This window comes from Mizuhopecten yessoensis, unplaced genomic scaffold (genome assembly GCF_002113885.1).
Source record: "Mizuhopecten yessoensis strain PY_sf001 unplaced genomic scaffold, ASM211388v2 scaffold8195, whole genome shotgun sequence".
In the NCBI taxonomy this organism is placed as follows: Eukaryota; Metazoa; Mollusca; class Bivalvia; order Pectinida; family Pectinidae; genus Mizuhopecten; species Mizuhopecten yessoensis.
In genome coordinates, this window is record NW_018407426.1 from 2056538 (window position 1) to 2123802 (window position 67265).

Sequence of the window (67265 nt, forward strand, 5' to 3'; positions counted from 1 at the left end):
ATCCCTCCATAACCAAACACCAAACATAGCTCCAAAACCACACAAATCCCTCCATAACCAAACACCAAACATAGCTCCAAAACCACACATATCCCTCCATAACCAAACACCAAACATAGCTTCAAAACCACAGATATCCCTCCATAACGTAACTTCCCTGCATAGCCAAAACATCCTTCCAAAACCACACATGTTCCTGTATAAGCACACATACATATATCTTCGACAAGCACACACCTATCATCTAGGAACATTGCTTACAGTATAGGACGTTGTGTTAACAATATTCATAAAAGAACATTACAAACGTAAAATTGTAACCTGCTTATGTGTTGTAAAACAAAAAAGTCTGAAGAACTATTTATATGAAACAACTCTGAAAACTTTAAGATGTTTCATTATACTACATGTGCACTGAAATAAAATGGGAGTAAAACCGAAAAATACATACATTGTATATGCACATGAAAACAAACGAAGTTCAAAGTCTATTAAAAATTAACACAGAGGAGTGAATAATACGGAAAGATATACAATGTAATTAATTATTATGTTCTCACTTACATGATGACAGAGGAAAATAAGCAATTTTGAAGGAGCTAGAGAGAATACCTCAATCCCTCAAACAAGTCTTTTAATGGTCCAGTTACATTTATCAGCACTGACTGGAGAGTTTAGAATCTAACGTCTGCTTTTCTGTCTTATCCCTAATATCAAAAACGTGTGTCCCCTACCGTAAAAAGAGAAAACAGATTGGTGCACACTAATACAATATGACGTCATCTGAATTTGAAAAGTGACGTCATTAAGACTGTTTCCCTATGACGTCACAATCACCAGTGTTTACATATGACAAAGAACTAACTAGGTACACTGATTGCGTTTGATTAGAGATTTACCAAGGTCAAAACGAGAAACTCTTACGAAGGGTTCGAGAAATCGTGACCACTGCTACGAAAATTCTCGGATTAAAAACCATTCATTACAAAAAAGCATTTTCGTCATACAAATTGCACCCTTTCCTTTATAGGATAAAATACCGCAGCAGATATTGTAGCAGCATCTTTATTATAATATTATATTATATGTTTTAAAATAAGAACATACTAGTTATTTGCTATTTACTGTGCCAAAATGCAACATTAAATGAATAATCCGATTTCATGAAAACTACTGTCCTTTTATATAGCTAGGAAACAGCTTCAGAAAACACATATTAATTTCGTAATCATCGATTTTTCTTACTTGTAAATATGTAGCATAACATTTTCCGAGTCATGTTTGTTTAAACATTCACAAACATTCTCTGGAATCCACGCTGATACATCACACAAAGCAGTCACTGTACGTCGAGGTATCAGGAAGTTTTCTACAGCAGGCCAAGGGTGTTTACATTGCGTGCGTGCTGTTTCCACTGGAAATGATATAAATAAATAAAGCATAAGCTCTTGGGGGCATATTGATCGGACAATGCAAACTTGAAACCGTCTAAAATGACGTTAAGTAGGAAAGAACAGTCCTGTACTTATCATATTTTTTAATTTTTTTTAGGTTATCGTAAAGGTTAAATGTGGGAGGGACAGATAGAGTATTGCAACTTCCTATGATTCATCCATTCCCCCTAATAGTCGATTACAAAGCGGTGGCATTTACTTTTTAAGTATTTTATAGATGTGTCTGTCACCAGGTGCAACTGCACGTAGTACTCGCCCCATTTTTCAGCAATGTCCATAACTATATTCCTAATATTAAATTTCTCCATCTCCAGTCTGCTATGCCGAATGCTACGTGGTTCGGAAACATACTATTGGAGTAAGACTGATTTTAATATCGTGGCTTAGCTAAATAGTAAAGATTTGATTTCACAGCGTATTTATTATAAAGAAGTTAATGCACATAGTTAACAATACTGCTTTATTGAAAAAAATCAACTTTAAAAAATCATTATACTAATATATGTCTTCGGAAACATAAATATACAAGTAAAAATGACAGAATATTCGACAATTCATCAATCATAAATATATTTCACCAATAATCAAACAGATTTTTCCATGTTATTATTTAGAGAATATATCGATACCATTGACGAAATGAATACCAAATGCAAATTGAGTATCATTTAAAGACATTGGTTTAATAGACAAATATACATGTACATACGAATATGGTAACGTGTAAAGGGCGATTCAGCCAATTAGCAAGTATATTCGCAAGGCTTTATCCGTTAGTTTGGAAGAGTTATTAGGAGATCGGTACTTAACACATATTTTAATAAAGATGAGAGTAAAAAATGTCAATTTTAGTTTCGAAATATTTTTCGATAAAACATGAAAATACACGTATCCATGCATGACATGATACTAGATGTTAGATTAGCGTTACTGAGTACGTTTACAGAATGGTCATATACCGCACATGTAAGGCTTAAACATTAAGGCAATGCAGGTGTTGTAATCACTTGATAAAAGTAGCGAATTAATTTTCCTTCAGAAATACTTATTTAGGGATACATGAACTAACGTTTTAAATACAAAATAGAAATTTAATTGTATTACTTTATTTGGTTTTCACCTACACATTACAGTAAGTTATGGTAAATAAATATCATTTACCAGACTCGATCGTATAAATTGATTACCATGCTTGTATTCGTACGTTATCGACACAAACACGAAAACCAATGTTAACACTCGGATCTGATAAAGACACGTGTAAATACAATAAACTATTGTATTTTTTAATGTAACGATTTATGTTTGAGATCACGTGCATATTTAGGTGCCTAATGAATATACATTACGTGCGAGTAATACCGTGTCACGTACTACAAATATCAGTGACTAGGCCTATAAACCTTGCGAATATTTAAACCATAAGTATTCATTTGATCGGGATTTTTGAAAATCCTCGCAATATAGCTAAGGTCATATGAAGACGGGCGGATAAGCAGAAACGCCCTTAATAAAATATTAGATGAGACAAATAAAAAGGAAAAAAACAAAAAAAAACAGGTCCAGGTTTTGTTGTGGAGAAGGTAGTTATGGTACCAGATCAATTTGGGTTTCTTCAATATACTTGAACCGAAGGACACAGAAGGATAAATCAATTTTCGGAGTTTGATGGAACAGAATAAGCTGAAAATTGTTTCCCTCAGTGTCATACCTTCTGATTGATAGAGGGCGTTGAAGTTGGGTATCGCACGTGCTGGGTGTGCGGTATGTGACTATCGAGTATCACACGTGCTGGGTGTGTAGTATGTGACTGTCGGGTATCACACGTGCTGGGTGTGCGGTACGTGACTGTCGGGTCATTCAGCGATAGTCGCATAGACAGTACACATGGTTTTTGTTTTTTATTAAGAATTGTACACCTTCTTTATAAGTATTTTCGAATTTCGTAATGAATCGATGGAATGGTTTTAAGTAAATTAATGATGTAGGTACGGAAATGTGAGAAATTTGAGCAAGTTTGAAGTGTATATACTGTCGGCGATTATGCGTTCCATACAATAAATAATTGAATTATTATTTTGGTGTTGTTTTGGTTTATGTCAGAGGGTGTGGTATTGGAGGGAACAACTATTTCGGCCTCACATTTGTTTCCTACACCTTACTATACACATACATTGGAATACATTTAGTCTGTTTTGCGGTTATCCAATATCACTATACTACCTTACGATAAACAAATGTTCCGATATGAACAAGTTGGGAAATTCACTCTTGAAAATTTAGATCTATAACCTGATTTGTTTACATTATAATTTACACAACATAAGACACGCGAGGAGGAAGCATAATGTCTATATATTTGTTTAGTACTGTGATTAATGGGAAACAACCCTCATTGTACCATTATCAAAATTCATGTATATTATCAAAACTCAGCTAGAGATGGACAGGCATCTGTGAAAATATAAACTAGTCACCCCTAGCCGAATTTATTGACAAAGAGATAAGATTTCGGAAACAGGAAACAGGAAACGGGGGTAAGCTTAGATTCAGCTAATGAATTAAGAGCGGCTGCTACTAACTAGTATATCCGGCGGTTATGACACGATCCGATCGCTACCTTGGTTCGAACAATGTGTTTATTCTTGTTGTATATTTGTAATGTCAAAGGCAAAGCATAGTAAATGAAATCACAATAAAGGAATGAGAAATTCATAGTTGCAACACCAGTTGACAACTTGAAATAAATTAACAAGTCAACACATTTTTCTAAAAAAGAAACTAGATATTACTTGAGATCAAGTCAACTTTACAAGTTGAAATAAAATGGATGGCTAAGGTGGGCTGGTGATAAAAACGAGCTGTTGGACGTTGAAAGATTGTCAGAGTTATCTCGCTTCTTTCGATATGATAAACACTCTCGATCAATTTGAAATGCTAAACTGGTAATGCAAACTTGTGTAGTACGTTGAACAAACTCGTTGTACAAAAGCAAAGGAGAAGACAGCTTTATCACCCATTAATAAAAGAAAGTACTACACTAATTATGATTAGGGCATACATTTTTTTTTTAGCTTAGTCAATATCGATGACCATATACAGTAACATGAGTAAGTTCAATTTCGCCGCGGGCTTTTATTTCGCGGTTGTTACGATCAACTCGCGGGGATGAAATTTCACACATCTTGACCAGATACAAATATGGGACAAACAAGTGAGTAGCGGATCAACTCCTTTTCTAATTTACGACTGTAAATATATATACTAACGGAATTCATAATTTAATATTAATATTTGCTGGGTTTTTAATTTCTGGCTTTCATTGATTACCACAACAACATTAAATTAAAATCCGCGCCAATAATACCAACAAAACAGCCGTTAACGTTTTCGCCCGTCATAGGAAAATTCCCAAATAATAATAATAAAAATAAAAATAATAATACGACATATGCAGAGAATAGGGTAATCATAATATTTTCATATTTACACATTAGATCCACATTAGGAATCCCAGTACCACTCCACTGTGGTTTTTCCAATATGCAGTAGCCTCCCCTTAACTTCCGTTTAGATATAGTTGTAGAAGAATTGGGCCAGGACGCTTTTCTAGACCGTTTCCTCGACGCTTTCCTCGCTCAATCGCTTAGAGCGATAGTTTTGTAGTCTGAAGTTCAGGGTTCGAATTCGTGTCTAGCCCCGAGGTGTTTTTTTTCTAAACTCGGAACACTGTTGGTGATTATATTTTGTTTATTTCATCTTTATTATTTCTCATAAAAGTCCCGCTGGATATGATTTTCCTTTTAGAAATGATTTGTCAATTACCATTACTATGTTACATTTTTTTTGCATTTTATTTATAAATACTTTTTTTTTAAATCCTTGGGTAAAACACTCTACCCTTGTTGCTCAAATCCATCTTGATAGGAGTGTGATATGTTCTGGGTCGAGTATTACGTCAGTTCTGTAGTATTCAATTCATAATACTCTATATATATGAGGCGATGGAAACACAGAATCAAACCAAGAGGAACACGTATACGACCGCCAGCACGCGCTAAAACGTACACACTCACACATACTGTGTAAAAAAGGGAGAGACATGGTAGCCTGTTACAGTAGCTGTGTGCAATATCAATGGGTTTTTTTTTTTATTAATTTCAATTTCTCAATTTATTACTTTTTGAAAGTCTGAAATGTAAATATGCTTGCACAGGTTATCAATTACATTGTACTCAAAAATAATTTATTCTTATAAATGAACTTATTGACGCACCATCTATGGTGTCATGGTAACAATAATAAATACATTTGTAATTGTATCCGGTGCTTTCTATTATAACGATAAACAATGGATGACAGTTCATATAAATATCAGTCATTAATCATATAAACACGACAAATAGGTCTCCTTTCCTTTAAAATATATTGACATTACACCATTAGTTCATTTGATAATCGCATGAATGTATCTTCATTTTGCTATGACAATTGATGATATAACGAAGAAATGATGACATCCACATATACATGTTACCATAGTTATATTAGCATGCGACGTGAATACGCGAGGGCTTAGTTTATACAAAATATGCAGGAGTCTTAAAATATTTATCATAAAATAATCACAAAACACACGATGGCCGATAACGGACTGTCAAAACGTTGCATGACTAACAACTTTTGTACCTAAATATGTTACGACATCAAGTACGAACAGCTGTAAGTTACAGCATTTTATTGTTCACATTACAACTATAAAACTTTGCAAAAAAAAAAAAAGTCGTCACTCGCAGCTTTTTGTACATAATTGTTTAAACACAATAAAGAACAGTAAGCTGCGAGTGACGACTGAATTTACCTAATTCTCTACTTTCATGCTGAGCATTAATACTCTAGCTGTGGTCCTTTGTCCTTATTGTCATTAACTCATTCACCCCTGAAGACACATTTGAACTCTTCCAATTCAAAAGTTGGAATAGTTCATTATGAAACGTCAGGGGTGAATGAGTTAAGGAAGCCAAAATAAATGCTCTGGTACTACATTGTAACTAAGCATTTAGTGACTCAAAACAACCCCCCCCCCCCCCCCCCCCATAATTAATGACAAAAACCTTTTGAGTCTTTAGGAGTCTCCTTTACTGTATGGTTTAACGATTGTGATTTGAATGGCTATAATTCGGCTCAGGTACGAACACTTGACAGGAGAGGTATGAGAATAATTCGTAATACATTCCTTTATATACATAACGAGGCATATATACTATGTGTCACTGTCCAATATAAACACGTTATCGCGAGCAAACTTTATTGAAGACATGACCTTTAGACGACTTTCTACGCTCTTTCATCTATACATAAGTGACAACGTCTTAGACAGTGTAATATACGTTATCAACAATGGAACCATCATTTGCTTATATGATAATGCTTTTATCTTCAGTGACGATGAATTTCCCATTTAACCCATGAATGAAATTATTTCTGAGCATGTCCGCGATAAAGTGCTTTTCACAAGGAAATAAATCAAAATCTGCTTAGTGCATAAACAATGGTCGTAGCCGAATCCCGCATTATTTATCTCCTTATCAGAATAATTAATCACCCACCCGATGTTACGGGAGGAGAAGGTAGTGGCGACAAGGATAGGGGGACACACAGCTTTTTTGAACCTAATTGTTGTGAATGATTATGAACAAAAATGCCGTCACTCGCAGCTTTTTGTTTTTAATTGTGTTTAAACAATTTTGCACAAAAAGCTACGAGTGACGGCATTATTGTACCTTTTTATGTTATATGTATATGTACAAAAGATGTTGTCAATAACAGCTGTTCAAATTTAATGTTGTAACAAATTAAGGTACAAACAGTCGTTAGTCAAGCAACATTTTGACATTTTTGTTGTTCATAGTTTTTATTCAATGAAAGTTTTTGACACTGTCATTATTTTATAATTAAGTACATGTGCAATCAGTGTGATATCCAATAGGACGTTGCTGTTTACTGACCAGCACTAGAAGTTCGCTGTCGGCCATCGTACGGAACAGATAAAGAAAAATGAACCTACTACTTTTTATGATAAAAATGATATACATCCATTTATATGTCTAGATGATTTGGTATCTAAATACCACACACATGGTGATATAATTGTCACGCGTGATTTGAATAGTAGAACTAGTGAGGCTGATGATTTTATTAGATTTGATCGATTAGGAGAATGTTCTGCCGATATGTCATCAAATATTTTTAATCATATGCCAGATGTTAACTACACATGTAAATCAGTTTTGTAGACAATTATTGGATGTTTGTTAATCAATCGGTGTTAAAATCGTTAATGGTAGACATCCTGGTGATCCTAAGAGAGACATTACATTCTATAATAAAAACGGAACTAGTCTTATTGGTTATGTTTAAGGTCAAGACAATAGGTAGATATTATGAAAACATTGACGACAGGTGAGTTTAGTCCCTTTTCTGATCTCGCAACGGTTAGGTTTTCATTGTGAAATAATTTTAAAGTAGTTGAAAATGAAAAAACAAAGTAATAATTTAAATGACAAGAGACAAACAAGTATAAAATTCAACGAAGAAAATAATAGTAGAATTTGTCATTTATTGCAAGAAAATATTGATAAGCTAATACAACCATGTGATCTACTGAATGTGACCAAGAAGAAATTGATAATTGGGTTAATAATTTTACAAGTATTTTTGAATTAGTTTCTTGTTCCTGAGTTTACCCGCACAAGTAGAAAAAAAAGCACAGGTAAGCTGACAAATGTTACAGTCAAATCCCACCTTTGCAAGAGAGTCTAACATTGTTTGCAAACCCTCTGGTGTTTCAGATATAATCACCATATCGTCTGCATCAAAAATAAAAACATATTGATAGCTCGTATTTCAATAGATGGACAATTATCTAATAAAAACTGCATTTCACAACTATTAACATAATATTTATTAATAATTGTTGAAACTTATTAATCAAGTCATAAGTACATGTCTATTCAAGTTTGTCAAAGACCGTGCGACAACAATTCCTATGAAAACTGTAAAACCGTTGTTGTATTTGTGTATATATGTGACTATCGCATATATACCTGGGCAAAAAATGTATATGCCTACAGGGGAGAGGGGAAGTCTGTCTTATATAAGTAATGTATATGGCTACCAAACAACAACATCAGGTTTTATTATGATAGTAAGGTAAACACGGGACAATAAACGTCATACTGACGTCTCTGGTTATTTTTAGACATGTTTATAGGACTGTCTAGTCGGGATGTACACTTGACATTTAGCTTATGAACATACCTAAACCGAAATTGTAAGTACTGTTTTCATAATTTATTTATCAAATCTGACGTTTGTTTTCCTACTTATGGACATGCTTTTTCTCCTTTTATTTCATAAATATTTATAATAATATAAAGTATAAAATACTGACATCTCGTATGTCTTGCCATTAACAAAATGCATCGGTGCGTGAATGTAAATTTTCCAGGCTTTAGCGGAACAAATCTAAGATTAGATTATGAATTTTTAGATATTATAATTTCGCTAAATGGAACATTCCATAAATGAAGCGGATAACATTCAGACGTTTTTTGAAATTTGATCAAACTCGAACTTATCGATGTGTACAGTAATGGATGCCCACAGAAATCTGAATCCTTCTTTACACTGATAATTCTGTATGTATCGTTTACATTGCAACAACTACTACTACTACTACTACTACTACTACTGCTACAACTGTTCCGGAAATGGATATATTTAAGAACATATATTATTTTTTCTCTGATATATGAAGCTTCCTTTTCAGAAAATTTCACTCTTTAAGTGATGTAAGTGGAATTACTAATGTATAGTAACATAAACATAAATAAGAACACTTTTGAGACGTACGAAAATTATATCATACTGTTTAAAGGGAGATAATTATAATAAAAGTAAAAAACCACATACATACTAAAACATTACATTTAAAGGGAGATAACTGTAATAAAATTCGAGTGAACACATATATATAGTGCATGATACATTTTCTTTTATTCATCCAGCTCACAGATTGAAGGGTTCCTATCTACGGAAAAATGGTTCGTTTCTCATTCGTGTTACTGACAAGTGTTGTTTCAATCTACATGGTATTGACCTATTTTTATCACCATAGTAACATCTCAATCGGAAGTGACGTTCCCAGTGGACAGGAAGTGGCTTATAATAACATTTTTGCTATCGTACACAAACAAAATTCAGAATCAACTGTACAAGATGGTCAGATTCTGAGGTGTAGTCAAATAACATACGGCGGGAATATACTGGCTGGGCTCAATGACGTCACAACCCTGCAATTTACTCCGAAAGGACAGTTTATACCGACACAAGAATCCAGACCATGTGATAAGGGGATCGTTTCTACTGATTTGGAATTGAACATTCGCGAATACAGACACGGTCTCAAGTGCGTAAAAAACTTCCAAGAAGAATATTTAATATCCAAAAATGCCATTTGGGCTGGAGACACGCATTTAATTCGTCAAAACCATCACTCATACCTAACTAGAAATAGCATTGTGGTGGAAATTGGCGGAAATCTTGGTGAAGACGCCTCTGCTATTTTAAGAAAATACAAACCCAATGCGTATGTATTGCTGGAACCGATTCGTCCATTGTATAACCAACTAATGGGGACATTTAAGAAAACAAGAAATATGCACATATATAACTTTGGACTAGGGAAGAAGCTATCCTATTTCCATGTCAATATGGAAGGTCACAAAGGCGAAACTACGTCAACGTTCACAGGGTCAAATTCAGGCGATTGCCTTATTAAGGTCATCAACGCTACTAAGTTCATGCTGAAATTGGGCGTCGGTTGTTTCGACGTAGACCTCTTGACAATCAATTGTGAGGGATGTGAGTTCGACGTCCTGGAATCCCTTATATCCTCAAGTCTAATTGAGCATTTTAAACACGTGCAATTTGCTACTCACCCGACTCTGGAACACTTAACAAGCCCTGTAACTAGGTACTGCGAAATTATCCAAATACTTTCAAGAACTCATGTACCTTCATATAGATACGGATTTGTCTGGGAGTCTTGGACCAGGCGTGATATAATACAAAAAAATATAAACCCTTCAAATAGTTCCTAGTGTGTTTTAATTCCAGCATTAAATGTAACAAGACGAAATTTGTGAGAGATGAAACTCCCTGGTTTGTTTCAGGCATGGAGTCTACAAAGTCTATCTCCAAACTGTGGTTTATTACATTCTTGTTTCAGGCATAGATTTAACAGGCGACCACGCAAAACTCATGATATTACTGTGTACTATCGACCAGAAACATTTTTGCCCTTCGGCAGAATAATTCATATTTGCCCAGTGTTAATTTGATTAGTGCGCATATTATGTTGTTTACTCATGTTTTCTGTTCAAGCATTACACTATTTTAGTATGGCATTTGTGATCTATTTGAATGACACAGTTTTGCAAGCAAACACTATAATGCGCGTGTTAAGGTATGTTTTTCAATGATATAGAAATGCCATACAAAAAAAAGTTCAATGCTTATATCTACGTTTTCTCCGACTTACCCGTTTTTTTTAACTAACAAATTGTTAGACAACTATAATTAGGTATTCTCAAGGAAAATTATTTAGCAAACCTCCGATTCAAGTTCAATTTCAGTCAACCAGTGTTGTAATGTTTCCAGAAATAAATCACAACGTAAATTGTATAGAAATAATCGGTTCCCCTTCATTCCATCTTCTTGAACAAAAGCACAAAATCTGAAAAAAATTGCTATGCGAAATAACAACACCGTGAACCAAACACACCTATAACAAAGGAGGCCATGAAAAAAACAAAAAATACCACAGACGATAAAAAAAGTTCGTTCAAGTCTAGAAAACAAGTACAGCACCACGAATTTATCTAAAATAATATTGATCTCCTAGATATTATTCTTTGAACTGAATGTATCGCATACCTGGGCATTGGAGGACATTCCAGACTTACACAATGAACAAATAAGCATGTTTATAACTCGATTTCCCCTTGCAAACTGATATAATGCCACCATGGAATGATAAGAGTGTCAATACATAATGTTTTATTTCATGACAAAATACTATTACTCTCAGCACAAATAAAACTACAAAGTAACGTATTGTTGGAGTGTTATCAATCCTAACACACGTATAAAGTATAACAGGAGATATAACCAACCCCAACACGTGTAAACAAAAAAGTAAAATACGGTTTTAAGTGATATCCATCCTAGACATGTTATGAAAAGATTTACGATTCCATTGACTAAGTGTATATCAAGTTTAAGTTTATATCAAGTTTAAGTTTATATAAAGTTTAAGTTTATATAAAGTTTAAGTTTATATACAGTTTAAGTTGATATAAAGTTTATGTTTATATAAAGTTTATGTTTATATAAAGTTTAAGTTTATATACAGTTTTAGTTTATATACAGTTTAAGTTTATATAAAGTTTAAATTTATATACAGTTTAAGTTTATATAAAGTTTAAGTTTATATAAAATGAGGCAAAGAAGTCAGTTTAAGTTTATATAAAGTTTAAGTTTATATAAAGTTTAGGTTTATATAAAGTTTAAGTTTATATAAAGTTTAAGTTTATATACAGTTTAAGTTTATATAAAGTTTATGTTTATATCAAGTTTAAGTTTATATCAAGTTTAAGCGTGACAAGCATTTTCTCGACTACTATGTTTACCACCAGGCGTAAGGTTGAAACCATGTTCACGTTATTGTCATGCATGATCGAATTCACTAGATTTTACGAGAGCAGAATCGAACGAATGGCAACTATGCGGTCGATTCGTTCAGAGGTAATGCTTACACAATAATATGTGTTCGTTATGATCAGAGGTAACGTTTATCAAGTAAACTGCACTGTTGCGAGAACGTTTCATTCTAAACGTATATGTATTTACTTACACCGTTTCATGATGTCGTTTTATGAATGTTGCTGTTCAGTTTCTATGCCAACTTTACAGTTACTGCAAAAAAAGATTATTAAACACACACACAAAACCTGGTATTTTTGTATGGTCTTACCGGGATTTTTTATTAACAATTTATAAATAGGTATTTATAACTTCACACGATATAACAAGATATTTTGTTACACTTCAATATCTACAACTTGAAGAAAGTTATAGCATTGTTTATGTTTTTACTCAATTAGCATTATCACTTATCTTGCTTTATGCTTGTTTATAAAAAAACTTCTATACATTTAATTCGTCATTTGTTAACTGTCTAAATTCAAAACGTAATCAAAAACCATGAAGTTTGTTTTCAGTATAGAGATGTGAGTGTGGGTGATGAAATTGTCATGTTTAACGCTGTGCAAGGGGTATATTTCCTATTGTCACAATAAGAGTTCTAGGTGCGGACGAAAAACATCAAGAGTATTATATAGGAAGGGAAGTAACTCTGTTTTGTCTGTACACTTTACATACGCATGTGTTATCATTGAAAAGCTTGGATCGGGCACCTGCGGATCTCTGCACGGATACTGGAATGAATAAAATGATAACACAAATAATGTAGATATGTGACTAAAAATGTGAGACAAAATAATATTTGGCAACTATTTTACCTAAAACCTAATCCCTTGTAGAGCCAAAGAAGGCAATACTTAGCGATGAAATGAACAGACAAAAAAGACAACAGAACAAGTATTTCATGTTAAAATATATTAACTAAAAGTACTCAATGATGGCAGCAGTGTGGGTAACGGCGGGAAAAGTCCAATGGATTATTATGGATCGTTTTGAGCTACCTGCACACAACACACGTTCATCCAAGAGGGTAGGTGCTAGAGGTTTATGCATTGGCTTTGTTTAATCCGTCTCTGATGTTTGTCCCACGTGGCACAGTGGTCGATCACCATCACCCGCATATCCTACCATATCGTCCCGTATATGACATGGAAGTTCAGCAAACCGCGTTGCATCTTTTACAGCTGAAATAACTACCATGGTCGTTGTCCAGTAGGTGTGGGTATCCGGTGTTTCCCAAACGTACGAATCTGACATTTACAACAAGTAATATGGTATATCTTGTATGATACCGGTTTGATAATGCATAATCGTTTTTTGTGTGTTTTTTCCGTTTGAAAGAATTTTACTTTCCGTGTGATGACATCTCGTTGCATCTCGTTTTAACAAATTGGATCGAATCACCAGGCGTGCTGGATTTGGTGAAGGTGAATTTGTTTTGGACAAGTAATTTGGTTTCCAGTAGGACAACAAGAATGCCATAGGGAAATACTTGTCGGCTTGTTTAATGACTTGGAGATACTCCAGTGCTTTTGGATGATGCGTTCAACACTACATGTATACACAGGACCCTGTTTTACAATGAGAGTGTTAGGTTCGTAATGATAGACAGTGCAATAGAATATGTGTCAAGGTCAACAATGTAAGGTTATATAGGCATGGTAATATATGACTATATCACGGTAAATCAATAACATTGTTAATTTATGTCTCCATAAAGTGGTAATATATGGTGTGTTATTTAAAATAGCCTATATATCAATAATATACAACAACATTTGATATAGCGCCCTATCCAGCTAACATAACCACTCTAAAGCGCTTTACAATACATAGATATACAATTAATACAATTAGCATACACAGTAATCAATACAAATTTTGAGGAATTCGTAGGAGCTGCCTCATCAGGCGCTATCTACTAGTTCTATGTCACCTGGCTAATAGCTCCCTATGTGTGTATGCCTGCGTGAGTGCTGCTGATATAATATGTTCTGGTTGTACACATATTGTATACTTAAAGCTGAAGCCCTAATATTTGTACAAATAAATAATACACTTAAGGGAATATGTTACCTACTTCAATGAATTTCCTAAAGCGTTTCTCACTATCAAACCAATATTGTTGCTAGAAAGACTTCATTTAATTGATGGTCATGCGAGAAGTTAAAGATAATACATGCAATGATAATGCTTCAATATTCTGAAAACATGATAATGAGATTGATTAATAGGGGAGATAACTCCATAAAAATCCACCAATGTACTATATCGAGTAACATGTATTCTTAAGGATACTTATAACACTACTCTGTGTTTTTTCCTATATACAGTAATCTCCCCTTAACATCCGTTTGGATCTACATGTAACCGTAGCACAGGTAGGCAAGGGCATTTCCATTGACAAGGAAGCTCGAATGGTTAGGGCGACAGCATAACAATCTAAAAGCAAGGGTTCGAATCCAGGTCTCAACGATGCTGAAATTTTACCCTCGGAACACTGTTATTGATAATGTTTTATTTGTCATAGAAGTCTTTTCAGAAATTATTTATCAAATATTAATCCTGTCGGAGAAACTTAATCCAGTACTTGGTTACATACTTTGTCAGTGGCACGGGGATCCATTACCTCAAAGTTACATCGTCCGTCATCATATAACAATAAAGTCGATCTTTAGAGGACAAATAACCACAAATAACTGAGAATAACTCACGCAAAACTAAATGTATAAAACAAATATTCACATTTTATATTTGTAACCGTGAAAGTGGAAATTTAGATTGTGGTAATACACCATCTCGTTATACATGGTAGAAATACAAACTCTTACGGTATCTTTGAACTGTGTTTATTGTTAGCAAATGCCTGTGTCCCATACAAAATAGGCCTGTCTGTTTAATCGGTCAGAGAAAAATAAATAACAGGCATAAAAAAATTTTAAATGCCTGTCGCCAATGTTTTGCAAGTAGGCGAAATATTTGAGTGTTACGAAATTATCTCTTCTTCATAAAGTGTCTCGCCTCACTTTGTGGGGGACACAGTCCGTTGTCGCACTGTATTCTGACCTCTGATATAACGCCGTGCCCCTGAGTAATAAGACACACGAGTGGGTGAGTGACAGGTGACCTATTTGTCGCCTAGGGTAAACACTGTTAAACATTGGGCTTCGCGTATGATAATAATGTCTGCCTGTGAAATACACAGATTAGCGTCTCATTTCCTCTAGACATCCATTTATTATACTTACAATATGAAATTTGATACAAACGTATCACTGCATGTACGGAGCTAATCAGAACTAAAACAGGTGAGATAATTTCTAAAAAAAATATTTGGAGGTGGTAAGTATGATTAATCAATCAATGTGGTCATTGAATGTCGTGTGTCCATGTTGGTGATATATGCGTGGGACTCTGGATACAGTTTGGAGGTATATTTGTCTCTTTGTTGGGAATTCTCAAGCAAGGCGTTTAGCAACGAAACGTTTGTTAGAAAGGACAGAAACTATGAACTGCAAATTGTTGCATTGGATGCAGCAAATTAATATTTTGTCGCCATGGTGTTTTTACAAATTTACCAGTATTCCTCTCATGTTGAGTTTTATATAATCAAAGGGTTTTAAACAGGCCCTAGATTATTTAAAGAGCACTGCGCATATGACATTGCTGAAAAATACTCGAACACAGCTCTACCCAATACTATATAACTTATACAAAAATAAAGTTATCCTGATGCTTGCTTTCCATTCATCAATTTGTATTTGATACATATATATTATACTATGATACGGTTTGAACTATGGAGGCTTTCGAAACCCATTTATGTTCCTCATATGAAGTGGACGTTATCGACGATATTTTAACATTCATGTTAAGTTTCATAAAAGTGTACAAGTGACGCCAAATTATTTTTTGAAACCGTATTGAATAAAAAGTATGCATTCATTGTATTCTACTTGTCAGTTCCGAACTCATCTGTACACTAATTGACACGCATGCTAATGATACTGTAACCATAAAACGTTATCTAGATTTCGTTTTATAGCTGGTACTGCTACAACATCTTAAACGCAATATTCGTCCACTCCCTGGACTTCGTTGCCATGGATATGAAATAGCACATGCTCAATTTCGGGCTGCCATTTGTGATCAGATTTTTGTAGAAGGAAATGTATGGTTCTGTATAAAAGTCGTCGGCAGCGAGCAGCCTACCTTCGAAAATGTGTCTTTATTTAGACATTTACATCGCTGTTAAACATGAATGACCATTTTGACTTTTGAAGATTGTTGTTGGTGTTAAAATGCAACTTTAATTTAGGAAACATCTCAGAAACAGACTTGAATAGATTTGGCGAAAAATCCGCATAAGAATGACTCTTCAACCAGAACATATAGGCCGTTGTTTGGCTTGTCTTTCTAGCACGATCGCCAAGGGTTATAAAGGCGTTGCCTACCAATATTTACGTCCTATCAAAATGGAAATATTAAATATTAAAGTGATAATTTTGTTTCTTGTGGTCCGCTCCATTCTGGATAACAGGTGCAAGTAAACTCTCATGACCAACTTAGTTCTGGAATGTTTTTATTCTTACATGCAAGGATTTGTAATTATGTAATAAGGATGGGGTTTTAATCATTTTACAAAACTATCATAAACCGCTCGTTTGAGGATTGCCCTTTGTACCACGAGATCAATCGTGCTTACCTGAACCTCTCCGTACAGGCGTTTTATATAGTCCTTGGTGTGATATAGTCCTGTTGTAGACGCAGATCAATATAACTAGCTTCGCCTGGACGCCGTATTTTTCATTGCTTCAAATTCACTTTCGCTAGTTTAAACAATGACGTGGCCGGTCAGAAGCTTATTCTAACAATATCACAACAATATTACCTCGGCTGTTTCGATGTTATCAAGGCCGAACACACAAGTGAAAAGTATGTCGACCGCTGTGCATGCTAGACCCTTTTTAACACCATTGTGTGTCACAGCTAACGGTTTTTATATGCTATTTTACGTCCATATGCGAATAGACAGTTGCGCTGTGCTGCAAGATCAGCCTTCTTATTTCAGCAGCAGATTTTAAAAGTTGCCAATCCGCCAACTACACTGCATATCTATTTAAGTTCTCGATCTTGAAGCACATCGCAACTGTCTATTCGCATATGGACATAAAACAGCATATAAAGACCGTTAGCTGTAACACATAGTGGTGATAAACACTGCTCAGCATTCTTTCTGGCACCCCCTGTAAATGGTGTACGGCTGAATAATATGGCTGGTTTCCATTCTATTGGCTGATAAAACGGAGCAAATACAGCCTTCCACCAGGACCTACACCAATACCCCTCGTCGGCAACTACAGCTGTAAGATTCACGTCAGATGTGCCAGTACACTTGTACTGAGAAAGATACGAAAATTTAGCAAAATGGTTGTAACCAAATTTCAACATAGATCATCGTCATTATTTCTGAAGATGTTTTGAATAAATATATTTCAGGCAATCTATTGATGAATTCTGTACACTTTGGTTTTATAAGGTATATCATTTATTAATAAAGAGTACATCATTGAGTACGATATGCTGTTTGTTTTTGTATTTACTCTTACTCTGTCTTATGTAATGATTCACATACTTGCTTTAACTTCGTATAGATTGTATCGTGAATAAGGGTCATGAGAAAATGTGACTTAATGTTCCAGTTTTATAGATGAATACATCTATATTTTCTATCTTAATGACAATCCCCTCATTAAGATAGTGTACCCAAAGGAAAAATCTCCACCACATTGACTAAGAACCAGGTTTGTGTGATTTGTATGATATGCAAGTCGATGTTTTTCCTATAATGCTCATGTATGTGCCTTGTTGTTTGTCTAGTCAATTCCCACGTGTCTATCCACGCTGGGAAAATGTCCTGGCGTCGTCATTGCCGAATTTCCACTGATGACATTCCACTGCCTTTTAGCAGTAATATTAAGTCGGATTAATTATCACAAGACTGTTTTCCTTCAGCTCAGCAGGTACTTCTTTATAAAGTTTTCAATTTCGTCATCATGGATTTGACACTGTGTTGTATTATTATTATTATACGTTACTTTGACGCACACTGTATCATATCATACAATATATTTTTTACATACAATCGGTACACAATTTATCTAAACAATAAGTAAAACAGATGTGGTTTGCAATATGTAGTATTTAATTCTTAAACAAATGTAAACAACATTAAAAAAAAACCTAAACAAAATGGAAATACCGAAACATATAATGTTCTTGTGAATTTTCGTGCTTCGCTCATTTGTACATAACAAGTGCAAGTCCCTTCTCGTGATCAGCTTATTTCGTGAATTATTTGTCCATGCATTTTTTTAAAAGGGAAAGGGTTTTGTCATTTCACGAGTTTGTAATGTTGACATCAATTTTAAACAACCAGCGAGTGTTGTCTGGAAGATAATGCAGTCATGGATATGTTAATGTAGTATTCAATTTTCAAACAAATATAATTAATAGCAAATCCAAAAGAAAAAAAAAGAAAAAAAATCGAAAAAAATATATATGTTTCGAAATCTTTGAAAAAGCAGGTTTTTTTTAACGATCTTTCTCATTTCCTCTCGTCAGTGATTGAAACATTTACATATGTAAACGTTGCTTTGGACGCCTGGAAAACATCGTTCTTGAATGTCATAGATAAACATGCGCCAAAACCTCAAAGGAGATCAAGTCGGCCCTAACAGCTTGAACGGTTTGATGGTGATATTATAGGAAACATAAAATTGAGAGACAAATTAAAACGTAACGGTGAACTTGACCACCGACTCAAAAAACATGGTAATCATGTTGCTAAGTTGATGAAGGAGGCAAAAGCCACGTATTATAAAAGTGCTATCGAAAATAACATGGATACCATTGATAAGCACTGGAAAGGTATTCGTAAAAGTGCCGCCTTAACAATCATCTTCCGTAATTACAATGATTATTGTTGATGATGAAAAATTTCTATGAAAGGGAAAAAGCAAAGCAATTCAACAGTTGTTTTACTGCAGTCGCAGATAAGATAATCTACCATCTTGTTTAAAAGATACAAATTGTACATTTGAAAAGTTGTAACAGATATGAAGTTTATTGATATTGTTATTGATATTTATGATCCTAATTGAATCACATTCTATTTAATTTGACATATGGTTTTTTTTACAGCTTTTCCTCCAACCCAGTGTAAGAATGGTATTTTATTTCTCTAGACATTAATTGATTCACATGCTTTTCTACTTAGTTGAGATGGATTCATACAGCACCCTTCTAGTTCGTTTAAGACCTCTTTTTTACCACGATTTTGTAATGGTTAGCTGTATACCCCGCAATACCACTGATATCTGGACTGAAGTCGGCAGTGACACCTGGTGGAAGCATGATTTCAAACTGTTGGAGAATAGTTGCGCAGATGAGATGAAGTTCCGGTTTCGCCACACTCTCTCCTAGACATACCCGCCTTCCAGCGGAAAATGGAAGCCAACTGACTGGTTTTGGAGCAAGATTTCCGTCAGAGTCCAAAAATCTTTAGGGATCAAACTTTGAGGGATCTTTCCAGTGTTTAGGATCATTGTGCAATGCCCAGTGATTTATCATGACCATAGTGCCCTTCGGTATGTCGTATTCATCTAAAACATCCAGAGATTACATAAATAGACAATGATAATATTAAGCCTTCAGAAGTATCTTATGTAGTTGTGATAACAGAATTTGACTTTCTTTCTAACAATTATTACTTTTGCTGGTATACTTATACATAACACATGTAATATGCTATAGTTTATAAGTATTTCCGAATAGAAGAACGTTCCTTTAAAAGAGAATACATACATAATTTTGAATCGTTTCTGGCCGCATGTGGGACACCAAGCGGTGCCACAGATGCAATCCGCATGACCTCATGTAAAACAGCCTCGGTGTAGGGCATTGCATTTCGATCCCCAAGTCCAGGAAGACGATCTCGTCCTGTCAATTACATAAACATGAGAAATATTCACAAAACAGCAGAGAGATTCAAACATTATCCTTAAAAAGAAGAAAAACGATCAAAGAATAAGGACCACTGTCACACTGGCAAACCACGAGAGAAATCCACCGCAGTTTCCATACCTACATCAACCTTCCGTTAATTTCGTTTTGTATACATCTGTGGTCGGACAGGGCCAGTAACCTATCAGTGCATTTTACTCTCACAACACTGTTTCAGATTTGTCTTATTATTGTTTTCATCTTTATTGATTTTCATGCAAGTTCCATTAGGTAAGCAGTTCTATTCAAAAATGATTCAGTAAGCCTCAGTATCGTCATTCTAGTAAACGTTTCCTTTTCAAATATTTGGCGGTAGTACGGAGATCCTTCAATAAAGCACTTTACTCAGATTGAGTGAATTATAACGATTAACAATGTTCAGATTAAAAATATTATGTTTACAAAACGTATATACTGTCGGTAAATTGCTTAAGAATAAACCACATTTCTTAAAAGCTAAATCCTTTTGAATAGACAATGTCTGTATTCAATAATAAAAAAGACACTCCAGAAACTGAAGGTAAAGTAGAAAACCTCCCTACAGATTATGTGTGAGTAATGAGACTTGAAATCAAATAACCAATAAAGAAAAAAATGAAAAAAAATAAGAAACCGCTTTTTGCTTGGATTTAGCTACAAAACTGGCACCAGCTATTCTCTAAGTGTGCCCCATCTGACCAAACGATAGTGAATTTGCTGTAATATAAGTTAATAAAACTGGTTCCATAATTGTTGTTAAATTAATTAAATTAAATTATGGTAACAACGTTACTTCTGGTACATACCCACGGCATTATCGATTTCCTTCTGAGCTATTTTCTGTTCTTCAGGATTTGCAGCCATATAGAGAAGGAACCACTGTAGTGTGAAACGTGTGGTGTCGAATCCAGCTGGAACAAACAACCATTGAATGAGTAGTTAGTAAACAAAGTATCTTAGAATATGTAACAGACAACTTCAAAGTGAGTTTCCTAAATCTCGTAATCTGAAAATAATCCCTTTTTGAACAACCCGTTACCATTTCCATATAAAAAACGGCAAAGACCTCGATAAAATATATTTAGTTGCAAATTTAACATGTATGACTATTCCAATTTTCATGTTTATCTGTCCACTAACCAACTAAGCTCCCTCAATATATCGTCAACAATCGGGAATTACATTTGCATTGCGTGTTTAGTATTTAACTAAATTGAACCTGCATCCATGACACTTTGAACGCAATAGTGCCACACATGATTTGGTTTTCTGCGTTCATATCGGTATGAATGTCTAACACTGATGTAACATCATATATTTCACAGCTCTGATGTTTTAATTTAAATAAAAAGTTACGTGTTTTGCTTAATGCATCACGAGTTGAAATATTTATGATGTTATGAAACCTACACGGCATGTTTCCTACCAAGAAAGTGTGATCAACGTTTTATCACGGGCTAGTTTGTTTATTATACACATAATATACTCGGACATGTTATGAAGTAAAATATGTACAATAAAAAGCGTTCATTACATAACTATGGTTTTGAGTCGTATTTTAATAAATGTAATTTCGGCTTGGCAGTCTCAACAATAACGTATAATCACATTAAATATACATATTTATGGTACAACGTATTGAAATTATTCAACGATTACAATGTAATTACTGTGTTTTGAGCCAGTTATCATTCAAAACAATAAAACGGCTTTGATAGAAAATCATAGCATTTGGTATAATTTGAGGGTTTCATTAATTAATAGGGCCATAGCAGCGCAGCTCATTGGAATGGGTTATTGAAGCCCTTCAACTAAAGCTACAGATATCGTATGAAGAGGTGTGGAATCACGCAAACCATGCTGTTTTTATCAGTTCGATCACTATAGATAATAGTGTATGAGTGAAATATATAACATGAAACTATAACATGTAACTAAACTCTGATACCACAGCAAAACATCGCATGGGCTGCGCCTATCGTATCGAGCTGAACAAATTTGAAGGGATACTCGTTGCATCAAATGGACAAATACTAATTGCGATATAATCAAAACATTTCCATACATAGTACCATGAACGTAAGAAGATTCAAACTTATTTCTAAAGTTTTGATGAGCTGTCCTTCAAATATTATTTTCAAATGATATCAAACTATTGTTCGTGATAACGTACCAAAGAAAATGTCATTCAGAGTCTGTCTCAGGTGAGCCTCTGTTAGTTGGTCTAGGAGTTCCGTATCTTCGTCATTTTCTGCCTCCTTTCTTGCCAGAATTAACGCGTCAGCAAAGTCTCTAATATTACCTGTATATTGTGTTATAAAATAACATCAGTTATAATGATACATTATTGTTTTGTTATTCCTAATTACTACGAAATGGCTTACTGCAAGACATACACAATATCTATCTGGATAAATGATTATTTATTCTTGGTACTGAATGTGAAAAAACGTAACCTTTATCGAAAGACGTTATGTGCTCCTGTAGTTCATCATCAAGAAATTGAAGAAGTTTTTACATCAGTTGCATTGCTTTGTTGAATCGGCTACTTGGCCAAATCTTCAACAAAACTGGAAACAGATCTTCTAGGAAACCTGATCCTAAAGCAGTTAGCAGTTCGTTCTCTAAACCCACCAAGCGTTTGAATCTAGGGTCGTCAAACTTATACCTATACAAAACGAAAAGACACCGAAAAAACATTTAAAGAGTATGAAGTTCAGCAACGGCTTTACCGCCAAAAGGCAGATGTCGATGGCATGATTGATTCACATATAAATAATTAAATGGTTCAGGATTTTTTTATCATATAGAAGTAGATTTAAGAATACTTATGACAAACACACAAATATTTGTACCAGATATGAAAAATCAAGTTACTGCTATTAAAGACGAATCCTGCAATAATTTTCTGTAGGTAAATTATCGAAAGATTTTTACTTGTCTTGAAGCCATAAGTTCTTTCTGTACATGTAATAACATAGCAAAGAAAGTAAACCGATGACTGTTCTATCAGCAGAAAAAATGTGTATATCATCTAAAATCGCTCAAGGATAGATTAACATCCTTCGTTTAATCACCAACTCCCCACCAAAGCCCAACCAAACCCAATATCGTTATAATATTTGTTCTAATGCAATGCTCTTCGATTCGAACAGTGTTCATTCCGAGAACAATTTCATCCGATGAATTATTCTGTCAATAAAAACCATTCATACAAAAACAGCACACTACGACTATAATAAAAATAATTACACTTTGTGGAAGCAAAGTCCATGGAAAATGTTGAAAACAGCAAGATCTATGTAGGAGTGGGGAACAAAAGGTTCTTCCTTCAAGTTCTCAAACAACTCGATAACCTGTGACAGGGATCCGTGAATAGCTTCCTCCAGCTTGCCTCCCTTCAAGTATGTTCTAAAAGGAAAGACAGAAAATGGAACACAGAACAAAGTCAGTGTCGATAGAGGGAAATTGCTTATTGTGGAGAAACCTAACAAAAATAATATAATGATCCCCCTCAAACAGTGACTGGAACCCGAAACTGTAGGTGTGATCAGCTAATCAATCTTTTCCTGAATAGTTTGAAAGTTTCTGGCCACATTTGTTTATCAGTTCATATTTTACTATCATATACACATATATATATGATGATACAATACGTGTAGTCACGTATTCCGTCCCTCGTGGTATTCGAATGATAGACAAACCAGGTAACAGCCCATCTGTACTAGCAAAATGAATATGCATATTTTGAGTGCCTCAAAGGTCAGGATATGCAACCTCGTAGTGTTATTTAACGCGATAAGCTATTATGAACAAATTCTTATTTTTCAATTTACATTTTTCAGCATATATTCATCATTATTTCAAAACCAGTCTGCATGCCAATATAGCTTGTACCATCTACTGATACATATTGCATATACAAAAAAAACACACCCAGTATTGCTATTGTCGAAAAGAGTTGAGTCTGAATCAGCTACATTAGAGCTGACAACAGGATCACACAGTTTTCAAACAGTTAACACATTTATATAGTTTACCTGTGATTTGACCAGTCAGCCAATTAAAAACAACTCCTACTTTTGAATGTCATGGCCAAGGGGAATTTATGACCGACCCTGCAACCAAAACAGTAGCCGTACTCAAGTTTTGAGAAGGGTCGGCTTTATCATATTGTTACCAATATTGGAGGGAAATTTGTTGTTGTATGTATGGTCATGAGATACAAAGTTATAATAATGTATCATGTACGGCATGATTGCGTTTATAAAACGTCTAAATTTAGCAACGGTGGTGGTGATATTACATTTTAATGAAGTGTCCTAAATATCAACATGAACATATTATTTTGTAGTTTTGGTACAGAAGATATTTCCATGGGGCTTATCCAAGATTTCATGATGAGTGATGGCGCCCAATATTTGCAGAACATACCTGAAGCTTATAGAATATACAAATCACTTGAATCAGACTGCCATCAGGTCAATACTAATTTCAGTTGGTTTTATAAACATTATGCTTTGAAGCAAAAACAAAATTCTGTCATGCTTTATTGAAAGTAAATTGTATATGACTTGATTTCAATATGCCGAACACACCGAAGTGCAACTTATTTATTTGTTTAGAACGGACATTACCATACAGTTTTGGAAGTACTTTTCGCTTAACAAAAAGAAATCTTAAGACGAAATGACAAATTTGTTAACAAAAGCATAAAGGAAATACACAATGAAACGTTTTCAATATATAACATATCAGGTATTTTTTCTCAGAAATATACTAGCACTGAACCAAACTATACTTATTATAATAGACAACTTTTCTACTCACCTGAGAGCGGAACCTGCGATCTTCCGGTGGAGTTTCCATGTAGGGGTATACTGCGCGAATGCAATGTCCTTTCCACCTTCCGAAAGTTTGTTTCCTTGATTGAAAGATACACATTCAATTTTAAGTACTGTGCTATCTATGTAATTTGCAAAATTAAAGGTGAATAGGAGGGGAAAAGAAAGGGGTCCAAAATTATGGCGGGGGTCTGAAGATTTCAAATATGTCCCCTTAGGAAAGAAATCCCCCCATTCAGCAAATACGATGACATGAGGCAGAATATCGTGCATAGGAGATGACAATAAATTCATGCAAAACATGGATAGCTTTTCGCTGTATGTAAGTTAGTGCGAGCTTATCTACAACTTTTAAGGAGTGTGTTAGAACAAGAAATACTGTTTCATATATAAATTGTTGGTTTGTTTTACAAATCAGAGGTAATAAAACATTTGTAAAACCAGGAAAACTATGCTGTCATCCAACAAAAGTACTTATATTTTCAATATAGCCAATCAACAAGACTATAATATACTGTACCTGATGTAAACTCTACACGATCTGCAAATTCCGCCTTACTCTTAACCAAGACTTCCGTTGCAGCTTCGATTGTATTTACAATGATAATTGGGGGCGTTCCTGTCAACGAAGGAATACATCTGATCAATTATTACGTAATGCATTCTGGGTTAATATGTTTTTAACGTGACCACCGTGTTTTTCAACGAATGCGTCAATGTATATATTTTTCGTGCGAATTTATGTTAATACTACTTGAATGTACTGTGAAGTAAAACGTATATATTGGCAATATAATTTGACAGGGGTGGATAACTGTGCTTGATGCCTTCCTTGCGGTGTTTCAGTGAGGTATTACTCTTAAGTCGGAATAAGATCCGCTCTGTAGCCGGGGGCAAATACTCATATTTTATGTTTTTACATACTATTTCGACGCTCATACGATACCAACTCAAGGAGATACGTCTTAACTGATTTTAAGATTTTTAAGATGCTAAATCCTATTAACCAAAATCCAAATCAAGGGAATTCACGCATAAGATGTCCATTGTGTAATACGAGACCACAATACAGACAAAAGAAATGAAGAAAAAACTTTTGGAATTTTAGACTTGAAGAATATATTAGCTCAGGGTCTGCAAAAAGTCTTGATCTTAAGATAAAAACTATTTTAAAGTCATATATTTTTCAAAATGTATGAATCTCGAAATTTAATTTAAATAATAACACGCACATCTAATACAAAATACGTACCTCGTGAAACCAGTATATGTACAGAAGTTACTACATAGGTAGATATTTGATGTATGTTTTGAAAGATATAATGAACAATATGATATATAGTAAATCAACCAAACATTAAATAGTTGATTTACTTGTATGCGGAAAACATTATTCACCGTTGTGAAAAAGCCTATAATATCTTCTTTGAATGTCAATCTTATAGCAATGCTCGTTCAGTACTGTTCCAATACATTCCCAATACTAATATGCAAATAAGTTTGAGGTTAAACCTATTTAGTGACCAAAACCTAGCTTCGATTAAAATTTGAATTTATTTAGACATGTGTTTTTTTAATATTCAAGGTAAAATACTTGCGTTAAGATTTTGTTAAGAAAACCGCGACTTTTGCACAATTGGACTGATTATTTGGGTGTGAATATTACTTACCCATGTACACAGTGATGACAGGACCGTACTTCTGTGACAGTTTCACGCAGTTCTCGTGGATGTCTCTGTCCCCCATCACTTCAATATAAATGGCCAGCAACATGAAGAATAATGTATTTTTAATAAGTCATAGTCTTATTGATGATTAATTTGATATTAACTATATTTACCGGCATTCAATTCTTACAAGGTACTCATATTTACAGAACAATAATTGGGTCACAAAATTGAATTGGGTTGAATTGCCTCTTAATAATGGGATTGCTGATATTTGAAACGTGACAGCAGAGCAAAAAGCGGGTGAAGTCAAGAAAGTGTATTATGCATCAGTTTAAAGACTAAATTGGAGCATGTGAGCCCTGTGTGGGCTTATGTATGTTTCAAATAATACGTTTCCGTAATACTGTACATCAAATGAATAAAACAAGAGATTAAATAAGTGTCTTTACAACCGTGATTCGAAATCCAGTTCAAGAAAACTTAAGCAAAATATGAACAAAAGAAACATTTGCAAGGTGAAACTTGAAAAAGTACAACGAGAACAAAACCAGGTGATCCGGAATGTGAAGCGTATTCTGCATTATTGACGACACCCCCATGTAAATTAAGGTCAAATTCAAAGATAGGAACTATATATGTGTAATATTTATCACTTTAGAAAAAAAAGATAAAAAGACTATATTACGAAACGTATGAGTGACATTTTCTCACGATCCAATAATCATGATATACTATATATATACTACAGGTCACGTAGTTACGAGAAATAGCTTGATAAAATGGCAGCGCGGAAATACATAACGCGCGGAAACTGGTGACTAGACGATATATATGTAATGTATGCACTTATGTGCATTAATACACATGATGAATTAAGAATAGATAAACAAACAAATTGTAATCAATTATGCAACCCCTCTTAAATATTTTCATATGATATTTTTTAATGCCTAGTTACAGAAAATTGAATCTAAAAGTATGTTGTTTTTGCATAGAGTTTATTTAAATTTGGTATATAAGAAAAACTGCATGATTCATTACATCTGAAGTACATTTTATAAATTTTTGATATCTAATTACAATCATTTAACTCAAAACAAGTGTACTGACACATATGAAGTGAAACCTACGGCTGTAGTTGCCGACTAGAGGTATTGGTGTAGGTCCTGGTGGAAGGTTGTACTTGCTCCGCTTTATCAGCCAATAGACTGACAGACCAGCCACGAGTCCGACCAGAGCGGATGTTGGTGTGACGTATTCCAGCATCGGTCCAAGCGTCTCCTTCAACTGTTGGAAGTCGTCACGAAGATGATCTTTTATATCCTCCATATTTTGTTAGACGGAAGTGAAGGTTTTTCCTAAAATAGTAAAACGAACATGTCAGCCCATTGTTTTTATAAAGCGACAAATATCCGACAACGTGTTATGAAAAGCGAACATTTAATGATATAGCTTATCTATTTTAGTGCCAAATGGAAAACATCGGAACAAACCGCCATTAACACGTGAAATATACAATCGAACCTGTTATAGAGGTCAGCCTTCTTAAGCGTTCGTCTTTCTTGATATGTTCCTTTTTTTCAACGACCTTTTTTTCACCAAGATAATGCATTTTACTATATATCAATACTCTTCAGAGTAATAATATCTGTTCATCAACCACAGTTGAACCAATTTTAAAGAGACCTCATTGAAATGTGTGCATTAATAATTTCTTTTCAACAAATTTTATAGACAAAGTTAATACAAGTCAATTGGAAGGAATAACAGGCAAAGCCTATATAAATTCTCTCCAGCGGTAGCTTAAGTTACAGATTTTGTTATATTGGATTTGATTTAATTAATACATCAATTTTGAAATGAAAAATAAAAACAAAAAAAGTTAAATGGATGTAACTCCTTATTAATTAACATAACTGAAATACAAATACATTCACACTTCTTACCTCACACACAAAAAAATCGACAGCTATTATTTATTTTATAACATTTTACAATGTATATAACCTATATATGTATCAAATCACACAGATATTGGCAGACATTGACCAAAGGTCCATGTGCAAATATATGCACAGGTCACAGTCGCCAAAACTGTTATTGTAATTGTTATTGTAGCATTTATAATGACGATAAATTTTCTAATTGCTCTCCATATTCATATATGTTTGTAATGTATGTATATATATATATATATATGAGGCAAAGAAGTAATTCCAACAGTGTGGACAAGTTTAGGTTGTCAAATTTTCGGAGCGATCCGCTCCTTTTTCAAGACACAGTGAAACAGAACAGTTACATGTACATATGCATCATTTTACAAGAAGATATAACTGATATACTATAATTGAAAATATAGCTATTATATAAAACCAATAGTCCCCTCGGCTAAAGACAGCCGAAGGCAGCAATTAAGCTGAGAGCATCGCGGACAAGGAACGCTGATTTGGAGGACCTATTCTTGCGCAAGATCACATAAAGTGAGTCAACGAGAGATATCAAAAACGTGGAACATGTGATTGTGGAAATCTGGTCCGGTAAATGTGAAAAATCTCAATTTTTATATATATATATATATAATATAGTAGATTTGATATGTATACATGTATGCAAATTGTTTTTAATACCGTAGCATTTTCCTGATAACATGCATGGCTTTCAACTAGCTGAAGGTGATCATAGTTAGAATTAGAACTAGAATGGCGTTTACAAGACATATGCTAGTACGCATTGACATTTTACGCTACGATTTCAGAACTTTTCGTTTACCCATTGTACTGAAATCAATCAAACTTACCTATGTGGTGAGCTTTGTATCTGTGTGATACAGTTCGGCTGTCGACGCAAACCTATCTTAGCTAGCTAAAACTTAGTCTCCCTATATATACTATATAAGTCAAATGCTAGTGACAACAATATATGATAACGCAATATTCCTCGGTTGTTGCAATGATGTAAAGGCCGACGTACACACGTATACAATGTAAGTCGCGGTACGTGCTAAATAATAACACTTGTACTTGACATAGACACGTGTATACACAGCACTCTCAATGTCGATAATAACGTATGCCTGGCTCGGTCCGTATGTAAATAGACAGTTGCGTTGAGCCTAAACAGGGCTGCCACTAGATTAGTCTGACGACAAGACATGCACAGTCAGGCGGTGGTGGTCTTGCTCCGGTTGATCAATGGCTGGTTAGAGTTAATAAGTGTTTGGGGGAATTCAAAATATGAAGATAACAAAATCAAGAACGTCTGACATCATTTAACTGTTATAGATTTGTTTTGACAGAGGCATAGACAAATCAAATTGGTGTGTTTTGAGAATTGATTTTTCTCTGAAAGCATGTTATTGGTTCTTGTTGACAACAATTAAAAATTATCACTAATCGCTAGTTAAAGCTAACCAACATTTGAGCAACCGGGGCCAGTTTACTGAACTAAAGCTGTTGAAATCTGCAGCTAAAATTAGAGCGCCACTCGGTACGTGGTCTACCACCCCCTTTAACCGGGCGGTACGGCTGAAATTCTGTATAGTGGATTGTTATGCCGGCGTACAAGGCCGACAGTAACAGTTAATAATTTATTTTGAAAGTGTAATGTTATATCTTGTAACGGCAGGATATGGCATTTTATCACATTATGTACTGTGTTATCCGGTGAATTTACCCATGTCATATTTTTTGGCGTATTAACCAATGTAATATGACCTATCAGCCCTGTGATTGGTGGGAAGGTTCAGTTGTTTCAATTGTGACGTCACGCCCAGGACAAGTACATGCCGTCACAGATTTACGCACTTAGGTCAAAATGGCGGCTTTTTACATTTTAAGGTTGCATGAAAATTATGGTTTTACACAAATAAATGCCACGAATCTTGATTATGTGATAAAAAGATCTTCACTCGTTATCATTTCATATGTAATTAATGAAGCTCGTCATGAATTTTTCATTTGAGCTCGCCAGAGGCTCAATAAATTGAAACATTCTTAGACTCGTTTCATAAATGTCATATGAAATGGAAACTCATGTAATATCCTATATATATATATATATATATAAAATATATAATAATAATAAAAATATAAAATAAACATGAAGAGCCAAGTGGAGGGTGAAAGCAGTTAGTTTTTTAGTCAGTCGTTAATTATTTTTTGTACATTTACTTACTTCACATGGACATTTAATCCTTTTTGATTATATATATAGGAATGTTTCAATATGCTAAATGCCTTGCATCCCGATTTGAATTACATAATTGAGTCTGGTGAAAAGGGAATACCTTTATTGGATATTTTTGTAGAAATCAAAGGACAAAATATTGTTGCGATATATATTATAAACCTACAGATTCTCACAATTATTTGGATTTCTTTTCATTTTATGCTAAACACACTACGCTCAACATTCCATATGGTTAAGCATCGAAATTAGTCGCGGTTGTTAGCGATAAAAAAATACAAGTTAGATTGGACGATTTGAAACTTTATCTTAAAAGCAACGATTATCCTGCTGAAGTGGTACAAAACGCTAAACAAAGAGCTAAAGAGAAAGTTCTTGTCAGTGTTAATTAAGAAAGAGCTAACCCCAAAGATGCCTATATCATACCATTTGTTACTACGTACGTACAATCCAAATAATTGTAACATGTTTCCTGTCGTTGAACATTTTGTGAATTTGATGAAAAACAGTGAGAACATGAAGTGTACTTTTGATAAAAAAAAAGATTATAAACTGTAAAAGACAACCTAAAAACTTGTTATGTGTTATCTATTTACAAACTGAATAGCAACGATGTAGTTATTTTTACAATGTAATTTACTTAGATGAATTCTTTATTCTGGTATTCTCTACGTTTGCTTATTGATGACATCACTAAAATTGTTGACTATGAAAATATTGTTGACGTCATGTAAGCAACGGTGATAAATACATATCAATCCGCCTGAAGAAGCCTAGAAGGCAGAAAAGTCTAGCGAAAGATCTGACAGATTTATATTTTATTCTATATTTTCCTTCGCAAGGACTGGCTTATTTATTATCTATTATATATATGTACAACGTATTATCTTGTTTGAATAACATTGTTTCAGCAACTAAACGTTTTACCAAGTATTTGGATTGAAATAGATTATGAGTTTGTCTATAAGGCCCTAAGTATTAACAGGGGGTAATTAATGTTATTTCTACAGTACTTAGCTTGGTATTGTGGATATTGAGCGACTCTCTTCTTTTCTTGATGGAACATAATCCGACATGAATTTAAAGTAACACTCACACTATATAACATAATAATCCTCGGGGGAATAACATAGACGCACTTTTGGACACTAATCCGGGAATTGATTGATCTCTAATAAATGTCCTATAATCTCGAAATATCTAAAGAAAGTATTTCTATGAATGCTTAATTAGATTTGAACACAAACAGGAATTGCAAACTCACTTTGCGACCCTTTGAAAACGTCTGCTTCTTTTGTTAAGCAAAGAGTGTAAATGACCGGTGTCTCGACTGAAAACAACTCACCACGCCACATTTTGCCGACTCAGCTGTCCAGCTGTCAGAAAACCTAGAGACATTTCGCTTAATTGCACTCTAATACTGCAGGCAGTCAGGGGGACGGACAACATGTTTACCCGTTCCGTCCCTTAGTATTGTAGAGTGAATATGAATACGCATACTTTCTGTCGGGGTCGCGGGAACAGTTATCTGACAATTTTATCTTGAGAGGAATCCTAGCTAGTCATTTCAGACTATATAACTCCACAGACAACACTGTCTGAGACCAGTTCCGTCAGGAAAGGATTATGATAAAATAATATTATAGTAATACCAAACCCACCATTATGAAACTCTATGACAAATATGACGACCTTAAATTGTATTAAAGCTGAATTAATTTAATTAGTTTCGGGTTAAACGTCTTTGCAACATCCAGGGTCATATTAGGACGGGTTTCCTAAGGAGACACCACATGCAACCGAAAGTAGATAGAAAAGAACGAAGACAGGAAAGGAAAATGATCCCAAGTGTTGCAATGAGGGCAGCATATCAATGTTGGTCTCTTCCATGTCATCATCGTGGAAGACATAGAAGAAACCCCCAGAAATGTCAGGGTCCCACATTGGTTGCCTTTTACGATGCACATGCAGTGGAATACAGTAGGTATATTCTTGATAGCTTCAATGTGCCCTAAAAAGAAGACAAGGAAGAAATAGCTGAATTAAGGATATGTTTGGTGTACTTCACAGATAAACATATAATTGACCAATAAAAATCTGCTGCTTCTATTGCACCATTTGGAGTCTTTTTAGTTTCGATCCTCCTTTTCAAACCACGTTTTCATTTCCTAACACTTTAATTGGCAAAACTTCACGTTTGGCCTGGGTGTTGACCGTTCGCCCAAGCGATGAAGGTATTTTGCTTATATATCCACTTGTTTAAACGTTGTTGTGCTGTTTGCTTCGGCATGGTATTTCAGTTCGGTAATACTCTGGAGTTTGAATCTGCAGTATCGCACTGTTATAGGCAATTATTATGCTCGGTAAATTGTACTTTAATTTTCCTCAATAGTTATACCGTCTTGTTCAATATGACGTTTTAATGTCACCATTACTAAGTATGGGGATTATCTATAAAACAAAACCAGGGTTTTCTACCAAAAACGTGTCAATTCACGCTGGGAAAATTTCCTGCCGTCGTCATGGCCGGATTTCCACTGTTGATATTTCATTTACTTTTAGCAGTAATGTTTTGTTGTTTGTGTTATTATTGGTCGGATTAATTATCACGTGACATTTTCCTTCAGCTCAGCAGGTACTTTCCTTGTGAAGTTTTCAATTTCATCATCATGGATTTGACGCTGTGTTATATTATTATTATATTTACTTTGATACTGCATTATATCATACAATGTACTTTTACATACAATTGGTATATAGTTTATCTCAACAATAAGGAAAACAAATGTGGTTTGCAAAATGTAGTGTTTAATTCTCAAACAAATATAAACAACATTCAATTATTTTTTTTTATCAAAATGGAAATACCGAAAAATATAATTCTCGTGCTTCCCTCACATGTACATATCAAGTGCAAATCCCTTCTTGTGATCAGCTTATTTTGTGAATAATTTCTCCTTGCAGGTACATGCAAAGACATACATTTTTTGTAATGGGGATCAGGCTTTGTCATTCATAAGTTTGTAATGTTGACATCAATTCTAAACAACCGGCGAGTGCTGTCTGGGAGATAATGTAGCCCTGGATATATTAAATGCAGTATTTAATTTTCAACAAATATCATCAACATTAAATAACAAATCCGAAAGAAAAAAATGAAAACAAAATCGAAGTAAATATAGATGGTTTTAAAATTTTGAAGAAGCAGTCTTTTTGAATGATCATTTTTCATGTCCTCTCGTCAGTGGTTGAAACATTTATAGATGTAAATTATGCTTTGGACGCCTGGAAAACATCGTTCTTGGATGTCATAGATAAACATGCGCCAAAACCTCAAAGGAGAGTAAATCGGCCTTAACAGCCTGAACGGTTTGATGGTGTATTATAGAAAACATAAAACTGAGAGACAAATTGAAAAGTAACTGAACTTGACCACCAACTCAAACTAGAAATATGTCAGAATGACATGAAAGTCACCCCAACATTCTGTATGATCATTTTCCGATAAATCATTGACCAAGATACAACGGATATATTCCCACCTGTCAATAAAAATAGTAAACAATTACCAGGTGGAAATACATACATGCTGTTCAGGTAGCCATGAAAACACAGGGAATTAATAGGAAAGCATGTCGCAAATATAACGTTAGCGTTGACCGACACCTCGAATACGGGGAGATCTGCGCCCTGGCATGGGCAGAAAAGGTAATTGGAATATAACGATGTTGTTTTCACAACAATAAGTTTCAGAAAAGATTCAATCTTATTTACGGATAAATCTTCTACTTTTGTTTGTTATGAAATACACTTTTCCAAGTAGTTTTCTGATAGTCTGCAAATCCGACTGAATCGGTCATCGATATCGGCAGAATGTGTACTGTACGCTTAAAGGCAGTCCCTCCGACGAGGACCGCCAACAGCCGAATTCGCAAGACATGAAGAACACCAAACAATTGTGATATCAGCAATTCGCCTTCGAAAAGAAAAGATTGGAATGTATTTGGCTGTTTTGAACCCATTGATATTTAATTTTCAAACTCAAACTTTTATCATTATCGGTTCAATTCGCATTGGATGTCATTGTAAATTCCTGCCGGTTAATAGTATCACGCAACTGCGACTCTTTGCGGTACACAATCTTGCTAACTTCGCCACTTTACCCGTGTCGTTTTGACACATACCTACGGACAAGATTGAAGAGTTCAGCAAGATTTTACCCAAGAACGACATTTTAACCAGAGTAATAAATCCGATGCAATTTTTCGTTATGTTTCCCGATACGTGGTATTTATCAATTCACAACGTAACGTCCTGAAAAGTTGAGCCTACTTTACTCGAGTTTATTTATCCGATTCTGTAGTATTATATGACTTAAACTTGCAACTTTTCGTAATTGTTATATTGGCAATGCAATCAGGGATTATTCAACGAAATTTAGCAGTTGTAATGCTGTTAGCATATATCAAAACATTTCCGAAAATCCTCGAAAAAATTACGAGAAATGGTCGCGACCAAGGACTGGTTTTGGATTGTTATTGAGTATCGTGTACACCCTTTTCTTGACACTTTATTTTCCCCTTAAAAAAGTGCGCACTATACGCAAATATTAACGGTAGTCGTTGGTCAGGCAAAAAATATCTAATTCAGTCAATAGCAATTTATAATACAGTTTACCCCTTCGGGAACCTCAAAGGTACCTGATTCATACTCGGAACATCTTTAGGTTATATGTAATTCCAGTGGGGAATTTGGAACGCCTTTAGGTTTTATCCTATTCCTGTTTAAAAAGGAAATCTATATCTGAGTTATCCAAGACCTTGTAATTAGCGCCTGGTACATTCCGACAGAAGCAAGATACACAACAGCCCTCCTAACAGAGGTCAAAATCTGGGACTGAAACCAAAATTAATAGTCCCCACTGGGGTTCCCCCAGGGGTGACTAAAAACAACGTTATCCTGTTGATAAATTGACAAAGGAGGCAAAGGCCACGTATTATAAAAGTCCTATAGAAAATAGCATGGATACGATTGATAAGCACTGGAAAGGTATTCGTGATCTTGCCCCCTTAATAATCATCTTCCGTAACTACAATGATTAAAGTAGATGATGAAAATATCTATAAAAAGAAGGAAAAAACAAAGCAATTCAACAGTTGTGTTACTGCAGTTGCAGATAAGATAATCTACCATCTTGTTTAAAAGATACAAATTATACATTTGAAAAGCTGTAACAGATAAACGGGTTCGTTTATCCTCGTGAAATATTGGTATTGGTATTGATATATGTGATCCTAGTTGAATCACATTCTATTTCATTTACAGCTTTTTCTCCAACCCTGTGTCAGAATGGTATTTTATTTCTCTACACATTCATTGATTCACATGCTTTTCTACTTTGCTTAGATCGAGCCATATAACACCATTCTTGTTCGTTTAAGTCCTCTTTTGTACCACGATTTTGTATTGATTAGCTGTATACCCCCCAATACCACTGACATCTGGACTGAAGTCTGCAGTGACACCTGGTGGAAGCATGATTTCAAACTGTTGGAGAATAGTTGCGCAGATGAGATGAAGTTCCGGTTTCGCCGCACTCTCTCCTAGACATACCCGCCTTCCAGCGGAAAATGGAAGCCAGCTGACTGGTTTTGGAGCGAGATTTCCGTCAGAGTCCAAAAATCTTTTGGGATCAAACTTTGAGGGATCTTTCCAGTGTTTAGGATCATTGTGCAATGCCCAGTGATTTATCATGACCATAGTGCCCTTCGGTATGTCGTATTCATCTGAAACATCCAGAGATTACATAAATAGACCATGATAATATTAAGCCTTCAGAGGTATCTTATGTAGTTGTGATAACAGAATTTGACTTTCTTTCTAACAATTATTACTTTTGCCGGTATACTTATACATAACACATGTAATATGCTATAGTTTATAAGTATTTTCGAATAGAAGAACGTTCCTTTAAAAGAGAATACATACATAATTTTGAATCGTTTCTGGCCGCATGTGGAACACCAAACGGTGCCACAGATGCAATCCGCATGACCTCATGTAAAACAGCCTCGGTGTAGGGCATTGCATTTCGATCCCCAAGTCCAGGAAGACGATCACCTCCTGTCAATCACATACACATGAGAAATATTCACAAAACAGCAAAGAGATTCAAACACCTTCCTTAAAAAGAAGAAAAACGATCAAAGTGTAAAAACCACTGTCACACTGCTGACAAAACACTAGCGAATCCACCGAAGTTCCCATACCTACATAAACCTTTCGTTAAGTTTGTTTTGTATACAACTGTGGTCGGACAGGGCCAGTAAACTATCAGTGCATTTTACTCTCACAACACTCTTTCATATTTGTCTTATTATTGTTTTCATCTTTATTGATTTTCATGCAAGTTCCATCAGGTAAGCAGCTCTTTTCAGAAATGATTCAGTAAGCATATCGTCATTCTAGTAAACAGTTTCCTATTTATTTTTTTGGCGATGGTACGGCGATCCTTGAATAACGCTCCTTTAATCAGATTGAATACCTTTTGAATTAACAAAGTCTGTATTCAATAATAAACAAGTTATTCGGATTGATATGTCTTGCCTGTGCCCCACTTTGACCATAAATGAACATATCAGTGAAACTGCCTTAAACGCAAAAACTAATTGTTGATGGAGATGCAAACAAAGTCAATGGACCATGAAAGGTAGGCCGCATCCAACATTTGATGCATAGGTTGAGATGTACTACCTAAGATGCATCTATAGTCCAAGTTTGGTTGGTCTAGCACTTATCCTTATGTAAAACAAAGTCAAACGCAAAAACTGAATGTTTACCCTGCCGCCGTCGCCGAAAAAGTTACACGTTGGTACCTCGTCGTGGCGAGACAATATAACTAGGAAACAGTTTTCGCCGGGGTTGGTTACAAAACTGGCACCAGAAATTCTCTTTTATGCCCATCTGGCAAAACGATAGTGAATACGCTGTAACGAAAGTTGAAAAAAATCTTGTTTCACAATTGTTTTAAATTGAATTAAGTTTATATTAAATTACAAACATTTACATGTATGCTACAAACGTTGCTTCTGGTACATACCCACAGCTGTGTCGATTTCCTTCTGAGCTATTTTCTGTTCTTCCGGATTAGCAGCCATATAAAGAAAGAACCACTGTAGTGTAAAACGTGTGGTGTCGAATCCAGCTGAAATAAAAGCAGCCAATTAATGAGAGGTTAGCGAACAAAGGGCATTAGATTATGGAACAAACAACTTCAAGGTGGGAATCTTAAACCTCGCAATTACAAAATAAGCTCTTTTGGACAACCTGTTACCATTTCCATATAAAAAACAGCAAAATCCTCGATAACATTTATTTAGTTGCAAATGCAACATGTATGACTGTTCTAGTTTGCATGTATATTCCACTAACCAACCAAGCTGTCCTAATATATGGACTTGACTTTGCATTGCGTGTTCAGTATGAAATTAAATTGACCCTGCGTTCATGACACTATGAACACAATAGTACCACACGATTTTGTTTTCTACGTTCATATCGGTATGAATGTCTAACACGTAGGTAACATCATATATTTCACAACTCTGTTTTAATTTTGATGAAAGTTACGTGTTTTGCTTTATATAACATGAGTTGAAATATATATGATGTTATGACACCAACATATCTTGTTTCCTACCAGGCAAGAGTGATCAACGTTTTATCATTCCTACAATAGTATATTGAACAGAAAGCAATCACATTCGAATGCAGCAGCCTCATTAAAGAGCTCTGATGCGCGGCTATATCTACCGAGCTAGTTTGTTTATTATATAAATACAGTTCTCTGATATATTATGAAGTAATTGTTTTATCTGTACAATAAAGTTTTCATTAATCCAATCATTAATATGGTTTTTGAGTCGTATTTTGATAAATATAATTTCGTCTTGGCAGTGTCAACAATAATGTATATTCACAGTAAAAACATATTATGTATTTATGGTTAAACGTATTTAAATTGTTCAACGATTACACATGTAATTATTGTGTTTTGAGCAAGTTATCGTCATACAATGAAACGGCTTTGATAGAAAATCATAGCATTTGGTATAATTTGAGGGTTTCATTAATTAATAGGGCCATAGCAGCGCAGCTCATTGGAATGGGTTATTAAAGTCCTTCAACTAAAGCTACAGATATCGTATGAAGAGGTGTGGAATCACGCAAACCATGCTGTTTTTATCAGTTCGATCACTATAGATAATAGTGTATGAGTGAAATATATAACATGAAACTATAACATGTAACTAAACTCTGATACCACAGCAAACCATCGCATGGGCTGCGCCTATCGTATCGAGCTGAACAGATTTGAAGGGATACTCGTTGCATCAAATGGACAAATACGAATTGCGATATAATCAAAACATTTCCATACATAGTACCATGAACGTAAGAAGATTCAAACTTATTTCTAAAGTTTTGATGAGCTGTCCTTCAAATATTATTTTCAAATGATATCAAACTATTGTTCGTGATAACGTACCAAAGAAAATGTCATTCAGAGTCTGTCTCAGGTGAGCCTCAGTTAGTTGGTCTAGGAGTTCCGTATCTTCGTCATTTTCTGCCTCCTTTCTTGCCAGAATTAAGGCGTCAGCAAAGTCTCTAATATTACCTGTATATTGTGTTATAAAATAACATCAGTTATAATGATACATTTTTATTTTTTACAAAATGTCTTTCTGGATAAATGATAATTTATTCTTGGTCTTGTATGTGAAAAAAATAAAACGTAACCTTCGTCGAAAGACGTTATGTGCTCCTGTAGTTCATCATCCAGAAATTGAAGAACTTGTTCCGCCAGTTGCATTGCTTTGTTGAATCGGCTACTTGGCCAAATCTTCAACAAAAATGGAAACAGATCTTCTAAGAAACCTGATCCAAAAGTGGTTATTAGTTCGTTGTCTAAATCCACCAAGCGTTTGAATCTAGGGTCGTCAAACTTATACCTATACAAAACAAAAAGACACCGAACAAATTTTTAATGAGTATGAAGTGCAACAACGACTTTACCGTCAAAAGCAGATGTCGATGGCATTATTGATTCACATATAATAAATTAAATGCGTCAGGATTTTTTTTTATCATATAGAAGTACATTTAAGAATACTTATGACAAACACACAAATATTTGCACCAGATATGAAAAATCAAGTTGCTGGTATTAAATACGAATCCTGCAATAATGCTCTGAAGGTAAATTATCGAAAGATATTTTACTTGTCTTGAGTATTAATAATATTTTTTTTTATCTTGTCATAAGTTCTTTCTGTACATGTAACCACTCTACCAATATGAACAAAGAACGTAAGTAAGCGTGCTACTGTAACATAGACAAAGAAAGTAAACCGATGATTGCTCTATGAGCAGAAAAACTGTATATATCATATATAATCGCTCAAGGATAGATTTACATACTTCGTTTAATCCCCACCAAAGCCCAACCAAACCCAACATCGTTTTAATATTGTTTCGAATGCAACAATTTCATCCAATGAATTATTCACTCAAAAAAATCATTCATACAAAGACAACACCCTATGACTAATAAAAATAATTACACTTTGTGGAAGCAAAGTCCATGGATTATGTTGAAAACAGCAAGATCTATGTAGGGGTGGGGAACAAAAGGTTCTTCCTTCAAGTTCTCAAACAACTCGATAACCTGTGACAGGGATCCGTGAATAGCTTCCTCCAGCTTGCCTCCCTTCAAGTATGTTCTAAAAAAAGGCAGACAATGAAACAGAGAACAAAACGTTAAAATGCCCGTGTCGTTACCCAAACACAATATTGAAAGTCAATGTCGATAGAGGAAATCCTACGATAAGATGTGACCTCGCCGCTGATTGGCTTCTTAATGTAACGGACCAATCAGCGCTGAGGTCACAAAAGTTAGAGAAAATTGCAAGCTCTATTCAGATTTACGATTGTCAGCCTGACCATCTTGAAAGCTGGACTCTGGTGTCTGACATGATAATGTTACGCCATGAACTATCATACAAGTAAGTTTTTTTCCTATCCTAGAAACACTGTACCGACATTGGATATGTTTTGCGCTACCCACTAGGGATTTAGCGTGTCATCCCGTGGACAGCACGGTGTCCGACCAACTGAAATTCGACAATTTTTCGATGTTTTATGAAATCTACCGAAAATTATACTGCATGATATATGGGAAATTAAACAACAAATTAAAGAAAAAATATTTTCCTGTCGATCTAGACTGCTCCCGGCGTCATACTATGAACGGTTATGACAAAATCGCATGTTTTCCGGAACCAGGTCATTTTACTAGGGGGACAGAGTTGGCAACCTTGATAATATTATAGGTGTATTGACAGACGAGGCTAGTACCTGTGTTTGAAGTGAGTGATCTTGCGACGGAGCACATGGGGTTCGTTACAAATGTGTCAGTAGGTCTATAGCATATGTGTATATGCATTTGTAACGAACCCCTGTTGATCAGTGCAGTGTAGCAGACGATATTTCTGATTAATTGCATGAGTGTTAAATCGTTTCCAATGCCGGCATTGGTTATTCAAACCGATGTGCATTTTGTACGATATTGCAGACCTTGGTCTTGTTTGTGTTGTACATGTAATAACATTTTATTTTTTTTATATATTTTCATTTTTCTTTTGAACATTTACAATTACATTGTAAAGTCGCACAATGCCCAGCGATGTTTCAGCAGCCGTCATGTTTATTTACATTGGATATTCTAGTTCCGGTTGGTGTTGTATTAATACGCAAATAAATATGTCTCGTGGTGCATGGTATTTAAAGTCCCATCAACGATAAGGATAAAGGAAATAAACAATAACATGTTTTCATTATATAACATTTCAGGTAGTTTTCTGAGAATTATATGAGCACTGAACCAAACTATACTCATTTTAAAAGACAACTATTCTACTCACCTGAGAGCAGAACCAGCGATCTTCCGGTGGAGTTTCCATGTAGGGGTGTAGTGCGCGAATGCAATGTCCTTTCCGCCTTCCGAAAATTTGTTTCCTTCATTAAAAGATACACATTCCATTTTAAGTATTTAATAGATTAAGTACTGTGTTATGTATGTAATTTGCATGTTACACAATGTCAAAACAAATTTTATCAATTATAATCAATATAATGTTGAACAATGATCGAACTCTTGTGTAATATAGCTGACTTTAGAGATTATCTTAAACGTTAAGTATCGTCTCAAATCTAGTTGATATTTCAACAGTAATAATCGATATGGTATTTTTCCTCTCTGTGCAAGATATGTATTAATTTTCTTCGGTGTTCAAAGTCCTCGCTTCTGCATAGTTTGGATAAAGACAGGTAACCGGGAATATCTGTTGAAAAGCAACGGTAAATAGGAGGGGGAAAGACAGGGGTTTAAACGTATGGCAGAGGTCTGAAGATTTCAAAGATGTCCCCTTAGGAAAGAAATCCCCCGTTCAGCAAATACGATTGCATGAAGTAGAATATCGTGCTTAAGAGATGACAATAAATACACATCAGTATGCAAAAACATGGAAAGTTTTAGCTGTTTGTTAGTGCGAGAATATCTACAACTTCATTTGAGTGTCTTAGATTATGAAATGCTGTTTCATGTATACATTACTTTTCACAAATCAACGATGATATAACTTAAGTTAAACCAATAAACAATTCCGGCTGATATATGCCATTAAAGAAAACAACATGATAAAGTTCAGTACTTTTATACAACAAAATTAATTTTGTACTCATTAGGAATCTGGTAGAAATGTCATATAATGCTTACCTAATTACCAATGAGGTGATATACTGTTAGAAAATCAACAAAGTTGTTAGAAACAACTAAGCAAACAAGTTGTAAGCCAACCATAAGTACTGTTATTTTCAATTTAGCCAATCAACAAGACTGTCATATACTGTACCTGATGGAAACTCTACACGATCGGCAAAATCCGCCTTACTTTTAACCAAGACTTCCGTTGCAGCTTCGATTGTATTTACAATGATAACTGGGGACATTCCTGTCAAAGAAGAAATACGTCTGATCAATTATTACGTAACGCATACTGGGTTAATATGTTTGTAACGTGTCTACCGTGATTTTCAACGAATGAGTCAATGTATATATTTTTCGTGTGAATTTATGTGAATAATTCTTGAATATTTTGTGAAGTCAAACGTATATATTCGCAATATAATTTAACTCGTATTTTGTTTTTTTACATACTTCTTGCAGCGCATACGATACTCACTCAGGGAGACACGTCTTAAAAGATTTTAGTTGTTAATAAGATATTAAATCCTATTTATCAAAGTCTTAACCATGGGAATAAACGCATACGATTTCGATATTATAATGCGAGACTACAATACAGTCAAAAGAAATAGGAAAAAAACCTCTTGAATTTTAGACTTTAAGAAAATATTATTTCAGTGTCTCCAAAAAGACTTGATCATGGACAAATGATTTTAAAGTCATGTACCATTTCAAGATGTAAGAATCTCAAAATGATTTTTGAATTGCCTTGCACAAATAAATCGTGTTATACATCCAATATGAAATACGAAACTCATGAAACCAGTATATATAGAGGTTACACAACGAGTGGTTGTTGAATATGCTATTTATTTCACTCGAGTTAGTTAGTTTTCAAAAGTTACAAAAGACACGAGTTTTAGCGAGTGTCTTCCTGTAACTTTTGAAAACTAACTAACGAGAGTGAAATAAATACCATACTCAACAACCACGAGTCGTGTGATCTGTTTCTACCACAACCTCAGTCGGAAACAGCTGGAGTATTTCCTGATTTGAATAGCATACACACATTTTGTTGACAAGGCTGGCGTAGTGATATGACCCATATGTAAAAGGTCATTCATTAATATTCAAAAATGACTTCGTGAAAATATTTAATAGATGAACGACTTTAAATATTGAGAGTATGCAATATTACATTAATTAATATAAATTAACCACGGACTATATGCGCGTAAGCATATCGAACGAAGTCTGCCTCCCGCCAAGTGATGAAGACGAACTAATCGCTGCCAATTTCCAAAACCATAGGCCTGAGACATTTCTTCGTGAGGTTCTATGGTTGACGTTTATAGTGAGAGTACCGCCATAGAAAGGCCCTCCAAAAATTAATAACTAGACATGGGGAGAACGAAAGATTTTACGACACTGTTACAGATCTTGTTTGGGTTTCACAGAGACATATATATTACGTCTCTGGGTTTCACGACCTAGACACGCGACGGTATGGCGTCGAAACAATATCGAGCGACTGTAGCAATTTTGCCTGAAACTAGCGATCAAATCTTTAAGCATCATCTTCTTTTGGTTTTGCCCTAATAACCCCCTTTTCCCATCGCATAACCTCACAAACGTCACCAACATTTGCCGGATGGTGACAGCAGACGACGTAAACAAAACAGCACGCGGCAAAAAGCGCGTGAAAAAAGTCGTCCGGTCAAGGTTCATCTTCTCGACCAATCAAAAACTACGGAAGGTCATATACCACGTGTGGTGTGTATAACTCATATTTATTCAACAATCTGCATCTTTATACAATGATCTGAGAGTGGAATAACACAGCGTATTGTGGTAGAAGTACAGATAAGTTACTGCATAGGTAGATGTTTGATGAATGTAATGAAAAATATAATGGTCAATATTATAAATGGTATATCTACCAGTAATGACATAGTTGATTTACCTGTGCACGGAAAACATAATTCAGGTATTCATTTAAAACGATGTGACGTGCGTGACCCGCTCTATATGAAACCCACTTTCAACTGAAAAATTATATACTCCTGCGTCTTCAGACACTACAGACCAATGTCCTTAAAGTTTACATATATGAACATAATGTGAAATAACATATGACAAATGAATTGCTTTCCCTTTGTTCGTCGAAATATTATTTCCAAATTATGATAATTGTTAATATTCAAAGACTGGCCTTTGCTAGTCGTAAACACGAATTTTTAAAATGCCATCATTTGAATAACTTTCTGAACCTTATCTGTGTTTGTTCAATGAATGTAATCATTTTATATCTTCATACGGAGGTTTAGTTCTGAATTGTATTGACTATATATATCTTTTTAATATCCAAGAGAAAATATGTTCGTTAAGATATTGTTAAGGCAACCGGGTCTTTTGCACAATTGGACTGAGAGATACGTATTGAGACTATGTATTGGGTTTGAATTTTACTTACCCAAGTATATGGTGATGACAGGACCGTACTTATGTGACAGTTTCACGCAGCTCGCGTGAAAGTCTTTGTCCCCCATCACTACAATATAAATGACCAGAAACGTGTAGAATAATGAATGTTCATAAGTCAATTGGATATTTACTTTATTTATTAGCATTCAATAGGTACAAGGTACTTATATTTACAGAACAATATCTAAGTTATAGAATTGAGTTGGTTGGGAAATGCTTCTTAAAGATGGGATGGCTGATTTTTGAAACGTGACAGCAGAGTAAAAACCGGTGGAGTCAAGAAAATTGTGTATTATGCATCAGTTTAAACTCTAAACGTGGCCCAATTCAAAATCTCTTGGCTTAAATATGTGTTAAATAACACGCCTTCTCCATACTGTTCACCAAATAAATATATGAATAATACAAGAGAGTAAATTAGTGTCTTTAAAACCGTTATTCGAAATCCAAATCAAGAAAACTGAGCCAAGAAGAGCATCGAAAGAAGAACACGACCAGGTGTTTCGGTTATCAAGCGTCGTATGTTTCTGCGACACCCGCCATGAAAATGTATGTAAAATTCAAGGAATGTCACGTCCTTCTAATGAGAACTGGGAAAGTGTAATTGTATTGCCATTAAGACAGAAACTATATATGAATTGTAGTTATCACTTTAGAAAAAATTAATATATCTATTACGAAACATATCGCTGACATTTTCCCACGATCCCTTAATCAAGATATACTATTTATGTAATTGATGTATTAATGCGCATCAATACATATGATTGAGTAAGAAAAGATAAACAAATAGACTGTAATCAATTATGCACCCCCTCTTAAATCTTTTCATTTGATATTTGTAAATGCCTTGTTACAGAAAATTGAATCTAAAAGTGTGTTGTTTTTGCATAGACATTTGTTTTACATTTTGTATGTATCTTAAATGCATTTTATCGATTATTCAGACATTTGATTACAACCATTGTGCTCGGTTTTCACATCTTTCTCGGAACAAATGTTCTGACACATCTGACGTGAATCTTACGGCTGTAGTTGCCGACGACAGGTATTGGTGTAGGTCCTGGTGGAAGGTTGTACTTGCTCCGCTTTATCAGCCAATAGACTGACAGACCAGCCCCGAGTCCGACCAGAGCGGATGTTGGTGTGACATATTTATGCATGGGTCCGAGCGTCTCCTTCAACTGTTGGAAGCCGTCTCGAAGTTGATCTTTTATATCCTCCATATTTTGTACACTCTATATGCTAAAATTGAGGAAAGAATAAGTCAGTTCATTCTTGTATAAAGCAACCAACAAACATATGCATGAAAAGCAAACACTTTATGATTGAGCTTATCTATTTTAGTGACAAATGAAAAATATTGGAACAAACCGCCATTAACCCACACCAGACATCTATCTTTCAAAATGTCGTCTAAGTCTGGTGTCAGGGCCAGAGGAAATTTGGGCTAATTCACAACTAGATAATCGCGTTTGTGACCGAAAGGACTAGTGTTCCGAATAGATGAGGCCTGATTCAAATAGCAAAATGAGAGATGCTATGGAAAATCCAGGTTAAACACATATACCCTTGGCGACTCTTATGTAAACGAACACATCAATCCGAAATGAAATCCGTCGCATATATAAAGATATGTACAATGGCGGTTAAATTGACATGCATATATAAATGGAATATATCTATATAGAAAGAACATCTAGGTAGGTTAGCAGTTGACAACGCGTTCTTAACCATTTGATCAAGTTCAGAACTATAACAGTGTAACAATACACACACCTAACGTATTTAGGAGGAGGTCCTTATATCCAGAATATTTTCATATAAATAAAATATTTGCCTCAAAGTCCAGTAAGGAAAAGGTCCTTATATCTAGATTGTTTACATATAGTGTGACACTTATATAGCTGAACTATATACACATCTTGCTAACAGATATTAAGGGCCTTTACCGAAATAAGTTATGTGTGTGTCAGGGAGTGTTGTACATATCTTTAGTTCAATTATGTATTACTGCAATATAGACTATTCTGAACTTGGTGGAAGCATTGACAGATAAAACTATATAAATATCACATTCATGAGAGGGCGATATTGCATATTTTCATCCCAAGGAAGCATTGTTGAACTCGGCTTCGCTTCGGTCAACAATGCTTTCCGAGGGATGAAAAAATGCAATATCGCCCTCTCATGAATGTGATTTTTTATTTTATTATACCGAGTGTCATGTTTAGGTGTTTCACCACTTAACCATTTTTAAAGGTCGACAAACGTTTCAGAAAAGTTTTCACTGGGATGAACCAGGGGCGCATACATTCGGCGCATGTAACAATTTTTGGAATAACACACTGGCACTGGGACGAACCGTGCACGCATACGTTTGGCGCATGTGATATTTTTTGGAATAACACCCTGGCACTGGGACGAACCGTGCACGCATACGTTTGGCGCATGTGATATTTTTTGTAATAACACCCTGTCTTCTTTATCTTTGTAAAACGAGCAAGTAACATTGAAAATGTTCACATCTTTCTCAACCAATCAGATTACGAGATTTTAACAGAAGGTATAATAAAGATTCTTATTACAGTAAAGTAGCGAGGTACACTTACTTATTCAATAACAAAAAGTAAGTATTCAGATAAAATTGTTATTGTTGTGATCTGATGCATGTCCAAATGAAAATGGCAGTACCTGGCTTTTGTGTCAAAAAATAAGCAATTATGAATAAAAATGTTTAAAAAAGTGTGATGAAACATCCACATCCCCTATCCATTCTTTTCTTGAGATTTGGTTAAGATTATATTGATAAATACAGTTTTATTAGATTAATGTATGGTGCTAATGTGTAATTATGCTCAAAGTAGAAAGTTTCGTTGACAAAATTAAATGGATTAATAACAAGGTCACTGTGACCTACTTATCAACTATGCGCGAGTTTTTATCGATAATTTGTATCGTTTGCATCTTGAGTGTAACATACTACATCAAGATGATGAAGGATAGTATGCGGTTTTGTGATTTTGGTCTTACCCCCTCGTATGTCGGTCTGATCATTAAGCTGACTTTAATTTCATGTCATATCATGACGGCATACCACCCAAGGTAGATATATGCCAAAATGTTGTTCGGAGATCAGAAACTTCATTTACTCGGATTTCAAGGAAGGACGGGTGAATTTTACCCAAATAGATAAATATATATATATATTTCATACCTCATTGCATCATGTTATATCCTGTTTTCATTATGGGATATACGTATTTATTACGTCACCTAGAAAATATACTGAACAAAAAAAAAAAAAACGCACAAAGTTCCCCGCTGAAGTACACCTTAGCTGTAAGGAAATAATGGAATATTTAGTCAGGTATTACATCAAGAACGATCTCTCTTCTCAACAATTTACCCTAAAATCAGCCAAGCGTGACGATGTCATTGTGTGTCTTTGTGAGGTTCTTTAGTCCAAATCACGCGGCGTGATCAAGCCAAGCCGGAGTTTTTCAAACAAATAATCTCAACGGATACTCTAAGTTCAGACACATTAATTTTCCACGTTGGCATTTTGATTTCGCCATTGACTGAGATGCCACGCGATAGATTCGGTGGAGCTTCTGTAATGGTTTGGGGAGGCATCTCCCATGGAGTAAAATCTCCCATAGTGGTCCTGGATCAAAACCTCAATGCCGTTCGATACAGAGAATAGATCCTCCAACCACATGTCCTTCCACTTCTCAGACGTCATAACCTAATTTTCCAGCAAGACCGCATGTTGCCAGAGTCTGTCGTGACTTTCTCACGGCAAACAACGTTCAGCCTCTGGAATGGCCCCCATATAGCCCCGACATGTCTCCCAATGAGCATCTATGGGATGAGCTGGACAAGCGTATTAGGGAACGTACCCCCCCCCCCCCCCCCCCCCCCCNATCGCAGCATTAACACAAGAATGGAACATGGAACAACATTCCCTTAAGGCGAATACATGTTCTAATGAATTCAATGCATAGGAGAATCCGTGCAGGGATTCGTGCAAAAGGTGCCTACGCCAGGTAGTGAAGTGTCATTTTGTTTTTCGCGATTATCCCACTTTGAGTAACTACTGATGACACGAATGACGTCACACAGACTTTTCTTCTACAGCATTGTGAAGAGTAGACTTGTCCCTTCATAATGATATAGTTTTTTGTACAAAGAGGTATGGCGAAAACTGCCCGTATTTCCCTATGAAAACGGAGAAAAAAATTAAGGAGTAAAACATTTCGTGTAGCCAAAATGCATACAAAAGATACAAAACCAATTGAATATGATTTTTCAAACTGCTGAGAAATTAGGTATTGCTAATATGATACTGCAAATATAGCCATATACACTATATCTATGAAAGTGATGGGGTTTCCCGGACTTAAAAAAATACTTTCAACACTTTCCCATCCGAGGACCAACTTTTGAATAAACTTTTTGTGACCGTGATGTAATATGCAAAAACAAATCGTATTACGGAAAAGTGGTCCTCCTTTGGGAAAGTGCTCAATTAATGAAAAACAGGGGTGATCAAGTTTCTCTAAACTGCGACCGGTGTTTCTCGGGTTAAATTAGTTTGTAATTGCCAATATCTATATGTTCGAATGAGTAACGCAGTGACTAGAAAATAAACGGTGCAGGTTCGAATCCTCCTTCAGGTATTTTTTGTTTTAAATATTAAGGCATGTTATCATTTTCCTTAATAAGGCAATGGTGTGGGTTTTTTCTAAATCGATGGAAGATTTTGTTTACATTTTAATAACATACCTATTGATTTATCATTTTTTTTAGTAATAATTTCTTTACTATTTAGTGCGACATACTTATATCGAAGCATGTCAACAAATCCCTGTACACGTGTACAGTACAGCTACGTTTTGTAGGTAAGACACTATTTTTGATGAAATTTGTGAATTGTTAGTATATCAAGTACTTAAACACCAACAAATAATGCCGAATTACCAAATATGTGGTATGTTTACAATAATCTATTCTTAGACACGGGATTCCGATATTGCTACCTGTATAAAAATACCTGAGGACGCGTCATAACAGTGCACGGTTGGATGCGCGCACTAGCGTAACATAGCTTTGGGGAAATAGGCATAGCAACCCGCCATATCTCTTTCCTAAAATATCATAGGCTATTGATTGCATAATTTAATTGTGCGTTTCTTTTTTTTGTTCAGTATATGAACATTACCTGGGTGACTCAGCAGTAATACGGATCGAATTCCAGCGCTCCTACCAGTTAGCCCGAGTTTCCTCTGACCCTAACACCGGACTTAGACTTTTTGACATATAGATGTCTACACCAGACATCTATATGTCAAAATGTGTAAGTCTGGTGCTAGTGCCACAGGTAACTCGAGCTACATACCAGTATGAATGTTAACAATCCGTTTGATACGCATAACTACGTTACATATATTTTTTATCATTAAAGAGATCAAAATATAAAGATTCTGAAAAAAATGCGATATGCAAAGTCAGTGATAACGACATCACTGGAACAATCTAACGTACGTCATCTAAATGTTTGATACTTACGACTGTCTCACATTACAAAAGTCGGCATTAGAAACTTCAAAATTATACTGATCAAATAACGTTCTCAGCCCTATTAATGTCATTTCTTCTAGAAGTTTAAAATACAATCTTGTAGAAGATGTAACCACGTATGTAGTCTTACTATACCTCTGCTCACGTGTACATTGTGTATTATTTTAGCATTGAACTGTTTTTGTATGGTATTTATGATATATATTTGAATGACAGCTTTGCAAGCAAACATCATAATGCAGACTAGCGCATTATGATTTGTTTGCTTGCAAAGCTGTGTCATTCAAATAGATCATAAATACCATACAAAAACAGTTCAATACTTATATTTACGTTTTCTCTGCCTTTTATGTTCTTTTTTAACTTACAAATTTATATCTAAAATTTAAAAATCCCGCTTTATCGACAGTCCACACAAATTCGTTCAATAGTTGGAATAGTGTATTGTAGCGTGCCGATTGGCAAACAAAGTAGTATCTTGAAATGTTACAAACACTTCAATTTTATTCCACAATTCAGTATCAATACAATTGCGTATGATATGTCTTTAGGGTGATTTAAGTTTATCAATAGAAATATGAGCTGAAAGTAAGATTAGAAATTGTTTCGATTTTTCCCCGGAAAGAATTTCGCGCATTGATAAATACATTGAACACCGCAATCCGACCTTGTGCTCCACTAGGAAGTTATTTTTAGAAGTTGAATGAGCAGAGAAAAGTTCGAATCTGTGAAGAATCCAGACGTGAATTTACTTGCTGATTGTATGGAAACCTGACTACGGTCAGTAGATTCTACAACAGCCTCATTATTTGACAAGTCGTCAGAAACTGAGGAAACCGTGGCTGATAGACGCGTACGTGATACTGCTAGCGTTTGAATTGCGTGATCTTGCGACAGAGCGCAGGGGTTCGTTATATTACAAATGTCTGAAATACACATATGCCTTGTGTGTGTTTATGTAGGTCTATTACATATGTGTATTTCAGACATTTGTAACGAACCCATACGATATTTCTGATAAATTGCATGAGTGTCAAAATTGTTTCCTTGCCGGCATTGGTTGTTTTAACTGATGTGCGTTTTGTACGATATTGCAGACCTTAATCTTGTTTTTGTTGTAATAAAAGTGTTTTTTTAATATTTTCTCTTTTTCTTACACAATTGCAATAACATTGTCAAGTGTCACAATGCCCAGCGATATTTCAGCAGCTGTCATGTTTGTTTACATTGGATATTGTAGTTCCGGTCGGTGTTGTATTATTCCGCTAAGAGTTTTGTCTCGTGGTGCATGGTTTTTAAGTCCCATCAACAACTCAGCTTTCAAATAGCTTATATAGTGACAATACCATGCAAATGTAAATAGTATGTGTATATACAGTAAAACACGTACACACGTATAAACACTTTACTTTAATATTTGGTTTGGACAATCTTACACATCACTTGTCACCTTTCAACGTTGCATATATGTATAATATAGTAGATTTGATATGTATACATGCATGTACATTAGTTTTAATATCGTAGCATTTCCCTATAACATACATGGCCTTCAACTAGCTGAATCATAATCACAATTAGAACTAGAATGCTATTTACAAGACATATACTAGTACGCATTGACATTTTACGCTACGATCTCAAAACCTCTCGTTTACCAATTGTACTAAAATCAAGCACACTTACCTCTGTGGTGAGCTTCGCCACTGTGTGTTCAATACAGTTCTGCTGTCGACGCAAATGTATCTAGCTAGCTACACCGAGACGCAATGTTTGTTATTATTTCTAAGTCTCCCTATATATACACCATATAAATGACCAGTGCCAAATGCTAGTAACACAAATATATCTATGATAACGCAATATTCCACGGTTGTTGCGATGATATAAAGGCCGAAGTACACGCCGCGTATACCATGTCAGTCGCTGTACGTGCTAAATAATGACACTTGTACGTGTTACCCATTGACTGCAGGTACGCATATATAGGTGGACAGGTGTATACACTAACACTATGTATGCCTGTTTCGGTCAATATGTAAATAATCAATTGCGTTGAGCGTATTCAGGGCTGCCTCTAGGTAGTGGGCTTGCACCGGTTGCTCAAAGGTTGATTAGAGTTAATCAGTGGGAGGGAGAAACTTAAAAAATGAATATAACACCATCAAGAACATCTGACATCATTTAGCTGTTATGTGTTGGTTTGGACAAATAAAATTGATGTGATTTGAGAATTAATTTTGCTTCCAAACCTTTTGGGTTTTTTTGACAGCGATTTAAAACTTTCACTAACTAACAGTTAAAGCTAACCAACCTTTGAGCAACCGGGGCCCGATCACTGAACTAGGCCTATAGCTACCGAGTGTCACCCCCTATAACGGGTACAGCTAAAATTGATCTTCACCGGTAAATGTGTATGGATTTTTACCGGCGTAGAAGGATGACAGTTACAGTTAATAATTTATCCTTTACGTGTTATGTTGTATCTTGTGAAGACAATATAAGGCCGTGTATGTTCAACTTATTATCTTGTTTGAATAACATTGTTTCAGCAACCCAACGGTTTACCAAACATTTGAAAATATGTTTCATTGACGCCATGTCTGTTGCAATAAGTTAACTGACACCTCCAGCTTAAATCCTCAAATTTACAAGTTCTAAATTCTTATCTGATTGGAGATAGATAACTTAATATTTTACATACCAGATTAAGAAAAAGAGCTAGTACCTTGAATAATGCTTTATTCTATGCAAATTTAAAACATTTCCGACACTGTCAATGTGGCCATCCCGTTAAAGATACCTATCATTTCTGTTTTGCTTGTAACAATTATGTAAAACAAAGAAATAATTATATCGTGAACTGAGGGATTTCATTCCTCTGGACCTGCAGCCGACACTTTTTGGTTGTTTGTAATTAAGCCAACAGGAAAACGAAATAATATTTCAACACACTCGGTAATATATTCTAGATTCACATAGATTTTGATATAAATCCCCCGCCCCCGACAAACACACAAACACACACACAAATACACACAACCATTATCCTCCACTTTTCTACAGAAATTGTACGAACTTCTTATTAATTACCTATGTTGGAATTTAATAAGTCGACAATCATTTTTATATTAAGTGTTGAAGAGTCGTGTTTCTGATCTTCCGCGATACAAACGGCACTAGTGAAACGAAAATACCAGAAGGAATGGAATTTACAAGGAGAAGTCAACAGTGGCATGGGAAGGGATACACTTTCGAAAAGCTGAGTGTTATGGATAATGGTCAGTGTTACTAGTCAGTGTCGGAGTATATCACTACCATGGTCTCACATTAAATATCTACAAGCAGTGATCCACTCCCGTCTCTCTCCATCCCACCCCCTCTCTCCCTCTCTCTCTCCCTCTATGTAACACTTAACTTAATTGAAAATATCAATTGATTTAAATGCCATCTTGTATATATATATATATATATATATATATATATATAATTCTGTTATTGGAAAAGGCTTTATATAAGTTGGACAACTTGTGCCCAACCCTTTTGTATATTAGATGCAAATAAAAACATGTTTAAATCAAATTCTCCAGTTGTATTTGCACGATAATAATTAAGCTGTATGTATACAAGATAATCTGTTGCACGTACAAGATAATGAGTTGTTCGTAAAAGATCATAAGTTGTACGTGCAAAATAATAAGTAAGCTGTATTTATACAAGATATTCTATTGCACGTACGAGATAATAAGTTATTCGTAAAAAAATGAATTGTAAGTAGGTGTATGTGCAAGATAATAATTAAGCTGTACTTGCACAAGATGTTCTGTTGCACGTACTAAATGATTTTGATTTTGTTAAAGATTATAAGTTGTACGTGCACGATATAATTAAGCTGTATTTTTACAAGATAATTTGTTGCAAGAATAAGATAGTATGTCATTCCTAAAATATGCATTGTAAGTAGTCGTATGTGCAAAATAATAATTAAGCTGTACTTACACAGGATGTTCTGTTGCACGTACTAAATAAACAGTTGAACGTTAAGGATAGTGTGATATGTTTTACGTTGAATATAAATTGTTTTGTGCATAGTAGTTAATACAAAGATAATATCTTTTCCACGTACAAGATAATATGGTATAAATGTTACAAGATGATATTTTAAGATCAAATACTTTTTTACTATGATCTATATACGCCATAATCTACCACGTCTGTGATGTAACGGCGGTTTTCATTGGTTAAAAAGAGTGCATTATTGAGCGATATACCATGCGCGTGCCAATAACCAATGCACGTGAAATATTGCGCACGCATGCTGTTCCAACAACCTCCCCGTATTTTAGCATGAATTAACAAAAATAGCATAACTGTCAGGCGGGATCAAAATATTTGACAGGTCGGCCATTCAAAAGATTACATGGATATATAGACCTAAAGTATGTGGGTCCGTGCAGTGAAAATGGTTTATTAATTATTGACATTTTAAATGTACAGGTGAAGACAAAATGGTAAATTATTAATTACTTCTGATTTTACTTCACTGGGTAGTGCCGTACATTTCTCGATGTGTGCAGTGTGTGTACGTACTGTCAAGCGTTGATTTCATGTTTTGACGAACGGTGTCGATAGCGTGCCAATGTTTGATTGATTGAAATATACATCGTATCTGCCGTCGCACGTGTTCAGTTGTTTCTGGTCTGCAAAACGTCGTCTGCTTTCAAAATCAAAGTGATGTCGATCATTCGCCTACAGTGTACATACCGTGTGTGAAGGATAATGTTGCAAAAAGTAGCATCGGTCTGAACAGTGGTTGCAAAACACAGCTGTCCGGTAAAGTCGGTGAAGGTGAAGGTCGCGTCATGATCAGCCAGTCAGCGACTTTCCATCACGTCATGGCAACCAACTAGATATGCCAACTCATGTCAGGCCTATCGTATGATGTTGTATCACTGGCACTTCCAAGAAAATTCGCTTGATAACGGTACGATGATGATGGTTTTAGAAGTAAACGCAATCCGGGAATCCCAACCCTACGCACTGAGAAATGTTGGCGCGACATTGATCAAGTTAAAACGAGGCAACACGTGCACGATCACGTGATAAATCTTGCATGCGCAAAAGGACAGCATCTAATTTGCATATCGAATTATCTAGGTCATGTCGCCTTTTAAGACAGCAAAACTTTACAATTAGTTACATTTGACGTGGTAGAATAAAAATAATCAACTTATGTGCGTGCATAAGCGGCTTTCGTTAATTATTTTTACCAACATTTTCTCACCCTCGTTATATATTCCACCATAATGCACGCACATATGTTGATTATTTCTCAAGTAATTATTGTCGTTAACTTCCGGATTGCGGTTAATATGTGTATATTTTTGTTATAGATAAACTACTTAATATTCATGACCAATAGTATATGGTGATGAAGTACGCAAATCTAGTGTCATATTATCAGTCTTATGCAATATTTTATTTTGTCAAACTCTAGGCGAGTGACACTAGGTAGACACAAAAAGTTTTGGAGCGAAATGGATGTAAGGTATTTGCAGTACTACTTCATTTATTTCATGTAAGGTATTTGCGATAACAACAGTACTACTTCATTTTTCTTGATTTCTTTTATTCTGACGCAACAAACCCCACGTGTTTGGTATTTCGGCATCATTTGGTGGTGGTTAAATAAAAGATATAATTACTGGTGCCAATTGGAGGGTAAAACAATTCATAAATATCATTTAAAATGATGTCTGACCTACAAAGCGTAGCTGTACTGTACACGTGTACAGGGATTTGTTGACATGATTCTATAGAAGTTCATGACATCTAAATCTCGTGAATATCACTCAAATACGAATAATGTATGTCCGCAGAATCTTCAAAACGCCTTATTGATATTTTATGCAGGAAATATTTTTTAAACATAAAGACGTTTTTTCTGCTCATGTTAATTTCTTCGTTATCGTTGAGACCTGCTAGTCCATATGTTCTCAATAGCTCAAGTCTAAACATAATATTGGTAGTCATTTGTTGATTTTGCATGCGGTTTAGTCACTGCTTTTTCATTGAAACAAGATATAAATCATCGAGGATGAACCTGCCTCAAGTCAAAACTTCCAGATTCATTCATCTCATATTGACTAGCACTGCGAACGCAAGTACTATAATTCCGTTTTATCTTACAACAATCCCTTTATGCAAATAGTGAGCAAAATATTCTAAAGCATCGACAAGTTCACGACCAATCAGAAACCAATAACAATCGCGATAATTAAGGTGTTTATCTTTAACCAGTGAATTAATTAACCATTGATTATTTAAACATAAAGCAGCAAGTTTACTGCATAACACAGACGTTTAGTTATACTAGTCATAGTTTAACAAAATGTGTTAGTGTTATGTAAAAGGATACAATATAATGCAATTTGACATGTTTACCATACACTGTACTTAATAGGACAATGTACCATGTCATGTTAATTACAACATGATACAAAAATGAATCGCTGTTTCAGATATAGCGACGATATGTAAGTAGAACTTGCTTTAAATAAACTAATTTACTCTAGTGTGTTTACTTATTTCATATAAAGTATATATTTTATTGTGCCTTTCCAACAGTGGATCGAAGAGTTCGTTCTCTATAACTCATTACATATCAAACATTCACATTAAACAACCTGTATATTTTCTTGTTCTATTTTTGTTGAGACTGAAAAGTAGTTCTTTTTTTACAAAACTGTAGACATCTGTCAGAGCTGGATACGATTACTTAACGGTGTTTTCCCGCAATGTCATTACCTTCTTGGGTACCTTTTAAAATAATTTTGTTTTACTGTTTCCCTAACTACTTTCTAACTTCTTTAGTTCTTTAGACCAACACCCCCGGCCTAATTTTTTTTATCTAGGTTGCAAGGCTAGTAAGAGAAATGTTTTCTTATGACTAAGGTATAAGACAAGATATAGGTCAACCGAGTTTTGTGAAACGTTGCCCATAGGAGGAAAATTTGCATCCAGCTCGGAAGCATATTTCTCGTTTTTAGCTCTGAGAATAGGGGGGCTAATGTAGTCACCCCGGCGTCGGCTTTCCACTTCACTGAGGTTAAAGTTTCGTACAAAGTGTTTCCTGACAGTGTTGGATCATCACACTCAATATACTGTTGTCTATAAGGTTGAAATATGTATATGGAGTGTTAATAATGTGCTGAACCATATTTTCATATTTTAGGGGTCAAAAACAGCTTAATTGGACCTAGATACTGTAATGTTTTTTTTGGAAAGCTTGAGGTTAAAGTGTTAAAGTTTTATGTGCAGTGTTGGATCGGTCACTACCAACTATTTCACGTCGTCTGATCATCTCTTTTATTGAAATATACGACATGTTCAGGTTCAGCAAAACCTTGTTATACTGCCACCATTTGTTCAAAGAAAGATTGGCATCATAAAGGGGTTTGGCAATAAATTGAGGGAAACGTATAAAGGAATTCTTATGAAAAACATAATTAAGCGACCTGAAAATATGTTAGCGGTAAGCAAGTTGCAAATGAAATGACGAGCATTAAATCAAAGTTTTACTGTACTATTGTTCATATCGATATTTACTTTCTTAACACATATATCACCAATGGGCGAGCTAGGCCGTTCTCCAACAGCTCTTGTTAACAAAAGGCACATTTTTGAGCCCATAAAACGGGCAAAACTTCTTTTTAACTTAAACATGAATATTTTAGACTTTTTCTTTTACGGTGTAATAATTGTATTGATGTATATGAGCCACTACTAACTACTATTTCTTAGTGATTAATTAATGGTATATCTCGACATGCGATTCAATGCTTTCAATGATACAAGACTATGTATAATAAATATAATTTCAATTACATTGTATCAAATTGAAAAAAAAACATGCCAGCATAATTGCAAAGATATTTGAATTTCTAAACATTTCATTTGTAAGTAATTTTCTTAGATCTCATTTAAAAATCGTTCAAAATGTTATTTTTGTGAATAAATTATGTGTATTTAGAATAAAAAAATCTTAACAACCATTACTTAATTATAAAACAAAATACCCAATAAGTAAATTAAAACAGATAACGGAACATCCAAATGGAGAAGTCAAACACAATTGTCCCTTGGTATTTTTTTATTGACATGTTTTTTCCCCTTGTATCTTGTCGAGGCCTATTCACTCCTGGACAACAGAATGATACGGTACTGATAATGGTTGCCGTCAAGACACAAGTATCACTCCCTGTTCATGAACTTATTAAGTAAATCTCTTGGTTTTACTTACCGTTCTAAACTGGTGTCTCAAGTTATTCGTCAGGCGACGTAGCAACAATAAGTATACTTGCTTACAGAATATAAGGATAGAATTGTGTGTAGAAGCTGTTATTCTAATGCTCGTAGAAATGAGTGTTACAGTGGCGGATCCAGAGGGTTTTTTTGGGCTTCAGGAACCNGATCATTGAATGTAGATATGATTATATTTATTTTTTATCAACGTCAACTCACCTTGTCATTTATTCGGTCCAACAAATATATGCTTCAGGTACTCCGACCGACCCTGTTTTTACTTCCGACCCCAACAATTTTATCTCGCTCGAACGCACTCCGTCCAGTATTGCGATCTTTTATTAACCGAATACAAAACAACTCTATATATGTATACCCCTCTCTACTACATAGCCAGGTATCAAAACCAAATTTAAACCCCAAATTGTTATTTAAAAGACTTAAATATATGTATGGTGATTGTTGTAATATCTGAACGTAACCTCCACCCCGCAAAAGACAAAATAAAATTAGATAAAATAAAAATAAATCCCAATCAACCTACCCGTTTCTTTCAGTCACGTTACCTTAAACATACTATTTTTTAAGCCTTAGTCACTATACAAAGTTGTCTATCTACATCTCGGCGTTAGGTTCTTATTACAAACAGTCTGTGACACTGATAGTAAATTAATAACATGTATTCTAAAGGCCCAAAAGAACTATGGACGAGTAATTCGAAAAGTTTATACACCTATCAAGGACATGCATTTGTCGATCTCCCACCTACTAGGACAGCTATTATTACTTATCACTAGGCAACAATACAAACAAGAGAGCGGATCAACATTGATTAGCCATGACCAGAGGTTCGTTCTACGATACTGGGAAACAAACATTATCGAACGCCAATGTAAACAAGCTACCTTGAGTAATGAAGTCACATAGAGAACTGTTAGTTCAATTTTGAATTCGTGTATTTAACATCAATATAACCCAAATACTCTTGTGATTTTTATATTAAGAAGCATGCGCAAGCAGCATTATTTCTACAGTGCATCTGGCTATCACACTCTCAACACTCGTTGATACTTACTCTGCTCAGAGACGTATATGGCTTTATACGTCTCTGCTCTGCTATAAGCCTATGCCTCCTCATGGTCCATTCAACAACAAACATACGAACTTAAAAATATCGTCGGATTCTTGAGAAAGAAATAAACTTCTAAAAAATTCCACTTACCTTTATCTGGTGTCTAGTGATGTTCATACCCAAGACCACACCACCATAACCTCTGCCACAGTCTATATACAAACACTGGGTCGATCGCTAGGCTGGTGTGGTCTTCGGGTGTCCGCACCTACCCCATAGCGCTGTTTCCAGCGAAGGCGGGGTCGCTAGTGGTACGGGCCCAAAAACCGGGGAACGGTTCCCTAGGCGCGAAAACCTAGAGATTTACGAAGTAAGCTTGTGTGAACAATGAGTGTTATTTGCATTTCGACAACACCCACTTCCAGTCGACCATTTTGCCGACCAGAGGCGTGTCCCGACTACAAAGTGCAGTGCACGACTTTATATACTGTTGCCTACGTCATCATCACGGTGCCTGTGTAATAAGGTCGTTATCGTTCAACGTCGTAAGCGTAGAGTGTAAATACCGTGAATCAGCAGCGGAAATCAATGACGTTATGTCGAAATGACGAAATAAGTCGGATTGCACCACAGGTTGTAACATGCCCTGTCAGCATATTTAAAGTCACGAGGCGTGCGTTAAGGGAAATTGACATAATTGTCCGCATATAGCCACAGCTGGCTATAACAAAGATTGCCTAATAGATATTGCTGTATTGTCAGCTAGCTGTTTGAAAAAACAGACTGATAAGTAATATCACGGAATTAGATTATCTAAGTTCGTGGTAATATTGGTTGTGCATAAGGACTAATATTTATAATTTTGTGTCGTTAATGCTAGAAAGTTATTTAATAAATGAATATTTTCTTCAGTAGTTCGCAAACATGTTGTTGTGTATAATTATTATATGAATTTATCAGATTTTGTCACTTTTCTCTTAAAAATAAATGCATTTCTCATGTAACACGCGAGTTTTACAATGTAAAGAATAGTGAATAGTATATATATATTTTAAATTCAGTGAAAAGCAAAATTTGTCTCGCGTATAATAAATAAACAAGTGGTCACCATGCAACGGCTTATACCTATAGCTAGGACTAGTCCTGTAACTAGAACAGTCTTTTGTCGAGGTTTAAACCGTTATACAGTGTGTCTGGTTGGTCACTATGAGCTGATCAATAATGTTTACACGCAGTTAGGCCCTATATAATGACTTATGAAAGCTGTACAGAAATAAATCCATTCAGCGATGTTGTTTAGGTAGTAATTCCGTTTGAGATCTTATGAAAACGAATGACAAGTACCTAGATCTATATGTACAGGTACAAACAGGCACAGAATCTAAGTAACATGGTATTATACTGTTCGTATGCATGCTTTAAAATATTGGCCGACAATGACTTATTTGTTCGTTGGCCGTAGAACAATGAAAAATACATTTCCAATAAATCGAATGTGGGTAGAAAGAAATAGTAATGCATGTGCAGCTTCACTTGTAAAACAAACAGGAAAACTAAATCCGTGTCCAACAGTCTGTCGGTGTACTTGTAAGTACCAATCTCCCGAGAACAAAATAAATAAGAAACTATTTATCAAAATAAATCATTTCACTTTCAAATCATTCAGCAGGTAAAGTTAAGGTTTCTATTGTTTAGATTGACTTTGCAAATGATTAAAAGACAGAACAAAGTAACTTGAAATAAAATACTTCAGTTTCAGTTAATGCACTACTTCCTTGTTCCCCTAAAAGACAAATTGATAAATATACCATGTAGAGATACATCAGTACGTTCATACATTAGCATTATTATAAGGAAGCAAAACTGAGTGTAGAGTATATGTAACTTCGGTTAAACAAGATTTATTATTTTTAATAATTCAATAATATACAACATTTATATGCGCCCTATATAATTTGTATAGTTTTCAATGAAGAATGATTTGTTTAATATACATACTGGTTAAAAAGCACCAAACTGATTAATCTCTCATTTCTATATTTGTGTCACAGGTTGAAATAATACGTGTTAACTTTATATAAAATATCACAGTTAAAATGACAGAATTCCATATGGTTTTACATGCGAGACCGTGTTACGTATACACGTTCTCTTAAGAAATAATATTTAGATAGGTTTAGAATACTGAGAAAAAATTGATTGTAGCTGATCTCCATACGGATTGTAACTTCGGCTGGTGAAGAAGCGATACATCGTAAGATAGCATTCTCATTCGACGCAAAGTCTTCATTCCGATACACGCGCGTCCGCTTGGACACATATTCCTGGCAAGGGGCCTTGTTTTTATGTATCCAACAAAAATAACGGACTATGAATATCTCATAGGATACTACATTTTATATCTGGTTTAATTTATCATTATTTTTTTGTTCAACATTTTATACTACATATGAAGAATCTATAGTGACAAATATTCTGTATACAAGCGTATTAGTTTCCACATTATACAGTCGTCCCAGAAATATCAAATCTAAATATTAATATATAACTCAACACTAGTCTAGGTTAGTAACGAAACATACATATCAGTTGTTGTTCGTTTAAAGCCCTTGTATGCGTTAACATAGTACAGTAGTTTGTTGTTCTCCATAGTAACCATAGTTCATGTCTACATAAGGCAAATTTATGGCAACATAACAGTATATCTCAAAAATACAAAAGATACCTCTATTATAATTAATAAGATATCTTGTAAAGAATAGAAATATCGCATATAACCCTTATTGTATGAATTATTTCTAACACATTCAAATATTTTTTATTTCCTTTATATATATATCTTTATTTTTTATAGATATCTCTATCTCAATCAAAGATATCTTTCATTCGTTGAGAAAAATCGATCTCTATTTCAAAATATTCCTTATCACTTTTGTGAAATATCTTTAAATTTAATAGAGATATCTCTTAATGTATAGAGCTATCTCTAAATGAATTAGAAATATGTCTATTTCAAGATATCCGTAATAGAAAGAGTGGTACATATAATCTCTTTTAAGGTGTGTTTTCATTCTGTATTAAATAGTCACTTCATTGGCCATTTAAATGGGTATATTTTTGTTACAATAAGAGGGTTACATGGATTCGTGTGAGCACAAGACATGAGAAGACATAATACCGGATTTGACATGACTTGCACAAACTCGAGTTCATGTTTCAAATTCAATTTCTTCTGCAATCTAACCATATTGTAATTTCTCAAACTACTGGCAGCACAGATTTTAAAAGGTTATCATTTTGTATATCATTTGTATCTCAATTTTTTATGACAGTTTTTAAAAATATTGATCAATTTGTGGACTTTAAAAAAAAAAAGACGTCTAGATCCGTGAATCGCTTGAGTTGGCATTCTAACTTTTAAATCAATATGCACTGCACCTTTTTTCTCGTACCTTTCTTATATTCAATAAGCCATTATAAAAAGGTAGACTTAACGAACAAAGATCTACCTCGCATAATTCTTAAATCTCTCTATAGTCATACGTTGTGATACTTACAAAGTCGTTAAATAAGATAGAAATGTGTACGTGTGTACACTTCTTTATCTAACAAATAATCCATAATGTCCTTCATCCCTACTTAGTGGGCACCACGGAAATAGCTATCTTATTATATAAGTCCGTAATGGCACAAAGGACAGGCGTATTGTGTGTTATGCAAATTCAAGCATGTAGTTGCTGTCTTAAAAATAAACCATAAACTTTCGAACTAATTTCTGCTAATTTGAAGACATACATAAGCAGCAAAGATTATTTTAGTATGCAAACAGCTGTTTCGGAAAGTAGTTGAGAGAATGTGTAACACATATTTATATATGTTTGTATCGATTCCCGTTTCTTACATACAGATAAAACAGTGTGGCTCTTTTTTCGAGTACATCTTTTACACCTTTAGATGATGAGCGGACGTGTAAATATTGTCACAGCAGTTAAGTAGAATCTGAGATACATTTCCTTATTTGAGTGTGAATTTTATTTTGATATTCGTAGTTCACTGTCTAAACTTGCCATTGGTATCCAACCAGCTTTTATTAACTAACGTGATAAAGATGAATTTATATTTTTAATGAAGGAAGAATCCCTTCAATGTATTTAAGCTAAAGCTGTATTCTTCTGTGTCAGAAAACGACAGGCGTCCACAATTTTGTAAATGGTCTAATGAACATGTTAAAAGTTTTAAGTGTAATATTGATACAAGTATACTGTGATAATACTTGAATGGATTGTTTTTTAGCAATATATTAATACGCCTAATAAATTAATATATTATATGTATATAGAATAATTATATGTACATACTGTGATAATGTTTTAAAAATGAATTGATTTAATATAGAAATATCTTTATACGCTAAAAGTTTAAAATGTTTTGTTGTATATAATTGTATTGTGATAATGATGTCTCATAGGTCAAAACTGGCCGGACATTTCATATGCATAGTTTTTAAATCTTGTAAACAGTTTGATGATACATATACAAATATTGAAACGTGTGACTCGTTAATAAAATATTTATTGTCTAGATCTAGTCAAATTGACCGTCTGTTAAGTGTTTACAGGCTAACTGATCCTTAGTTGAAATTCCTATATTATTGCAAATATACTGCAAAACTCGCTTTCATATCTTCACTGTATGATATATTTTGTCGTGCTTAATATTTGTGATAACTCCGGAATATATATGGTGCGGATCACGTACGATCGATCAGATAGTTATTTTCGTTTTGTTGCAGCCTATTAGAGTTATTTCCCTTCTGCGAGATCTTCAACCTAACTGAACTGAGCTGTCAACTTTGGACCGGTGTAAGTAAAACATGAGATATGAAATACGTGTGACACTTTTCTGAAATAACACGTGACATACATAATCATCGATATATTTATTAATGATAATCTTTACATAATGTGGATAAAAATAACTTAATCCATGCCATAATTTATGTGATAACCGAAAAGCTATCAAGGAGATCATCATCATCATCAGACGGTAACGGGTTGTTTCGCCCCAAATCCCGTTCGCCCTAAGGGTTGTTTCGCCCAAAATCCCGTTCGCCCCAGGTTGTTTCGCCCTAAACAAAAATTTTCTTTGAGTCATAAATATCATGTTAAAAGTTAAAAAATATCTTTCTCTTGAATCAAGATATAATTACGTGCCGGAAGGTGAAGAACGAACCTGTATATTCATCACCGAATCCTACAACGGACATACTAATATCCGGAATATACTGTATATTATCGTTTTCATTTCTTTACCTTGATTAAGTAATGTTGTTCTTTATAAAATGCACCTGTATATATTTTAACGTTAAAAATATTTAAAACATGATATAAACAATTAAAAATCACCCTGTTACGTCAGCCATTTTATATAAAACAAATTTCTCTTAGTACATAGATACATATACGAAATGGACATAGATTAGGTACAAATTGCGTATAAGAATAAAAAAATAATAATACTTTAATTATATATATCTATGATATATAGATAAGATATGGATATTATGATATAATGAAACTAAATCAATTTCTCTAAGTACATTACTTATAATATATAGATAAGATATGGACATATAATGAAACTAAATTAATTTCTCTAAGTACATAGATACGTATACGAAATGGACATAGATTAGTTACAAATTGCGTATATAGACTGAAACTACATATGTATATTAATTGCTTATAAGGATGAAAAAAAATAATACTTTCTCTAGAGACGTATATAAAATGTAAATAATTCCCCAAGTACATAGATACGCATTTTAATTGTTAAGCAGATGTGTACATTTGAATTATGAAATAAACGTTGCTGTCTGCGTCTAACCACAGAGTCGCACAAAATGCACAAATCATCCATAACGTAAATTACGTTATGGATGATTTGTGCATTTTGTAACTTGTTATAAATAGAGCATTTCTCAGTACTGTGTTATAACTCAACATTACTAATGGTGAATTATAACACACTATTGAGAAATGCTCTATTTATGACAAGTTACCTACTCAAAATTATCTACTCAAATATGCATATTAATTTTTATTGGTCGGTACTATCACGGACTTAAATCTAATTCCGTGGTACTATCAAAACTTCTCAAAATGGACATAATCTCCAATTAGCAAAAAACAACACGGACGTGTGCAGAAATCAGGTAAAGAAAACATCGTCACACAGCGACGAGTATGCGTACAGCCGTACACTAAACTAATTTAAATGTGTTAACATGGAAAATAATATTGTTGTATACCCCGCAATTTTTAAAATTACACCATTTTTGTTTCATTTCACAATTCTTACTTATTTCTAAAATTAAATTCAATATATGTTATAATGTGTGTCGGCGTTAAGAAAATAACGTAATCCGTTTTTTGCTTTACAATGTACTTATAACCACACAAACTCCCTTTTTTAAAAAATAAAACTGATTTTAATGATATGAAAGACTAAGAAGACTTAATTTGTGACTTAAAACAAATAAAAATGAAAAGAAAATACCAAACAATGTTTCGCCCTAAAAAAAATGTTTTAGGGCGAAACAACCTGGCGCGAAACAACCTAGGGCGAACGGGATTTGGGGCGAAACAACCTGGAACCTCATCAGACAGCCAGATAACTGTACTGTACCACAAGCTTTCTGATATTTGATATATGTCTGTGACTGAGTGCTATTTTGTTGTAAATAAACCTGAGTTATAATAATAATATTATTATTATAACCCCATAAGGCATAACACTACCTTTATGTATCTGTAAACCGGTAAAGGCCCCTCCTCAATCAACACTGAGTCATCTCTCCCCACGCCCCTCCTCCACCTACTAGCTTATACATCTGTGTGTTTAAATATATACTTTGTAAATAAATCATGCATACAAACTCTCCCTACTTTGGATACATTGGTTTCCTCCGAAAGAAAGCAACCACCCCCCACC

At 34.7% G+C, this 67265-nt stretch overlaps 4 protein-coding genes across 5 annotated transcripts in view; 2 read left to right on the forward strand and 2 right to left on the reverse strand.

Annotated features, from left to right (window-relative positions):
* The first annotated feature begins 8721 nt into the window (after positions 1-8721).
* Positions 8722-11647, forward strand: LOC110455331. Its single transcript, XM_021505412.1, has 2 exons — positions 8722-8787; positions 9524-11647. Exon 2 carries the CDS (start codon positions 9557-9559, stop codon positions 10616-10618), a length of 1062 nt encoding a protein of 353 aa, XP_021361087.1. The 5' UTR covers positions 8722-8787; positions 9524-9556; the 3' UTR covers positions 10619-11647.
* A 6824-nt stretch (positions 11648-18471) lies between these two features.
* LOC110455341 (steroid 17-alpha-hydroxylase/17,20 lyase-like) lies at positions 18472-29978 on the reverse strand. The gene is given in 12 exon segments (XM_021505423.1): positions 18472-19945; positions 20148-20282; positions 21131-21235; positions 22498-22626; positions 22694-22707; positions 22843-22992; positions 23577-23735; positions 25155-25248; positions 25689-25787; positions 26839-26916; positions 27969-28196; positions 29636-29978. Coding segments are annotated over 11 exon segments (1512 nt in total). The 5' UTR covers positions 28168-28196; positions 29636-29978; the 3' UTR covers positions 18472-19595.
* A 5786-nt stretch (positions 29979-35764) lies between these two features.
* LOC110455330 (steroid 17-alpha-hydroxylase/17,20 lyase-like) lies at positions 35765-52878 on the reverse strand. The gene is made up of 11 exons (XM_021505410.1): positions 52583-52878; positions 46341-46558; positions 45303-45380; positions 42996-43094; positions 42006-42099; positions 40647-40805; positions 39823-40034; positions 39572-39700; positions 38123-38227; positions 37012-37146; positions 35765-36809 (listed from the first exon to the last, which is right to left on the reverse strand). Exons 2-11 carry the CDS (start codon positions 46537-46539, stop codon positions 36460-36462), a joined length of 1560 nt encoding a protein of 519 aa, XP_021361085.1. The 5' UTR covers positions 46540-46558; positions 52583-52878; the 3' UTR covers positions 35765-36459.
* A 12195-nt stretch (positions 52879-65073) lies between these two features.
* The window catches only part of LOC110455292 (protein LZIC-like), a 10667-nt gene continuing 8475 nt past the window's right edge, over positions 65074-67265 (forward strand). The window contains exon 1 of one of the 2 annotated variants that reach the window (XM_021505335.1): positions 65074-65134. The gene's annotated coding sequence lies outside the window, so the exon portion shown is untranslated. The remainder of the gene's footprint in view (positions 65135-67265) is intronic. The other variant, XM_021505336.1, reaches the window with a different exon arrangement.

Excerpts from the sequence above, each read along its gene's own strand:
- LOC110455331 (XM_021505412.1), top strand. The coding sequence starts at position 9,557 with ATGGTTCGTTTCTCATTCGTGTTACTGACAAGTGTTGTTTCAATCTAC.
- LOC110455330 (XM_021505410.1), bottom strand. The coding sequence starts at position 46,539 with ATGGAGGATATAAAAGATCAACTTCGAGACGGCTTCCAACAGTTGAAG. Across the intron at positions 42,100-42,995 it reads TCGTGTAGAGTTTCCATCAG|GAAACAAATTTTCGGAAGGC; the intron begins GTACAGTATATG and ends CTTTTAATGAAG. Across the intron at positions 36,810-37,011 it reads CAGAAACGATTCAAAATTAT|ATGAATACGACATACCGAAG; the intron begins GTATGTATTCTC and ends TGGATGTTTCAG.